Source organism: Pistacia vera, unplaced genomic scaffold (genome assembly GCF_008641045.1).
Source record: "Pistacia vera cultivar Batoury unplaced genomic scaffold, PisVer_v2 Contig455, whole genome shotgun sequence".
Lineage (NCBI taxonomy): Eukaryota > Viridiplantae > Streptophyta > Magnoliopsida > Sapindales > Anacardiaceae > Pistacia > Pistacia vera.
This window is the reverse complement of record NW_022196285.1, coordinates 151,939-224,027: the sequence shown is the minus strand read 5'-3', so window position 1 is coordinate 224,027 and position 72,089 is coordinate 151,939. Positions and strand designations below refer to the sequence as shown.

The following is a 72,089-nucleotide window of genomic DNA, read 5'->3' as shown; positions in this document are numbered from 1 at the left end:
TTATTCGTTATGGTGGAGAATGAAGATTAAGTGGTAATTACTTTCAAAAAGCCAAAGTTTATGACACAAATTGATCAATGATTTGATTAATTATACAAGCAATCCATGTCACATTACAAATCAACAATCAGAAATGACTTCAAGAAACACAAATGAGTCACAAACTAGCCGTTGATTAAGAGCTCAGATTGATGAACGAACAATGTCTGCTAACAAAGCAACCCTCTCATCTTGATCTAAAATTGTTGAGAAAGTTGATTAAAGAAACACAATGATGACGAATCGATCATGCGCTAATAGGACAGCTAGATCAATGGTTGGAAACGGTTAGAATAGATCTGACCGTTTTCGACCATCGATTTGGTTGAAAACAATCATATTGGCGCAAAGTTCACTAGATCCTGTTGGTTGTATGCCGTTTTAGCAATGTCAGTCAATGAGCGGTGGTCGTCCTGAGTAGCTTGCAATTTGTTTTAAATATAAGGACATTATTATAAAAAAAAAACTTAATTAATTAGGGATAAAATTGTAATGACAGTAGCATGTAAATTAATTTCAAAATAAGAGCATTATTGTCAAAAAAATTTAATAGTTCAAGGGTAAAATTGTAACAAAATTAAATTACTAAGTAATCTTAAAATATCTAAGAAAATAGAAGTATTCAGATTATCACTTATTTAACCAACAATAATTACTATTAGTTTTGAAAGATTACTGAAATCTTATATTACTTGAAGATTAGAGATGGTAATCTAAATAGTGTAAGATGACATTACCTAGGGTTAACCTCCAACTAGACCCCTAAAGGGTTTCACTATCACTACACGATTCAAAGAACCAAACCAACAAAAAAACTTTAAACATTTGTACACTTTATATGAATATATAAGATCACTATGCAACCTGCATTGCCATTTCTAGCTTTCTGAACTACAAAGCTGCGTTGATCAAAATGAAAAACAACTAAAAGACAAAAGGCTTTAAAAATGAACAAGACTACAAGAGAAAGACAGGCTTTAAACAGACATTCATTTTAAGTTCAGGTTCATCACACACACACACACACACACACACATGTGCATGTATTATCAACCATTAATTAAAATAAATGGTTATTTATTATAAATTAATAAATATTTATTAAATTATATTTTAAATATATAAAATTTAAGATAAAAGAAATTTTTTGTTTTATAAATCTAAAAAAAAAAAAAGAGTTTATTATTTTAATAAAACTTTATGAGATTAATGTTATTAACTGTAAAAGAAATATAAATATTGAATTAGCTTAGATGAGAGTACTGAGTAAATCTTCAATTTTAAAATTGATGTGCAAATGAAATAAAGAAAATGCATCCTAGGAATATCGATCGTATTGTTGATGCAATAACCAACCTTGGATTTGTTCTGAAAATAATAAGTATAATCACATGTCATTTACTATAAGAGAAAAAAAAAAAAAAAAAAGAGAATTTTCTATGATTTTTAATTATTTTTCATCAAATAAATGGAATGAATATGTATGATGGTCTCAAATTTAAGTGGATATGAACGGAAGTTTACATATTTAATTTTCACCTTTCAATAAAATTTGTTGATCTTTTTTTTTTTTTTTTTTTTTTTTTTTTTTGGTTGACCCATTTTTAGTGATTGGCATTGGGTATACCTGAACTCTTGAGTAATACATCTAAGAGTCTTTCTCTAGCCACTCAACCACCAAAGGGTTGGTAGTTTGATTTTAATTCCTAAAAACATCAATCTGAGCTTTGTTTTAGTAATGTGTTTAATGGATCTAGTACGATTATTTTTAATAATTGAATGCGTTTGGTGGATTGTAAAATCATATTCTTATAAATTGTCCAAAACGTGTTTCATGTTTTGTAAAAAAGGAAATCTTATATAATTGTTCTATCTGCATCTTTATTCTCCATCCATATCTTTGTAGTTACTGTTCATGAGACCTGATGTTTTCATTACTGAGAATAATTGATTGACGATGGAGACTCACCGTGTGAACAAATTTATACTTTATTAGAGTAAGAAAAAGTTTGATAAAGTAAAATTGACCACTGGCCTCATTACGGAGACTCCCAACTCAAAAGAAAATAAAATTTACAATAGAGCTTGACTTCAACAATTACAGGGATTAAGAACCTAATGAATTTTTTAAGATAAATTCAAAATGCTTTAATATTGTTCATATTTCATAATCTCCTCTTTGTTTTGTTAAAGCAAGTAATATTGCATAGACTATTATATTTTGACATATCAAACTGCATTTCAAGAGTTTTAGATTATCTCTGTCATAATATCTTGGTGATCTTAATTTTTAATTCTAATTCCTCTAATTATGTTTTGTCTTATGAATGATGAAATTTTGAATTGTATTGTGGCTTCTAATCCTTTCTCCCTCCACATTTTTGTCATTTCCAAACTTTCTGAGTATCAATTTGTCTTTACGGCAAACTATGGGTGAATGCATTTTCTTATATGATTGTCCTATATTGCCAATTTTATTGATTTTCCATCAACTTTTCTTTCAAGTTTCAATTGAATTTAAAGGTGCAAACCCACCATTTGGGCTACTGACTTTGAATATCGATCTTGTGCTTCATGATTAATTATTTTATTGTTCTTTGTGGTGGAAAAAGAAGCTAAAGTTACCATTGGCTTTTTAAGCGCTCTTGCTAAGCCAAATTTTATAATTAATTATTAATTATACATAATAATACTTGTCCGACCTTCTAACATGAGTAATTGATATAAATACAGTGATTGTTTAATACAGAGTATCAAATAAAACACAGGTGGTTTAATTGTAAAAGCCATTGAAACACGGTGAAATAGAGATGAAAAAGTACAAAATCAAAATCAGATATCAAATAATTTTGTAATTTTGGTGGGTAAAGCATAGTCCCTTTTCATTATCTCAATCGGCCCTAGAGACTGACGCTAGCATCCCTAAATATTATATGCCTATAACATTACAAAAACTCCCCTTACAGTGCTGTATTATATATAGTTAAAGCCATGTGAAAGAGCAATAATATTGAGAAAATACAGGGCATGCATTGAAGCCAAACTTTAGAGTATTCAAAGTGAAATTAGGGAATTATCTATCATCTAAACGCTTTATTCTGCACACCCCTGGTACTAAACACTACTTCTAAACAGTGACAACAATTGTTACTGAAACCAAATACAAAAAATGAAACAAATAATTAACTACAGAACCATCATCATCTCAAATCATTGAGGAACTAATTCCTCAACCGTCGGTATTGGCCTTCTGCTAGCTCTTAAAACATTCTGCCACTAAATACTCATCTATAAACTTGCATCTATGAACTTCTTTTTCCAACCTTAATTTCCCTTTTTAATTATTGCAGAACTCAATTATTACTTACTGTATTAACATGAATTATTGCTGCCTAAAAAATGTGCAATCAAGAGTAAACTGGTTTATGCCAGTACCCTGCCATGGACCCATTCACTTTCTTATGGTATGAATGGTTAAGGCCAATCTAGGTCAGCCATCTTGGGATCCTCTTCCGGAAATACTGATATGAATAATGTTATGATTTACAATTTTTTTGTTGACATAACATGTTTTGAGAACAACAGGAAGCACTTTTAGTATCACAACCGTAATAAAAACCAGAACCACTTACTAACCAACTTTACTACATTGCACAATAATAATAGATTGTGTATATATTACTTTTTTATTAGAAGTGGTTCCGTATAATTGAGGCATTAATAATATTTTGGGTTATTCCAGCCCAGCGCAACTCATTTTCACAGATTCTATTAATCTTTGGGATAAGGAGACGAAGAAACAAGGTTCTATGGAAATCTTTTGTTTTGGACTTTGGAGGAAAATCTGGGAAGAAGTAATAGAAGATTTTGGCCTTGGTCACATAAAACTTTCAAGACACTCACATTCCAGTGCTTAAAACTGGAATAACGTTGTAGATTTTGGATGGCTTTGATACTTATAGAGTAGCCATCAAGGCATTTGATTTGATTGATTAGTTCTGGAACTGTGGCCAAGTTGAAAACAGTTTCTGTTAATGGTTTGTTAAACCTAAAAACAGTTGTATCACATAAACATCCATCTACATACAATTTTGAGGACTGAACTATAATTGGAATAAATGAACAATATGATCGCTAGGATGAAAGAAAATATGCAGTTTTGGGAACATATAATGGCTTACCCAAGAAGGAAAACATGGTCTTATGTTGCCAATATTGCTTGACCTATGCAGCGATGCCAATTGGGGCAAGATGGCAACGGCTTCAAGACAGATTGAGAAACTACACAAAATCTGTCAAAACAGGATGGGTTTTCCATAAGAAATCAAATTAAGTAAAAAAGTAATTTACTATGGAACTGTAGTTGAATCTTACTTTCAAGCAAAATAGATTCATAACAAAACCCAATTTAAAGGATTATATAGCTACCAAATAAAAAGTTGACAAGAATATGATCAAAAGACAAATTCTACCAGAAATGGAAAATTAAGAATTATTTACATTATGAAGACCTCTTTCCTAAGCAAACTGAACAAACGAGAACAGTAGCAAAACCTGACTTTCACGCTAGAAGTTATTAAGCAACAAAAACTTGCCTAGAATAGCAAAAATACGATTTTAAAAGCTTAAACAGTAGAATTTAAATCAAACATAACTAACCTCACATCAAATCTATGATTTTACCTTGTCATTGAGACTAATCCAATGATAATTTACATGCTCTTATAAATGACCTCTCTTTGTGACCAAAAGGGCATCAATTCCCATATTGTGGTGACTCTACACTGTTTCACAAATTCTTAGATTATATGGACCAAAAGTAGAAGAACATCACTACACGTAGTAGATACCACCACATGAATCAGTAGGGTTCATGATATATAGTCATTCATTCTGATAGATAAAGGAATCATTGGGAGTGTTGAGGCAGTTTTGCAAATTTTAGATACTATGTCATGAGGAAATTACACCTACAGCGGCAAATGAAACCAGTTGTTTTCATGCTGGATAAACAACTATGGGCAGCTCAAATGTTGTTAATTATTTGACAGCTTTCTCATGCCAATCACCAACTATGAAGACAATAAATTGCTTAAGTTTCAGCGTAAAAAGAAAAATCAAAAGCCATGTAGGTGACTTGCGTAAGCCAACTTCTGAAGCCCATAAAGAGTGCAGTGCGTCTTTTCATTTGTAACAATTCTAATGTTCTAGGATTAGAGAAAGCTTCTACACAAAAATTCCTAATCAGTGATTAGATAGAACTCATATCTAGAGCTCATTTAGAAGCAAGATAATAAGCTCCTATATTGTAAAGGAGATAATAAGTGTCTTCATAACTATAGGAGATGATAAGCCCCTAGTGGTATTGATAGGAGAAGACTAAGAAAAAGCTCCTATACTATAGCTCCTCCATACTTTACCTGTTCAAAAAGGACATTAAATATTTTCTATTTTCTATTCTATAAATCAACAATTGGTATTTGAGCTATAAAAGCAACATCGAGAACATATAAGATTTTAAAATATTATAAATCAGCTAAAGGACAGAACAGGTCAAAATCATCATCAATCTTTACTTGAGAAAAATTGCTATTGGGGGATGAAGCAGCTTTCACATGAAGTCATTTATGTTGACTGTGATATTATTATTCTATATATTTACGGTGACATCCATATGTAGCATATATGCAAGTCAGTCTCCGAAATTTCAGTTTCCAGAGGGGACTCAAAACGCCAAAACCTAACATTTTAGTCACTGGAAAATGAAATATTGTTGGACTATTTACATGTATAAGCATTCCAGTATAAAATTTCTAATATGGCATAAAATACATGTGCTTTACCATGCCTAACCATGGATTAATTTTGAACTATAAGTTATAGCATTTGTCAATAATAATTACTTTCATTTTGGCACAGTTTAAATAGGTCATTTTCTTTAGCCAAAAATACATTGAGTGGGAAACAAAGGAAGAAGGAGACAAGAAAGTTTAATACTTCAATAGTATTATACTCATGGGGAATCAACAAGGCCAAAACAAAACATGAGCGAATCAGGAAATAATGTCTAAGGGTATCTTCATCCTTATTATATGTTTGCTTCACAACTTTATGGTACCGCATATACCAAACAATAGAGATTGAAATTCCAAGAAAGTCTAGCTTCATTACAGAGTTGTAGAATGAGATGTAACTTGTGAACAGATCAAGGTAACGAGTGACAAAGATTATCACATAAGAGTTCTTGAGTTTTAAGGGAAATTCCTGGGGCAAATAAAAGATAAGTTAGCATACAAATAGCAAGGACCCTCATAGAGAACTATATAGCACAGATACTTTTCAAAACTATGAATTGATTAACAAATTTACTAAAAAATTAAAAGAGGAAACATTAAAGAACATTAAATTTAGAGAACATGTCAAGCCAAAAATCTCTCTGTTCCCAGTCTGAAGCTAACAAAGTCCTCAAACCACCTCCAAGAAAATAAAAAAGACAAAAAGTGGGAATATGGATAATTTGAGGTGACAAGATTTTAGTTGCAGGTTAAGCATTACAGATTATCTAAGAAAAACTTATTCCCTACAGATACTAATAGAACACCGAGTAACCAAGTAAATTTTGAGAGGGGTACTGAGGAAATTAAACCTCCTATTACACGTGTACGTGAGAAAGAAGAATAGAAATAACTAAATCAATTGTTGAGCTGGAGTTTGATAGCAGAAGAGGACCACGTTTCATCATCAGGGGAGAAGAGTTTGTTGGATAACTGAATATGGAAGGAATAAGAAGGAGCAGAGGCGGGGAAAACAAAACTTATTGGGGAAGTCAAATTGGGAGGTTACTAAGAGTTGAGTGGAATCATCCATCATTATCTTACTTATATTCTAAATTTGTTAAAATCCTTGGTTCCCTACCAGATAGAAAATTACTTCAAATAAGTAAAAGCAAAAATGTAAATAACACAATAAACAGAACCAGAATAACCATAGCTTTGAAAATGAGAACCAATTTTATGGTTCAAAATTCAAATGCTGCAAATGCACAAGACCAGCAACCTTCGATCAAGCATTAAATTCTACAAACAACAAAAGCTTTATGAATAGGTACTTAAAAGAGTTTGGAAACTAAGTTTTATAGCCAATAACTGCATAAACTGAACTAACAAGCTCTTAAATCAGGTGTCCGAAGAGTTCAAAATGTAACCACAAACTCATCTTTAATAAAATTTGGGATGCCATTTCGATCACAATGGTAAAACAACAAATTTCTAGCTTTATGCACTACAAAGTGGTGGTGACCAAAATGAAAAACAACCAAAAAACAGAGGCTTTATAAAGGAAAAAGGCTACATGAGAAAGACGGGCTTTGAACATACATTGAGTCTCTGCCGAACAGCTCTCCGCTTGTTGGCTCATTACTCACTAAAAATCCAACAAAAACAACAGTTTTACAGTGTATACAAACGTTTTCTTTCTGTATCAATACACTTCCAAATTATACTAGCACAAATTGAAATACAATTTAAACTTGTTGGATAATACACTTTTAACAACTTTATTAATCTCATCAAATATAATTAATCTAACAAGCATTAATCAATGCCTATCGAACACATTTGAACACTTTGAAAACCATAAATTTCACTCAAAAGAAACACCATACATCGTCTCTGTACGGATAAATATATTCAGGAGCAATTAAATGTATTTGCACTTCATAATCCTTGCTGTACCTCTCCTAAATCCGTACAAAGCATTACCAATGAAACACAAAAATCACATTTCCAAACAACATTTCAAGCAAACCAAGTTTTAAAACCACAGCTTCGTATAGAGCCTCACCCAAAATTCCTGAGATCACATTGTATGCACCTGTCGCCTAGAGCCCAGTCAAAAACGAAGATTTTCAACTTCTGATCCGCTTAAAGCGTATCGACATCATTTGACACCATTTTCGCCAATAGTTGCCGAACAGATTCGGTAACAACCTGGCAATCTCATCTGTGAAATTAAAAAAAATTACCAAATATTAACACAAATGTTCTATTAATTTTAATGATTAAGTATTTGGCACGACAAAAATGACCTAGACTGCCGGCGGTTGAGCAGGCGGGACCGTCGACGGAGAACGGAAGGGAGAGGACATTCGTGATTGATACGGCTCGTTTGAATTAACTCTAAACTGAAGCCACACAGCCAGATACTAGAGCGGACTTGACAGGAGTCATATCGCTGTTAGCCACCAAGGAAGGTGACGCGGCCTAAGTCTGTAGCCCCTGCTATCACCATCCTGCATTTTCTTCATATAAATTTGCACGATTGGATAATTTTGTAAAAGTCCCTCATATGCATATATCATTTCAATTTTCTCCTGACAGAACACTAAGTAGTCCCTTAAATCTATAATTAATATCATATTTAACCTTATAAGCCAAAATTTATACTCATGCCATTGCTCACCTTCAACATCTTCACCCCCACTACAGTCAGTAATCAATTCACAAACTTGAAGTTTCTTAATAACCAAAAACTCTGCTTTACTAGACTTGGTCAACCTCGCCCAGTCATATATTCATACAGTAGTTAATCTTGTGTGTGGTCAAGCAAACCCATCTAAAAATTAGTCTCCCACTTTTTATCTTTATAATTTTTTTTAATTCTAATTTTATCCTCTAAAAATTACTAAATAAGACAAACTAAAAATAATAACTACATCTAAGATATAATATTAAATCTGAATTTTCTAGAAATTGCAAAAATGCTATTTTTCAAAATTTAATTGAGTAAAATCTAAATTATTATTAAGTTGAGAGTAAGCTTGGCAAAAACCCTCCAGATAAACTGAAGCGCATTTAGATTCGAACCAAGGTCAGTTTCTTAGGACCCAGGCTTGAGTATATACTCAAGAAATAACTCTATTAAATCGTGTTTTGATTAATTTTAAAATATCAAGGAATAATTCAAAATTTTGAGACGTATTTTAATATTTAAATATTAAAAATTGTTTTATATAATTTAAAAAATGGACTTTTTTAAATATTTGAAACAAAGGGGTTTTAAGTAATTTATGAAAAATATAGTGGTGTAAAAATATTCTACCAAACTTGACTCTTTCGTTTTCTATAAAATCCTTATAGCATCAGACTAAACTTTACCAAAGCACCAACTCGCCATGATCGAACCCTTTGGTAAACTGGATTGTCTCACGGATGAAGACGCATCTGAAAGACATGATACCGCTACTAAGTTGCTCTTATCTCTTCCAACCTGGGCCTATTACAAGGTAAGTTTGTTTCCTATCTAGATTTGTTGTATATCATTTATAATGTTCATAAATTTGTATGTAGATTTAAATAATTATTCATAATGTAGAGTTTTATACGGATTTTTTTCTTCTTTTTTTTTTGGTCCAGAGAATAATTTTCTTTAGATAGGTCCAATCATGTTGAAGAATCACAAAATGAATAACAATCATGTGGGTGCAGGACATCTGTATGTTAAAAGTGATGTGTATGGTTATGCAGCTCCAGTAATTGCTGCAACAGGTATAATACGCCTTCCTAATTGTTTTTTATTCCCAAAAATAAATAAATAAAAATAACATATATTTTTTCGTATGATTATTGAACAATTGATAACAATTTGAACCGAAATTGGCTGGTAGGACATCTATATGTTAGAAGTGATGTGTATGGGTTCTTCGATGTCTTGCTGGAAATGTTGACATGATTACGGGCTCTTGACACCAATCGTCCCTCCGGCGAGCACAACTTGGTGGAGTACCCAAGGCCATCTCTTTTGGAAAAAAGAAAACTGAAGAAGATAATGGACCCGAGGCTAGAGGGGCAATACCCTGCAAAAGCGTGTCCCAAGCTGGTGAGCTTATAGTAAAATATCTAGAATCTGACCCCAAAAGTCGCCCTTCCATGGATCAAGTCCCGGAAACTTTATAAAAAATCAGTGCCATTGAGGCAGACCCTAAAAGGGTTAGAGCCAAAGCCAAACGCAATTCTCCAAAGCACCGAGAAGAGTCGACTTCTTCTGATTATTCATAATTGATAGCCGAGGATACACTTGTAGGCAGCTCAATCCAAATTGCACTCAGACTGATTTCCGATTTCCACCTTTATAAGAATCTCCTCTGCTCCAGATTTATATAAGTAAATATCTGTCTCTTTCACTCAAATACTATTACGCTGGTGTGGAATGTAATTGCATGAAAACAACATACTACATTGACAACACTTGTGATTGTAGTTGACTTTGAAAGATCGTTGATGAGATTTATTCCTCATAGTATGGAATATAATAACAATACTAACACGCCATGTTTGAACCTTTTGTAAATTATATGCATTGCAAAGATATGATTCTTACTCTCCTACTGAGTTGCTTTTATCTTTTCCAAGTTGGGTCTAGTATAATATCTTTTTTATCCATGAGTTTGTGGAAAAGTCCGATCTTGTTTGATGTTAGGGATTTTAGGAATGCCGTCCGATAAACGGTTTCAAGCTGTCCCATGAATAAACAGCTTTATCAACACCGGTAGAGTCAGACTCGCATGATTAACATATCTATCTTGGTTAGCATCCTTTTCTTTCTAGAAAAACCTCTCCCACAATTGATGTCAGACCATAACCTACTGAGTGGCTCTTATCTGTGATTTTTTGCCCTCCACCACCTTGGCTCTTCCCTGAATGCAAGCCATCAGTTGTTTTATGTTTAAGTTATCATTTATTGTGTTGTATCCGTAATAAATGCTACATGATATTGTAAGCATGGAAATTGTTGATTGTACAACAGAATATACAGACCTTTTGTGAATAAATTTGAATATTCTTTTCCATGTGCAAGTGCTTATAAGAATTTTATTCATCATTGCTCGTTTGTAAGTTTAGATTTAGTTTGCTCTGTTCCTTATTGTCCCTAGTCACTGCATAATTACCTTCATGATGCTCATTTTTCTTTACAATTCAAAGCTTTAACCATTTGTGCAAAACAATCTTACTGATTATTGTCCATTTATGTTGTGCTGGATAGAAAGAGTATATCCTCAAGTTCAAGAGTTATGTAGTTTCGAATCATATATTAGGGAATGGTTCTAAATTCCATCATCACTTTTCTCTCAACCAAATTCATTATCACAGGGTGCTTCTTCTTCTTCTTCTTTTTTTTTTTTTATAATAAATTTAATAATAAATTAGAAGACACAAGTCCTTCAAAATAATTTTGAAAATTTGTCCCAAATTTGAAAAGCCGACTACTGGAATTTTCCTTTCTGATACTTAATGTAGGTAAAACACAAGTTATTTGCTTTCTCTTGTTCCTCTCTTCTTAATTTGCAGAACACTACCATCCACCATCTTCACACTTAATATAATCACCATTCCAGTCCTTGCCCTTATATGTGATTTAATTATGCATAATATTTGCACAAGAACTTTCATATAAGTTTGCGTTAGCTTCAATACTTTGAGCTGAATCTGCTTGAAGAGCTTTCTGGCATCAATTTGAAGAGTTCAACATCTTACTGGACCAAATTCATTATCACAGGGTGCTTCTTCTTTCTTTTTTATTTATTTTAAAAATAAATTTAATAATAAATTAGAAGACACAAGTCCTTCAAAATAAATTTGAAAATTTTCCCAAATCTGGAAAGCCAACTACTGAAATTTTCCTTTCTGATACTTAATGTAGGTAAAACACAAGTCATTTGCTTTCTCTTGTTCCTGCCTTCTTCATTTGCAAAACCCCTAACCTCCTCGCCTGATTGGACCCCCTAATCGTCGGTTGTCGCTTTGAGTGTCAATTAGCGTTTTATCCAAATTTCGGCAAGTCTCGACACTGAAAACCACCCTCAAGACCACCAATAGCATCGTCGACTTCCCCCCACCAAAACCCCCAACATCGCCGACTGCAATTGCCCGTCGATAGCCACCGCCTCTCCCTTAGGTTTTTGCATTTTTTCGCCCCTTTCCAGCCAAATTCCGGCACCTCGTTGATGTGCAATCGGGTGGAAAAGTTAGGGGTTTTGGTGAGGAGGATAAGGGGATGTTGATGGTGGTGTCCAGGAGGTCCAATGGTGTTAGATTCTTGGCTTGGCCGGGATCCTCTGGGGGTTATTTGAGAGAAATTTTAGATATAGGGGTTATTTAAGAAAAAAATAACAGTGTCAATTTAAGGATAATAATCTACAATTTGTGAAACCATGGGTGGGAATTGGTAGATTCGCCAAACCTTGGTGGGAAAATGTCGTTTACTCTATAAATTTTAATAATCAAATGAATAAGTGAAAATTAGTTAATTTGGTAAAATTGAAAGTGACCCAAAACCTAGGGTGATGTCGAACACATTATTTTAAACCAAAATTTTATTTTATTTGCTTTTTTGTTTGATTTGGTTTTCTTATTTAATTAGAATTCCACATCATGAAGTTGAAAGAAATTAATTATACTAAATATTATAATCCTTGGGTAACTTTCAAACAGCCAGCATGAGCTAGCTTTTTAAATATAAAAATTAATATATAATTAAAAAACGAGAGCTCCGACTACAATTGAATTATTTTTGTCACTTGCAAATGCTATGGAGATGTTTTCTCACTTAGAATATTAGAAGAACCCTATAGATTTAATTTTGAGATTGAATTATTATTATTTGATAATTAATATTATTTAAAGAAATTTCAGGAAAGTTAACCCCAAAACAAATAACATCAGATGACGAACACCCATTCCCACTATTTTGATCTTTCTCATTAGGAAAATTAATCAATATATAACATACTCATCCAGCGAATGCATGTAGTTACATAGAAAGTTCATTGCTCTTTCATTCTTCCTCCTTTTAGACTTTCAAATTTTGATAATGCTAAACCATGTGTAGATACCGGCCTACTCAATTAGCTCGATGTTTCATTTCTTAATTATGCTGGAAAAAAAAAAATTGAATAATGATTTGATCATCAAAAGTTTTATTTTTGTTGCAACTAGGTCATGGTATATATTATTAAATGAACTATTAGAAAGTACATTGTTCTTACATTTTTTTCCTCTTTTTGACATGACAATGCCCTCGTGAATGAGCTCATAGTGATATGAATACATGTTGTGCAACCCTAATCTTAACAGCCGAGGAAACTTTATCAGAAAGAAAAAGAAAAACACATTAAGAAATGGGGATTTTTTGTTTGGAGGAACGAGATATATATTACTTTTGTCTAGTTGGTTGTTGTTGTAAAACAACTCCATCCTTGAATTGACCAATACTGAATGGGATGGGGATCCTTGTGAAGACCTTATCTCTGAATACTAAAAATTAAAAAAATTTATTTATTTTATTTTAATATTTTATCATTTGAAAGTGTATTTTATTTAATATTAAAAACTAATAATTAATTTTGTATTGAATTATTCAACTCAAGGATATAATTGATGGGGTAATTATAGAAAACGTTTATGATAATTAATTTTTAACTAAATGCATAATATTAGAATGACAAAAAATTTAATCATAATTAAATAATTGTTTTTAATTTAATATTAGAATGATGATTGCTATTGTATTGAAACTCTTAATTTTTTATTGATTGATTGATTTTGTACACTTAAAGACGGCAAGGATGTACCTTTTTATTTTATTGATTGATTTTGTAAACTTAAGATGTGAAGATTACAGCGAGAATATTTTGTGACTTTTATTACTCATTTGTGTTCACATTTTTTGCCTAAATGTATGTATTTAATGCTAAGAAGCTTTCTGCTTTATTATATTCTCTTAAACTTCTTGTAATCCTAGAGTAATATCAGTTTCGCTTTCTGAATTTGGAATGCTTTTATAAGCATAGATGAGGATGTAGTAATTTGCAGAAATTTGGCACAGCAGAAGAAGATGCTTATTAAAGGGATTTGACCATTAATAGGTATCTTTTCTTTCCTATGTACGATAGATGACAGAATCTCTATAATGGAAAATTAAAACCATAGCATTTATATTTGTTTTTAAAACAATCATCACTTGGAATAATTCATATCTTGTCAATATTTTGTTTTACTTGGCAGTTGGTATAACTCATTAAATGCTTAGAATTTATCTATTGTAAATCATTTTTTTGGTTATATACAGCTTCCTTGGACTTCTCTTTACACATACTTTGAAGGTAATTCCATATTACTGTAAGAATGAGTTTACTTTTCCTTTGGAACCTTGTTCCACAATATCAACACCAGCTCTATTAAAGATTTTACAAAAAGAGGTTGATACGGATTTTCATTTGCTTCTATCTTTTCAAGCACTTGTCCAGAGAGTTAAACTTTTCATTTTTATTATTTTTCCTTCTTTATAAAACATTTTCAGGAATTGAAGATCTAAAATCTGGGAATATTGTGACTCTGTTACCTCCAAAAGCTACATTTTTTGATGATCCCCTTCGAGTTCTTAGAGCAATTCGTTTTGGTACTTTCTGAAATTTTTGAGATAAATTTTAGTTATGTACAGTAATTTCTCACTCGGCGGTCACCATTGATCTTTTTTTTTTTTTTTCCCCTTCCAGTGCATCTTTAACTAAATCAGTTGATGCTTTTATAGGCACACACAGATATGCTCATCAAGAAGTAGCAAAAAATTGTTACAAACTGCACGATTTCATTCAAGTTTCTGACTGCACTAAGGTCAAATTGGACTATTTCTAATGTAAATATTGAGAGCTGGTTTGGATCTTAAGCAGCTATTACTGCGATTCAGTACTTGTTAATCCTGTAGTTGTTTCTTACCAAGATATTGACTTGGCATCAGTCGCTGGAATAACAAAATTTTCTTAGCCTTGATAGTAAATATAAAGGCTCCGTTTGGTTCAAAATTTTGGGTTTTTGGGAAAAGTTTTTTGAAAAAAGTTAAAAAAAAAGTTGAATTGGGCGGGTATTATGATGTACGATTTATAAATTATAAAATACCCCTTATGTTTATTTATTTATAAAAACACCCCTATAATAAAACATTAAAAGTTAACAAAAACACCCCCAACCCACCCTCAAATACGGACAGCCAGCCACCACCGCTGGAGGGTGGTCGGATTCGCCGTATCGGCGTATGACCGGCTGGATCTTGTCGGTCGTGCTCTAATATGGCCTTTTTCGGCCAGATATTTGGCCGTCAACGGCTAGATCTGGCCATATTTGCTCGTCAATGACGGCCAACAAACGGTTGTCGTTGATGGTCAACGACGATCGTTTGTTGGTCGTCATCACCAACTGTTACGACCAAAGATCTGGCCGTCAACGACCAGATATTTGGCCTTAGATCTGGCCTTTTCCGGCCAGATCCACCGTGGATCTGGCCGGAAAAGGCTAGATCGGCATACTACCAGCCAGATTCAGCCGGTAGTGCGTCATCGTACCAGATTCTGGCCATTTTCTGGCAGTGGTGGCCGGAATCTGGTAAATGTGATTGTTGGGGTGTTTTTACATTTTTTAAAAAAATATTTAAGGGTATTTAATTAAATTAACAAATTTAAAAGGTTTAAAAAAAGTTGAATAATATTGAAAGTAGTATTCCCAAAAATCAGAGTTTTTGGGTGTTTTACTATTTGACTTTTTTGAGAATACTAAAAGTAGTATTCCCAGTTGGCAACCAAACGAAGCCAAAAGCTCTTGTTTTAGTTATTGCTTTTCTGATGACTAATTCTGTGGTAGCATGGCGAGACTGTTGCAAATGGTGAACATTGAGTGAATGCCTAACATAATTTAACCTTAGCATCTTATCATACTGCATAAGATCCCACTTAGATGCTGCTTGGAACCTTACTCAATTAATCAGGTGTTCTAACTTCACTGTCATTGCTATTTTCCATTTTATATTTTTGTTACTTTCATTTTGTTAGCAGTTGATGCTGATCATGGTCTTAGTTCATTTTGTTTAATTTTATTAGGTTTTTATCTACATATTCTTATTGTTAAACAATCCAAAGAAATAATAAAAAGAGGAGACTAGGGTTTCATTGATACTACACAATTCAATTGAATACAAAAAGTATGGTTTAACCTAAATACAAAGATATATATAAGCTAAACAAAGGAAATAATAAAAAGATAGATCTACCCTTAATAAACAATAAAACAAAATAACCCATATTTCTTAACACTTATCATATGTGAATGTAGGATGAGCAAAGAAGTCTTTTGTCAAGTTAAGAGTTCAGCAAAAACTACTCTAAAACTATAAATATCATTTTTGTCAGTAATCTAATTTGATTGAAATTACTCCTGGATCTACATATCCAAAGGTTTCATGTACTTGAGTTGTCAAATGAGTTTGGTCCATTGTAGCAAATTTTGTGAGTCCCAAAGTTTGTGCTATACACTGGACTTATATATAACATTCTACTGTTAATGTCTGTTAAGTCCATGTCATCATTCTGTTAGTGTGTTAAGTGGATTGCTAGTATTCGTTCTGTTGTTTTCAGTCTCTTCGCTTGAGTATGTGAGCGACTCTGCACTCTGTTATTTGGAGAATATTCTTAACGATTCTCGGCATCCAAACAAGAATGTTCACCAGAATCTCTTCATACACCGGTCAAACAGCAAGATGAAGCTTACAATACTTTCAATTGAACTTCAAAGTCTTCAGGTTGTGCTTTTGTTCAGGTTCCTTCCTTCTCTTCAATTACTCCTCCTACTCTGCCTCGTATAACAATTAGGCTTTCGCAAAAGAATAATGCTTACTGGAAATCACAAGTAATTTCAGCGGTTTGTGCATTTGATTTGGTTTGGATCTAGAGATTTACCACCTGAATTTGTTACTGTTGTTGATGAAAACTCTAAGCCTAGAATTCAATTAAATCCAGCTTTTGCTGCTTGGAATCGAATGGACCAGTTAATTGTGAATTGTCTAAAATATCTCAGTCAATGTTGCGACATGTAGTTAAAGAGCACGTCGGCTTGTGAAATTTGGACTGTTTTGGACAAATTGACTATCACACAAGCTCGTTCTCAAGTGATGCTTCTCAGACATTTGCTTCAAACCACATCCTAAGTTTCTCTAAGTGTCCATGAATATGTTCAGAAAATGAAAGATGCTGCTGATATGCTCTCAGCAGTTGGCACAGATATCTCAGATTCAAAACTCATACTCTATATTTTAAGTGGCTTAGGTCCTGAATTTGATGCAGTGGTTGTGAATTTGACATCCTTAGCTTCACGAAATAAGTTGTTTACATTTAAAGAACTTTGTTTGAACTACAGGCTTATGAAAATAGACTTGCTCGTCAAATTCCTTCACATTCTAGTGATGTTCCTGGTAGCTCAGTACTGTATGGTACTACCAAAAAAGAAAAATGTTAATGCTACTGGTTCAGTATCTTTTACTCCTCAGTATCAGTCTCCACCATCATTTTAGAATTGTCAATACTTTGTTCGAGCTGGTACAGATCAAGGAAGAACATCAGGTGGTTGCAGTAGGCCAATTTGCCAACTCTGTGGTAATGTAGTGCTACCACAGGTTTGATATCAGTTTTTGAAGGATCTATTTCTAGTCCAACTTCACACTCCAATGCTTCCAACTCTCGAATGGTACAGTCATTCCATTACCACCACCATCTTTTCAGCTGCAAACAACCATCTCAAGCTTATATAGATTCACCAGCTACTGTCGATGATAGATTCTAGTATCTTGATAGCGGAGCTTCTGATCATATTACCTCGCAATTGAGTCATCTTTCAGTTCGTTCTGATTACAAGGGCGCTGAGCAGCACTCAGTAGGTAATGGTCAACTTTTATCCATTCTACATATTGGCTTATCTTATTTGAGTTGCGCTTCTAATCAATACTTGACTTTAAAGAGAGTATTTCATGTGCCTCAAATTACTAAAAATTTAATTAGTATTTCTCAGCTCTTACCTGATAATCCTATGTATATTTAGTTTACTGATTAACATTGTCTTATAAAGGACAAGAACACAAAGATTCTTCTTCTTCAAGGAATTATTAGGGGAGGATTCTATTGCTTAGTTCAAACTGACTGCTACCAGCCCACTGCCACTCATTTCTCTTCAGTTCCACATAATATTAGCATTCCCATGGTAAATTTGGTGTATTCTATTAATGCTATGAAGCATAATAATATTGCTACTTGTACGGCTGTTGCTCCTGAGCATTTGATTTTTGATCATTTGTAACAATGTTGACTGCTCAGTGTCAGAGATTAGTACTTGTATTGTATCTTAGAGAGCTATTACTTGTAATCTTTATGAGAAAATTAATAAAAAATTTGATTTGTAGCATCAGAGGCTTGGGCATCCACATGCTTCTGTGTTGAATGCTCTTATCTCTAAATTATTTTCTCACGGATTATCTTCACTGATTTCTTCTTGATCTTTTCGCTCATCCTGTTGCTTTGGTAAACAACATCAGCAACCTTTTCCTGTCTTTTTGATTAAGGTTTCTACCTCTCTTTGAGTTGATACACTCTAATGTATGGGGGCCTTCACCTATTATATCCACAGAAGTTAAAGTTCATGGTGTGTTAATTTATACTTAAAAAGTTCTGATTTTTCTATATAGTCTTATAAGTCCTTTTGAATTTGTTTGAAACATGAGATAATTACCCAAAATGAGATTTTGATAAATGGATTCCTCAAAATTCACTTTAATTTTTGAATCATATAAAAATTGATTTTAATTTGATATTTTGATTTAGACTGATTGGATCTAGTTTTGGTAGAAATTTGAAATATCTATTCAATGTGGATTTTATTCTTTAGAGCTTATTTGCAAGTGCCCTGTCTCATTTCTGTGTATGAATTATGATTTGTACTTTGGTAACTCGTTCACTAATTCTAGCGGTAGAAATCAGAGATTTTATTTGAAGATTAAGCTTGATAAACAGCTGATATATTTAATAAGTCCCTGTCTACTTCAAGGTTTGAATTACGTAGAAACAAGCTGCAAGTTACTGCTGCTGCTACTGGTACAGCTGAATCTTCTCTTCAATCAACTAAGGACAATCAGAATTGATGAATTGATGTATCTTTACAGCTTACTAATGTACTCAAGTCACTTCTGATAGTCTGCTGCTCATATTTGAGGTCATTTACTGCTACTATCTACTGCAATAAAGTCTTCAGTTGATGCTTGTGTAATTTTCAGTTTAGTGGCTCATATTTGAGGTCAGTCACTACTGCTATCTACTGTAGTAAGTGTTCGGTTGCTACTTTTGTAATATTCAGCATTGGTGAAAGTATGGTTGCTGTCTGCTTGTGTAATATTCAGTTTGGTAGAAGTCAGATTGCTATCTGCTGGTTTTGGTCAGATTGCTATCAGAAAATCAGACTACTCTCTGTTGTCAGAATTGCTAACAGCTTGTTTGCTCCCAGTTTGATCACATTAATGACAATCAGTTGATGCTTGTGTAATATTCAGTTTGGTAAAAGTCAGATTGCTATCTTGTGTTTTTTGGGTGAAATTCAGTTTGGTGGACCATAGCTTATGTCTGTGATCAGTTTGCATACTGAAAGAAGTGATTCATTTCAGCGGAGATTCCAAGAACTTTTACTCAGTCTGAGAGAAGATATTGATAAATGAAGATGCACAATGCTACACTGTTCTGTTTGCGGGAAAATGATGGTAGGAGTGCAACAAATCCCAGTTTAGTTTGAGGGAAGATATTAGCAAGAAAAATGTAATAATCTTTCCCGGTTTAGTTTGAGGGAAGATGTTAAGCATTGTTAGGAGTTTGTTTAAGGTTCTGTTAGTTTGTTAAAGCAATGGTTACTGCCGTTAGGTGTTAGTTACTGTTCAGCTTAAAGCAGCCTATTAATGGTGTCACTGTAGCTTGTACTTGTTATCAGAAATTACAACAGAATTTTTTCAGAAAACTCTCTTCTTCTTCTTCGTCATTTTCCTCTGTTAAAGAAATACCGAGTGGATTCAAATGAAGTGTAAACAAGTACACTCTGAATTATGGATGATAAATATTATTTTAAGGATAAGAGTAATCTGTACACTCATCTTTCTGTCTATTTATGTACAAGTTAATTTAATGGTGTGTTAATTTGTACTCCTAAATTCTCCTAATTTTTCTACATGAACTTACAATTCTTTTTGTCGAATGGTTGACCATTTTTTATATTTTTAAAAGGTTTTGACGAATGGTTGCCACTCAAGGAAGGATTTGACAAATTAGAAGGGGGGGAGCCGTTGTCCTGGGAGGGTGTGCCACCCACTTCAGCTCTGCATCCAAAGGCTCGACTACATGCACTGCTCTGTCACTCATGCCAAGAGCGATCTGATTAGGCTCGAATGGATGAGCTGCTATGACAAAAGGAGAGGTGGGAGTGTTGCTGCTGCAGAATACATATTGTCAATGAGTGATGGATTTTACGGGCTCCCACATTTTGATACAATGAAATATACAAAAAAATGGCTTGAAACATCTGAAACTGGTTTATATAGAATAACTGAAATATACATGTATGCAGCGCCATCAATAAATCTTCCAACAATGAGCTCAGAGCGATAAGCCACGCACTAGGCCAAGGCTTATAACATACTATCAATAAAAAACCATTGAAGTAGAAAATTAGTACAATGATGATAATAGGCTACATAACTAAATCTTTTATGCAAACAACAATATGTGATTTGGCGTCTCATTGACCTTTATTATTGTGATGCTGTGTTTCCACAGTATTAGAAATAAGATTATGGTCGGTAAGTTTACTTAGAGTGAGAGAACTGAAGAAAAACTACAACATGATGACATGGAAGCAAAACTTACTGAACGTGAACATTCAAGCTTGCTGCCATAAATGGAAATTTGGCTATCATGAACCACCAAAAGATGTGTTTGATCATTATGAAACTGGACTTTAGTTTCTCCGACCAAAGGGGATTGATGGCCAGCTGGTGCTTGTATGAACCTTGATTTCAGCTTCTCCCATTTATCAGTACTCCACATACATAGCTGCATCAAATTAATTGAATATAAATAAATTATTAAGTAGCGGAAATAAAAAACCTAGAGATAACAAAGAAGAGAAAGCTTCAACTTGATTTTTGGGACTCAGATTGAAATTCAATAGCATTTAGAAGTGACTGGGGGAAGCCATGTTTGAAACTTGTAGTAAATTAGAGTATTTCCTCATTTGTATGATTGACTATTCTTTTCAGTGTAGTAAGTGATTAGCTACGCTGGAAGTAGAATATTTTCCATTCTTGTTTTCACTTGTAAATCCTATATAACTTCTTTTTTCCCTACCCACAACTTGTTTTGAATTAAGATTGCTAAGGGATTTGAACTCAAATTACTTGGCTCACTTAGCATGATATCATGTATTCATGTTGAGTAACCACTTGATCCAAAAACCATATCAAAAGCTTCAGCTTATAGCCAAGAGCCCAATAATGGTATTTAAGCTATGACACTACTCAAATAACCAGATTCATGTTCAAAAATAATTCTAAAAGAGCATTTCCATGGAAAGATCTTCACATTAGAGATCCCCTCAAAACAATTCGATTCTTCAACTTCACCTATTCAAATGACAGCTTATGTTTGGGCACTTCTCAACGCCTATTGCTGAGAAGGTAACATCCAAGAAGACTATATTGACATAGTAATTCAACTATGTTTTGACATTTTACCAAAGAAAAGGCTCATGTATGCAGGCATTGGTTACCCTAAATGGCTTAAGATAAGCAAAAGTTCATAGAGAAAACCCTTAATGGTCCAAATGTTCTAGGTTTCTTACTCTTTACAAAAAAAATTATAGCATCCCAATTAAACATTATTACGAACAACTAATAGCAATAAACATTAACATATTAAATTTTATATTAGTCAGGCACTAACCTGAGCATCAGCCCCTGAAGACACCAATGCATTTAAAGTTTGGGAAAATGGGAGCCCTGTGATTTGATTTTGGTGACCCTTAAGTTTGGTTTCGACATGCCAACAACATCCAACATTAGTTATGCTTCCTCATTATATGTCACGCTATAAGCTTTATATAATCAAGAGAGCTATTGATTAGATTATTAAAATAGCTATACTTAAGTTTTTTTCTATTGTGATGGACTCAGGTTTGCCTTTTTGTACTTTTGTTGCATCTGTATTTGTTCAGGAAAATGATGTGTTTAATTTTAAAAAAAAAAAAATGATTTCAATAGTCCTTATGGAATTATACTAACCATCAATTCCTTAAAACAAGAAGGTAACAATAAGACTTTCCCTCTAATGAACTCTGCTAAGAAGCATAAATCAGACTGTATGCTATAGGTAATGATTCAGCCAAACCAGAATCAAATTTACATTAACAATCTCAAAATATCATCATAATCAAGTATAAATTAACACTAGCAATAAATGGAGCAAAAGTCAGTTGAACATATCCTTTGACCAAGTATACATAAAACTAGCTTCAGAAATTAAGTAAAGAAAATGACAGATCAAGTGAGAAACTTCACCTCATCAACTGGGATATTGTATATCTGAATGGTAGAATCCTCCATCCCAGTGACAATAATATTATTATCTTGAGGATGGAATGCCAAATAGGTAGCTGCCGGAGGTCGGGGCATAAACATGGTCATGACCTAAGACACAGTAAGCAATCTTATTCAATCATGTGGAATCTCAAAATATAGCAAAAGCATTATCTCAAGCAAATATTGTTGAACATGTATGAAATACAGACTTCAAATTTGGAGAGGTGCAATAACTTACCTTGAATGTCATCATGTTGAATAAGGAAACTTTTCCACCAGAGGTAGACATAACGTAAGAATCATTTTTGGATAAAGCGATGCATGCAACAGACCTCTTCAACTAGTTTATTATCATTTATGTCATTGGTCATAAGTGTTCCACTGGGAGGTTGCCACACTGGAGCGCTACGTATGCAATAGCCTGACGAGTTTGCAACTGACATTAAAAAGGTCAAAATATAAAAACAAAAGAAATTTACAAATGGAAAGTAATAAACCTTCCCCGAGGGATTCCTTTCACTACGTTGCTATTTCCAAAGCTTGTGAACAGCTCTGGCGGTAAGGGCCAATAGAGCTAGACCAGAGTTGGTGTATCCCAGGCCTAAATGCAAGGGAAATTACCAATGTATGTCACATCATTTATGCCTAATGTTTTATTTGGCTATTTATACATTGATTGGTATTAAGCTTTTAATGAACTTGATATTGTTTCTTCTTCTGTGTCTATTTGTAAGAAGTCATGTAGTTTAAATTTATTTCGCCAGTCCTCTCCTACTTTGTTAATCCATGAAACAAGCACTACCATGCAGAGAGGGTGTATTATGCCCTAACTTCACAACTGAGGTGGCATTACCATGTGAATTGGCAGTCCACATACCATCATCCTCAGAGGCATGTCAGGATATTCAAAAAAAGAAAGGAAAAATTCAAAAGCAAGGTTAGCACATCAGATGAGCAGGTTTAAACTAGCATTCCAGCATTTGACTTAACATTCTAGAGTTCCTGGCATTATGCATCCAATTCATTAGAATATACGGTTGGTATATTAACGAAAGATATAGTTCATATGATTTGCATAGCTTTATAATAGTGAAATATCTCATATATGAGCACAGGCACACAAAGGGCGGTAAATAACCACAAAGAAAATATCCAGCACAATAGAAGCAGAGGGGTTTCTTCCTAACTGAAATAAAATGCAAATACTTGGATTCTTTACCACCTACCATGCTTGGTGCTATAGAATCAGGTACGCACAGAGCTTTCATTTGTGTGCAAATCCCCAAAACCCCTCCCAAAGGCTAATGTCACCAACATTTGTCCCCACTACAGTCTAAAGAACAGAAATTTCAATCAATAATAAATAATCTCTGGAAAAAGTTTTATAAATTTTTCAGTGATCAGTCATTAAACAGTGGTTTTTTTTCTAATTTTATACCAAGAAGAATATCTTGCTACTGTGGATGGAAGTCCATGCTCATGACATTAGATCCTTGATTAAGGGTTCGCACAACGGCTTTAGTTAGGTTGTCTTGAGAATATACATTGGGAGTATGTGCTCCACCAGCAAAAGACACCTAGAAAACCAAAAGATAATAAGAGGTGAGAAAGGAACAAGAGAATTGCTACAACCAGCTGATATAAAGGCCATTTAGAAATATTTATAGCAGCTATCAAGCTTGAAAAAACAATAGATTATGTCACTCATCCAGACATCATCAGACTGGCCAGTGTAGATACGCTTCATCAAATGCTTTGAATACTCTGATTGACAATCTATCCCATTCATACCTATCGGCGTCATTGGATGTTTCAAGAATGCAGCTGTAGACATCCCAATATAAATAAATAATAAAAGACTAGAGTAATTCAACCTAACATATTAAGCCTAAAGAGGGAGAAAAACAATGCAAACTACACAATTACAAACGTCCTTACCTGCACTAGAAGACTGCACAAGACCGGTGGGGCCTGCTGCCACAGCAAGGTGAGGTAAGGAAGGACTATTGTTTGACATCTAACCAGCAATAGCACCTGGAGATGGGGAAACAACACTCTGAAATGGCTGCACAGTAAGAATCATTACAATTATTATTTGAGTATGCACCAATGTTTTATATGGCAGATGGATGCAAAATACTCACACCATGAGCACCAATAACCAAAATGCACCAGCCTTAGGAATTGGTCCCACAAGCTGGACTGTTTGTAGGAGAAAGACTAGCTCCATTAGCCGTAGGGTTGCAAGAATGATCAGTGAAGAGTGTTTTAAGATCAGGGTTTGGACAAGGATTCTTGCAATGTTGATGCTGCCAATTTAAACTGAAATTTTTTTTTAAGAAGTGAGTTCTAGAAAATAAGTCTATCAAGAGGAGGTAATATCATCTACAAAGTGTAAATGATATCAATCACCTTAAAAGTATAAGAGCAAAAGCGCAAACCCAAAGTAGAAATCATCTAATATATAATATACCAATACAAATAAATATTCGTAAAATGCATTCTGTAGGTTTTACTTTTACCAAAAAACTTGTTGTTGCACACTGACACAGGAAAATTAACTGATATGAAAAGATTCAAGAATAACCTCGGGTTTATTAATGTCCTCAGTTGTGAACTGTTGAAGGCTAGGAATGTAAGCTTGTCACGAAACAGGGGGTTTGCTTCAATTAGTTTATTAAGTTCTACAAGCATAATATTACAAACCGATTTTGTTTCTCCATACTTGGAAAGTTGTTCATTTTGCTGGATCACGAAGTGCCAGCAGAAAAAATCAACCAAAAATTTTCATGGCATACCATACCAATTAAAAAGAATGGTGGAGTAGTCACCTAAATCAACTAAAGTTATCAAGTGTAAGAAGCTGGGTAAATCTCCTTCAAATGTTCTTCATTGAAGGATGCAAAAACCTTAAGGTCCTAGTCAAGAATCTCAATAGCCTTTGCTCGATCCTTCCGGATAACATGAAGGAAAAAAATGGAACATTATTATGTATATATGGGTTAAAACTCTACATATGAAAACAAAACTACTTCCTTCTTAATGAATGGCAATACCATTAATTTTTAATATGTCCTGATGATCACTTCAATGGGTTCAATATATTGGCATAATGAATCAGAAGTCTATTACTTTCCCTTTAAATATACTCTTCAAACCATAGAGCTAATAAATTGCTTTGGGTAAACAATTCCTAGGGCTGCAGAGTAAACAAAATCTTACAAAAGGCTCCATGAACATTCATCATCCTCATATTAAAATACCAAGAATAAACCAGTATAGGAAAGGTCATTGAAGGATTAGCTTCATCATTTCATGTGCCCAAAGGAAAAAAATTCAGCACAATACCAGGTTATGGGAGGTGGTGACATCATCTGAGGCCAAGATCTGGCTTGAAAATGTGTGGCCATGCCGCACAGCTGAGGCAAAAATTCGACCAAACCGCGCAGCTCAAGCAAAGATTCGGCTGGACCTTGAGTATCCAAGCCGTTGACCGGTTTGCCGCCCCCAAATAAGGCCTTCGTAGCCGGATATTTGAGTTTATTTGTTTTACACTAACTTGAGAATTAAATAAATTAATAAATATTAAGAAAATAATAATAATATATGTGAAAGAGAACCGCTATAATTGCATAGTCAACTTATTGTTTTTGTATACACTTGCCATATGATTGTTCTGTGTTCATGAATATTAGTTTCCTATCGAACTAAAACTCTCAAACTCCTTCTTCGAATCTTTTACAGAAATCTGAACAATCTGTAATCATAAAGAACAATAAATTAATATTAAAAGCAAAAACTATGTAGAATGCTATTTTAAGCTCTAAATTGATCATAATTTATCAATTAAACAAGAAAATGAAAAATTTCCCCAACAATTACTTCAATATGTATGCTTCAAAAACATGTATAAATTAACTTTAAAGAAACATAAATTGTAATATTGTAACTTCTCTATATATACTTGACAATCTATAATTGATTCAATTAGAGGAATTTAATTAAAGATAAAATCAATAATAAAGACAATTGAAGATTTACTAATATTAATTCAATGAAAGAGAACAAAAAAGTGTACGGAAAAAGTATATTGTTAAGTAAATAAGTAGGTACCATTTTGTAAGTGTTGTGTGATTGTATCAATGTTGCTCTCTGAACAATTCTCTCATTCAACATTTGTAACCTTGGCATGCTTAAGCCTCCTCCAAAGAAAGTCTTCATCTTGGAGCATCTTCTCACAAATAATATTTCCAAAAAAAGGAATTTTAAGATGTAATCCCCAAAGCAGTAGAAGCATGTGAGACTTTCTAAATGATACAAGTACAACACCTTCAATTTCTCAAAAACAATTTCGCCTTTCTCAATATCTCTTTCATTTGCTAATACTTCTATCATCATTTTACATTCAATTATAGTTAACTCTTCTAGTTGCACCAAACTTTTGGCTGTTGAGGATGACATGAAGTAGCTTACCTTCAAAGTCCTCAGATTTTCAAAAGATGGCCATAGAGTAGTCAATTTGTGACAATATTTCACCTGTAGACTATCAAGATTTTGAAGAATTGAGTTCAATCGGGAGTCTTGTTTCCAAATGTACTTTAAATTAAAAAGTCCTTGCAATTCTAAAAATTTATTTTTGTAAGTGCTCCAACGTGTTGCTTATTCTCTTCACATTAGATTATCTTTTTATATGAACTCACTTTCAATATGAGTTTTTCAAGACTGTTAAATTTGTGAAGGATTTGAATTTGATTGTTTGCATATTCATCCTTAATCAGTTGAAGAGTTTTTACTTTGCCAAAGCTCTCTTGAAATTCTCCTTCCCAAATCAACATAATGTCCCTCCCACTTAATGTCAATTACTCCAAATTGGAGTCAACCTAAAGAAAAATCATGTCAATCAAATTAAAATTAAAATTTCCCATAAAAACATATAATAATTTTATATATAAAAATTAAGCAAGAAAAAGATATTCATTTGACATTTTTTTTTTCCTTACAATTAACATGCAATCAGTCCAGTTACTTTATCGGGCCACTTATAACCCTTAAATCAAAACAAAGAAGTTAACCTGAGGTCGGAAATTGATACCTCTAATTAATGTTGATTTGTAAAATATGATAGTTAAAAACAAGAACATGACACGTGGAATCAGTGCAGCCACTGGAACAAATTGACTTTTTGACTAGCCTTATGCTAGGATAAGCCTAGTTTTGCATAACACTAGATTACAGCTTCCAATGCTGGGAGGAAATATGTGTATCTTATTCTAACGCAAAATTTGCATTACAATACCTACACACAAACTAACTTTAAAAAAACAATTTATTATAATTAACCCTAAAAACATAATATTATTATAAAATAAATATTTAAACTAATTAATTGAATACATATACCTCTTTTTGGTGTGCTTGTTGTATGGTTGTATTAAGATCATTCTCCTTATTCTCTACTTTCATTTCTTTCGGCACCCTTTTGGTCATATTCAAACTCATATAATCGACTTTGTATAATTTTGGTGTGCTTAAGATTCCTTGAGAGAAAGTCTTCATATTGGGGCAAAATCTTATAATTAACTTTTCCAAAGATGGGAATTTGAAAGAGTAATTCCCAGAGCAAAAGCATGTAAGACTTTGTAAGTTTACAAGTGACAACTTCTTCAAATTATCAAAAACAATTTCAATACTCGTTGTTGCATCTTGTTCTCCCTCATTTTCTACTATTTCAATCAACATTCCACAATTCATTACCGTCATTTCTCTCAATTGCACCAAGTTTCTAGCTGTTGAAGGTGTTATTAACTTCATCAACCCATTGGAATTGGAAACTCTCAAAACATTAAGATTCTGGAAAGAAGCTAAGAATGGCATGAGACTCATCAATTTGCTACACCGGTGTACCTCTAGAACTTCAAGATTTTGAAAGTTTGGAAAGAATAACTCTTTGTACTGATCACACCTGTATAGTTTGAGCTCTTTCATATCGCACATGTCTAGTTTGAGCTCTTTCAGATTTTCAAATCTTTGAAGGAGTCCAAGTGGAATATTTGTTAAGTTATCATATGAGATCTCAAAAGTTTTAGATCCACTCTGCCATATAATTCTTTTCATGTCATTCCTTAATTCAAATACCTCCAAATCTTGATTGATCTACAAGATCCATCGAAAACAAAATCCAATTAGCTTTTTAATTATATACTTAAAACAAAAGTTTAGTTATTGGCTCAAAAATCACAAGCCAAACCCAATCAAATTTTGACAAATCAACTACAATCTATTTTAAAACTAGTAAATTATATTTTATTAATATTTAAAATTTAAAATCAATATTAAAAATTGCATTCAAAAACTATTTTTGTAAACTACAGATTAAACATACTTTTCTGTTTTTGTTTACATTATTTTGGAAAATAGAAAATAGAAACATGCTTTTCAAATGAATTTAGATTATTCTTCAAAGGGCTACCATGAATCAAATTTGTGAGCAAATGTTTCATTTATGTGATTTTACCAATTACACCCCTTGAAACCAAAAAACTACTCAGCCACCACTAACTTGGAAAACTACAATATACACCTCCTCCTATTGTCTATTAAATTATTTGAATTTAAGCTACAATCTAATGGAAACGACTACAGATGCAAATCATAGCCACAAATCGCATGGTTGTGGCGCAACCTTAGATTGTAGACATGAGTCATAATTGATGACTATGACTTCAACCCCATATTGCAAGCTGCAATCCAATGGTTGTAGGCACCACTACAACCATTTTCAATTTTTTTTTTTTTTTTTTTACATTTTCATAATTATTTTAAGAATAATTTATAATGTTATTTTATTTTTTTAAATAGTTATAGAAATTAAATTAATATGAATTTCTTAAAAAGTTTTTTTTTTTTTTCCAAATTTCTGTTATTTTAATTTTCAAATTTAGTATTTAATGGTTACAACTTTAAAAATATAATTTCAGATTTTGTAAATATTTTTTTCTTTATATTTTCCAATTTTCTATTTTTTTAAGTTTTTCTAATTTTATCTTCTATTTTTGAAATATTCTTGTTTAATCTTTCCTTTTGGTATGAAATGGCAATTTTATCCTCTTTGACTATAAGTTGGACTTTGGACATTTATTTATTTATTAAAACTTCTAATTTAATTAATTAAAACATGTGATTTATAACCCATAACATTATCAAACAGATATGATAATTGAAAAGAAATCGGTACATGATTTATTGATAATTACCCTAATATAATTTGATTCAAAATTTAATTGATTTATTACTCTTGGCCACCATCAAATCATTTTAAAATAATTTTGAATTTATGATCCCGTGTAGTCCGCTTTCAAGTTGCAAGCGTTTTGTAAATAATTTATTCAATGATAAAATGAATCACCTGATAAACAAATTTATAGTAAAAATAAACTTTTATTGTTGATTTCTAGAATTATATTGGATGATCTATTTTTTTTTTTTTTTTTAAATCTAAAGGTCCTAAAGTAAAATTGTTCAAATTAAATAATCATTAATTTTTTTGAATTTTCTTTCCAAGGAAAAATAGAGATGTTAAGAATTCCATAATTAAAATTTTGAATAAATGTAATATATATGAAGAAAGTTTATTTTCTTTTTTAATAAACAATGAAATAAGAGATTCGTACCTTATCGTCCAAGAAGATAGATTTTGGCTTAGAAATATGAAGTTCACCCTCCTCACTATTTTCTTGGAAGCTCATATGTTTTGAAGTGAATTTGTCACAATTTTTCACCACCAACTCTTTTAACATTGGCCATTCAAAAGTATGTATTCCAAGATAGAAAGTTGTAAGTTCTGGTAGATCTTCAAGCTTCAATGAGGTTACATGCGGAAAGAAAAAATTGACAACTGCATTTGCTCCTTCTTCTTTTGCAACAATCTCCTCTAAAGCCTTACAATTTTGTATTTTTAATTGTTGGAGTTGGTGAAGGCTTTTGGCTATGGAAGACGGAAATGCATATTTTATGTTTCCACAATTCCACAAGAACAAATGTGTCAAACTTTCATAAAAGAAATTTGGATGTTGGTTGTAGCAAATCTCTGTAGAATTGACATCTTTGAATGCCTTATACTTCAAATCAAGGGAAATGTCCTACAGCAAAAATTAATAGTTGTTTCAATATAAAGTAATTAAAAAATAATTATTATTGTTTCTAATGGATTAGAAAAATGTGTCTTTTTGTAACTCGAATTAATTTCTGAAAGGCCTAGCCCAAACTAAATAAATAATAATATAAAAAAATGTCATCCCCTAACCTAAAACCGTTTATTCAACTAAGGTCAATACTTAAAATTGCCTTATTGTCTTCTTAGTGTTATGCACTTGTATTGATAAACCGACAAAACTTGCTTCATCCTACTATTACTTGCAATCTTGTAGTTAAAATATAATATTATTTAAAAATATAAAAAAATGCAAAAATAAGTAAATATTTAAACCAATTACTTTTAAACATACCTGTATCTTGTATGCTCCTTGTATGCTTTTATTAAGATCATTCCCCTCATTCTCTACTTCCTTTATTTTCTCCCACTTCATGTTAGTCTCATTGAAGCCCTCATAATTGACTTTGTGTAACTTTGGTGTGCTTAAGATTCCTTGAGAGAAAGTCTTCATATTGGGGCATTCTCTTATAATTAACTCTTCCAAAGATGAGAAATTGAAAGAATAATTCCCAAAGCAGAAGCATATGAGACTTTTTAAGTCTTTAAGTGACAACTTCTTTAAATTATCAAAAGCAATTTCAATACTCGTTGTTGCATCTCCTTCATTTTCTACTATTTCTATCATCGTTTCACATCCCTCTACGCTCAATTCTCTCAACTGCACCAAGCTCTTAGCCATTGAATGTGTCATTAACTTCATCAACTCTCTGCACTGACTTACATTCAAAACTTTAAGATTCTGGAAAGAAGTTAATAGAGTGATCTGCATATGTTTCTCATCCTTTCCACATGAGAACATTTCTTCGTATCTACACCAAGCTAGTTGAAGCACTTCCAGATTTTCAAATCTCTGAAGGAGCCCAAGTGGAATATTTGTTGACTCATCATCTTCGATCTCAAGAGTTTTAAATCGACTCCGCCATCTAATTTGTCTCAACTTATTCTTTAAATTCAAATCCTCCAAATTAGAGTTGATCTACAAATCCATTGAAACAAAAATCTAATTAGTTTTTTAATCATTATTCGAATAATGTAAAAATCTGTGGCTTCTAAACAGTACCCACTTTCATTATAAATGAAGATTCATGGATCTTCAAACAGTAACGAATTAGATGATTGGTGAGAGAGAAGAATATGAAAAAGTGTTAAATCTCTTTTTGAAGGAAAATCTTAAAAAGTTAGTTGATTTGATAATGTCACAGTCACAGTCACTCCGTGGTTTTTGTTAATCTCCTTGATATTATATCATTTTAAAGATTTGCTTCTTCTCTTATGTTTGTTGGATTCTTTTAGATTTTGGGTTCGTTAATTGGGCCTGAGCCCATTTTGTTCCATCCATACTCAATCACCTTCCACTAGTCTTGTTTCTTCGTTGAGTAATACTACACATACATCATTTTCATATAACATTTCTCGTATAAAATTATGTGACAAGATATGATTGACTAATTTAAAGTTGAAATTAAACTCTTAACCATTGAAACAAGGATAATGTTGCCACATACTGCTTCTGTTACGGTTCCCAAGTTTTTCTTTATATTTTAAAGGTCGAACGACATGTACCTACCCATAGTTTACGATAACGACAAGTTGGTACCCAAAAGGTTTAAAAATGACAATTACCCACTTTCTGTCCAACTCTGTTAATAAAATCTGTTTAAGAAAGGGTAATATAGTAATTTTATATCTATTAATTTTAAATTCATCAATAAATCCCTAAACTTTTTTTATCATATTTTTTTATTTCATTTTTCTCTACTCTCTCTTATCTTCTTCTTCATCTCTCCCTTCTCTTTCTTTCTTTTTCTCCGTCTTTTGACTCTTTTCCCTCCTCCCCTTCTCTTTTTTACTTTTTCTTATCCCTCTTTTCCCTTCTCTCTTTCCTTTCTTCTCCAGTTCTTCGTCTTTTCCCTCCCCCCTTCTCTTTTTTCCTTTTCTTCTCCCTCTTTTCCCTTCTCTTTCTTTCCTTTCTTCTCCGTCTTTTCCCTCCTCCCTTCTATTTTCTTCCTTTCTTCTCGGTCAGGACCTCCACCAGCTCCAAACTCGCCACCAGAACCACCAAATACAACCATCACCACCACCACAAACCACCACAAATTTCAAACACTTCCAGCCCAAACTGTAAAAAGTTATAAAAATTTGAAAAAAAATTAAAAATTAAAAAACTGAAGAGGAAAAGACCACCAAATACAACCATCACCACCGCCACAAACCACCACAAGTTTCAGACACTTCCAACCCAAACTATAAAAAATTATAAAAATTTGAAAAAATTTAAAAACTGGAGGAAAAGACGGGTTCTTGCCTAGCGACCAAAGGGAAAAGAGGGAGAAGAAAAGTTAAACAGAGAAGGGGAAGAGGGAAAAGACAGAGAAGACAAGGAAAAAAAAGAACGAGAGGAGGGAAAAGATGGAGAAGAAAGGAAAGAAAGAGAAGGGAAAAGAGGGAGAAGAAAAGGAAAAAAAGAGAAGGGGAGGAGGGAAAAGAGGGAGAACTGGAGAAGAAAGGGAAGAAAGAGAAGGGAAAAGACGGAGAAGAAAAGTAAAAAAAAGAGAAGGGAGGAGGGAAAAGACGGAGGAAAAGAAAGAAAGAGAAGAGAGAGATGAAGAAGAAGATGAAAAAGAGACTATAGGGATTTATTGATTAATTTAAAGTTAATGGGTATAAAATTACTATATTGCCCTTACTTAAACAGATTTTATTAACAGAGATAAACAGAAAGTGGGTAATTGTCATTTTCAAACCTTTTGGGTATCAAATTGTCATTATGAAAAACTATGGGTAGGTACATGTCGTTCGGCCTATTTTAAAAATGAAACCATTGAAATTGGTTTAAATTAACTGTGGGAAGGACAAAGGGTAATTGCATATGATTCTTTAATTTACTTATCAAATTAATTTCAGAAAAGACTATCCTATGAAAACTAAACATGCTCTAAACAAACTTGTCTTTTTCTGGCGTGTATAGAAAAAAGGAGTTCATTTTTGTCATTCTCCCTATTATAATATGGGCATTTTTGTCTTATAATTTTCTCTCTCTTAAATTTAATGGTAACTAACATAATTTTGTCCTTTTTGAACTGAATTTTTGCTAATCATGTTAAATAATTTTGAATTTGTGATATGGTTCCCAATCATAAGAAGGATCACTTGTTAGGCACATTTTAAGTAAAAATAAAGAGACTGTTATCAAATGAGGGATAATGTTTTAAGAAACTATAAGAAAAAGTAGACAAGTTTCAAAATAGTTTTAAAAAGGGATAAAATGTTATTAGAGATAGTTAGATTTAACATTTGTAAGGGTATAATTTTATACAACTTTTAAAATATTTTTAGTTGAAAAGTAAATTTATATAAAATAATAATAATTAAAGGATTATTTTTATAATAATTAAAAAAAAAAAGTAAATTAAGCAGGGGCCTTGGCCAGCCGCACACCACTTGCAAGGCCAGCCATGTTGTGAGAGGAGGGATTTGGCAACTGCAAATTGTGAGCAGAATGACTTTGGTTTTGGGGAAGTATCAGTTGATAATATCTATATCTTCTCCAATACAAACTTAAAATATCAATAACAAAAGGTTCTCTTCCAATTGATAATATCCCAAAATAAAATCATATTGCCAATTTCTAGTAAATATTTGATAATTTCTAGAATTATATTGGATGATTTAAACATAGTACTTTAATGAGTTTAATTGACAAGACTCCAGTAATAAAACCGTCCAAATCCAATTGACCATTAATTTTTATTTCTTTTTTTTTTTCTCTAAATGCTAGTTTAAGAAAAAAAAAAAAAAAGATGTTAAAAATCACATTATTAAGTTCTAATTTATGTAATATATATAAAATGAAGGTTTTTTTCTTTTTAAATAAAGAAGTAAACAAGAGACTCGTACCTTATGCGCTAGGCAGAGGGATTTTGGCTCTGGAATTTGAAATGAATTTTCTTGGAAGCTTAGATATTTTGAAGTGAATTTTTCACATTCTTTGATCACCAACCTTTTTAACATCGACAATTCATAAGTATGTATTCCAGGATAGAAAGCTATAAGATTTGGCAATTTCTCAAGCCGCAAATTGGTAACTTGCGGAAAGGCAAAATTAACAGCAACTTTTGCTCCTTCTTCTTCCGCAACAATCTCCTCTAAAATCTTACAATCCATTGTCTGAAGGTGTTGTAGAGTCTGGAGGCTTTTGGCAATGGAAGATGGAAACACGTATTTTATTTTTCTACAACTCTTCAAGATAAAGTGTGTCAAATTTTGATAGGAGGAAGACAAAAGTGTTGGAAATTGGTTGTCCCAAATCTTTCCAGAACTAATATTTTTCAATTCCAAGGCCATCAAATTGGTGAAAAAAACCTGCAGCCAAAGTTGATTGTTGTTTTAATAGTTACTCATATGAAAAAAAAAAAAAAAAAAACTAATAATTGATTCTTATGGATTTATAGATGAATATGGCATTGATATAAACAATGTGTCTTTTGTCTCTCTAAAAAGTAATGAAATTTAACAGAAAATTAAAATCACTAGAAAAAAACGCAAAAAGAGAAGAACAAATAATTCAACATCAAAATTATGTGTTAACAAATGAGAATAAGCATAAGAAAATATAATAGAGAAGTGCAAGACGTTAACTTCAATCAAACCTTTTCGTTAAAAAGTGGCTTGAGATTGTTATCATCACGACGGGATCCGACCAACCGTAAGAGTTCAACATTCTTGAGAATTCGTAATTCTTCTAAAGAGATGGTAAAATCATATTGAAATTTAAAGATTCTTGAAAATTGATACCAATCATAATCGTCGAACAATTCATCTTCTATTGATATATTGCACCTTTTAAGCTCTCTAGAATAGAAGTCTTTAGGCATCATCTTCTTATCTTTAATATATATTTCTAAACTGGTCAATTGAGATAAGTGCTTCAACTCCTCAAGTACTTCAACCTTCCATTGAATACTACATCCCTTTATATACAATTCTTCTAGTTGGGATAGTTTTGATATCACATTTGGCGCAATAACTTTTAATTGCCAACAATTGCTCAAATCTAAAATCTTTAACCCAGTCAATTGACCCATTTCTGTAGACAACTCCTCAATATTAGTATTTCGCAAGCTAAGGACTTTTAGCTTCTTAAGCTTTCCGATAATAGCAATATCTTCAATTTCGCTATCATCTAAATACAATGTTTGAAGGTTTGTCAGAAGATCAAGTGACGACAACAACGACTGTTGTATTCCAAATAAATTTAAAACTTTTAGCTTTGGCATCACTGTGAAGAACTCCTTAGGGATTTCGAAAGAAGAACCCCTAAGAAATTCAAGTTTTGGACAATCTAATGCTTCAGGCCAAAGTTGAGTGATAATATTATTACCCACTAAAGAGACAATTGTGCATTTTCTAAGTTTATCTTTATCCTTCCATTCCCTTTCAATGTCATTTCTCTCCGTAAGTACATGGTAATCTGTATATGCACATGTTAAAGCAACAACGCGAACAACATCATGCATAGAAAATCTTCCTTTGGTTCCACCATCAAGTAACAAGCAAGAGTCTTTGAGTTCCTTGACCACTGAATCCAGTCTATTCCGTGCTTATTCTATTGTAAGGTTAGCTCCTTCAAGTATACTCAAACTAACGATATTCTTGAGCAAGTCTAAAATGGAAGTATTGTTTTTCATTAGACTAAGAATTATGAAAGTTTTCTTGAGCTCATCATCTTCTAAATAATCGTAACTCAACTTAATCTTTGAATATTCCTTTTCTAAAAGTCTTGTGAACTTTGCTGGGGAAGGCGTTCTTAGTATTAGCAAAGCATCTTCCCATTGAGATTTTTTTCTTCTGTTCCTTAATGCCTTTGCTATAGTACAAATGACAATAGGCAAACCTCCACATTCTTTGCATACATCCTTTGGTAAAGAATTCAATCCAGGCGTTTGAATAACATTACCTGCACAAGAAGCTATGATTATATTAATTGCATTTACTATTCACATGCTTTTGATTTAGAAACAAGAAAAGTTCCAAGTGTTGTTATTTTCCCTCTAGCTATCTTGTTAGACTTTTTTCTAAACAGAACCATAAAAAAGTATATGAGATTCTAAATAAACTGCACTTAATTCCAAATAAAATTCTTTTCCACTCTTCATCTCTAAAATCATAGAAATACATTTTGTCTTATCAAGAGCTTTAAGACAATATTTATAGAAAATAAAAATAAGGCGATGAGAAATGAGGAAATGTAAAATAAAGCTGCCAAGTCAATTCTCATTACTGTGAATTTAGGCTGAAAATAATTAACTAACGCCATCTAATAAAACTAATTCAAATATTAATGAATATACTTTAAATTTAAGTCAGAAAGTAATGTTTAGGTCCATGACTATTATTCCCTGAGATTTCTGTTAACACTCAAGCCCTTTTAGGTTTTGGAAATAACAATTATAACCTGTTGACAGATAGCCATTATAAAACCCTGAAAAACTAGAGTGAAGGGTAGAGAAGTATTTACTCAATGTATTAATTAAGCTAAATAAAACCCTAAAAATCTTATTCCTAACTCATTCACTCTGTCTTGCCGCCACACTCCTACCCCATTCCCATTAAACCCATCTTCTTAAAATTTCGTCACTCTGCCTGGAGAAAACTCAAGCAAGGGGCAGCAAATCCCCTTTTCTTCTTCCTAGCCACCTCACCTTCAAACCCAAACAGTGACACCTTGGGTGGTTTTTTTATGCATCAATTTGGGCTGGGGAGGTTGTTTTAAACCTGGATGGTGTTGTTGATGATCTTGTGAAGTTGATTTGATTGGTGATCTGGTTTTGTTGTGGCTGATGTGGTGGTGGCGGTTGTTTAAGGGTTGTGTTCTGTGGTGTGAGTGCAATGGGGATGTGCTGTGGTGTGAGTGCAATGGAGATGTGCTGTGGTGTGGGTGTAATGGAAGTGTCCTACACTTTGCGTGTTGTGGTGGTGCGCTGGAGGCCAATGGGTGCGGCAATGTTCGTCATCTGATTTGCTGTGGTTGTTGTGGTGGTGGTCTAAAGGGTGGGTTGTGGTGTGGGTGCATTGGCGATGGTTGTGTTATGGATGCAATGGAGATGGCAATAATATGGAGGTGCGGTGGTGGTGCACGGGAGGCTAAGGGGTGTGATGGAGGTTGACAGTGGCTACTGGTAGGGGTGAGTGGGGCACAATGTGGGTGAGGTTTGTAACTACCGGGTTTTAGGAGGAGCGGAGGTTACGAAATTAAAAATGAGAAAGAAAAAAAAATGAATAAAAAGAGAGAAAAAAATAGGTTACGAATTCAAAAGAAAAAAATTACGGTTATAAAATTACTTTTAAAAAAAAAAGATTAAAAATATGAATAAAAAGAAAAAGAAAAAAATACGGTTATTACATTTAAAAAAAAAAAAAAAAGATTAAAATATAAGTGAGTTACACTCAATCCCAGCCAAACCCCACCCAGCAGCTCCAACCTCTTCGCAACCAAAGAGTGTAGGTGATTTGTATGATAACCTTTTTCTTTTTCTTTCACTTTTTATGATTCTGGGTTTATAATTATATGATTGTGGCTATTAATGGTGGTGGTGGGTGGTGGTTTTTTTATGCATCAATTTGTGCTAGGGAGGTTGTTTTAAACCTGGGTGGTGTTGTTGTTGATCTTGTGAAGTTGATTTGATTGGTGATCTGGTTTTGTTGTGGCTGATGTGGTGGTGGTGGTGGTTTTTTAAGGGGTGGTGTTCTGTGGTGTGGCTGCAATGGGGATGTGTTGGGGTGTGGGTGCAATGGAGATATGTTGTGGTGTGCGTTTAATGGAAGTGTCCTGCACTTTGCGTGTTGTGGTGGTGTGCTGGAGGCCAATGGGTGCGGCAATGGTCATCATCTGATTTGCCGTGGTTGTTGTGGTGGTGGTCTAAAGGGTGGGCTGTGGTGTGGGTGCAATGGCGATGGTTGTGTTATAGATGCAATGGCGATGGCTCTGGTGTGGATGCAATGGAGTAGATGGCAATAATTTGGAGGAGCGGTGGTGGTGCACGGGAGGCTATGGGTGTGACAGAGGTTGTCAGTGGCTACCGATAGGGGTGGGTGAGGTTTATAACTACTGGGTTTTAGGAGGAGTGGAGGTTAGGAAATTAAAAATGAGAAACAAAAAAAAGTTGATTGAATTATTTTTCAACAGAATCGGATTAAAAAATGAATAAAAGGAGAAAAAAAATAGATTACGAATTTAAAAGAAAAAAATTACGGTTATAAAATTACTTTAAAAAAAAATCAGAGTAAAAATATGAATAAAGAGAAGAAAAAAAAAATACGGTTATTACATTAAAAAAATATATATAAATGAGTTACACTCAATCCCAGCCAAACCCCACCCAGCAGCTCCAACCTGTTCGCAACCAAATCCCTACCCAAAGAGTGTAGGTGATTCGTATGATTCTGGGTTTCACTTTTTCTTTCACTTTTTATGATTCTGGGTTTATAATTATTTGATTGTGGCTATTAATTGTGGTGGTGGGTGGGTTTGAAAAAGCGGCGGGAATGATGTCGTATGTATGGAAGGTTGTGATTTTTGAAGAGAGGGCAGTGGTGATAAGTTGTTTTCTTGTAAGCCAGCACTATTATTCTATCAATGGAGTAATTATACAGATTTTGAAAATATTTCATATTATTACTGTTTTTAACTTGTTATTTATTCACGCCAAACCATAACACATATTTTATGTGTTTTCAAATTATAATGAGTTATAACAATTACCTGTCATTTTCTTGAATAGCCTCCAAGCTTCTTCTTCATTTAAAATACCCATCTTGAAATTAGTTGTTGAACCCATCTTCTCCAACACATCTACGTTTCTTGTTGTCATCAATATTTTACTTCTTCCACGATCAGCTCCAAAAGGAATTCCAATCTTTTCCAAAGTTAGCTCTTCCCAAATATTATCTACAATTAAAAGGATATTCTTCTTCTCCATTCTAGAATATAACTTATTTGCTCTTTGATTCTCATCTTCCATTGCATCTTCGAATTTGAGACGTAACTTGTTTGCAATTATTGTTTGAATTTTTTTTGTATCCGGAGTTTCTGTTACCTATAAGACAAAGAACCGCGTAATAAACAAAAAAAAAAAAAAAAATCTTAAACGGATAACTAAGCTTAAAAAAAAAAAAAAAAAAAAAGACATTCATCTATAAAAAAAAATAACCTAACAAAAAGTAAACCTTAAGAGATAAAGTGAACCAAGATATATAAAATTATAAATAAAATAACGAAAACAAAGATTTCTTTATTAAAAACGAACTATTGAATACTTTTTTCTCATTAATTATAAACGTCTTTATATAGAAGAGTAAAGTCTAATTAATTTAACTCAAATAAAATTAATGATATAAATTAAATACTAATAATTATCACACTAAATAAATATCCTAATATAATAAAGTGAAACCCCTTAGTTTAAACATTACCTCAACAAAAACAATCTCATCAAAGAGCTTATCCTTCTCGGCTTTCCTGCCAATTTCCTGCACAAGAGTGGTCTTGCCTAGACCACCCATCCCATAAACACCCACCATGTCGATTTCCTCATCATGTAAAGTATCCAATACATTCTTCACAGTGGAGTTTCTTGATTCGAATGCCAAATAATCTTCATTAGATCTAAGCCATATCTCCTTGTGAATAGTAGGATGGGAAGCTTTATCGAATCTTTCTCCTTGCTGCAAGAGTGGACCAATATTATCCACCATTAATTCGGATGCTGCCTTGCTATTTCGGTAGCGGGTCTCCCAGTCAGTGCCAACCGAGCTTTGGTTTTCAATCAACTCCGCTGCTTTAACAATGATAGAGTCAACATCCTCTAGCCACTTCTTCACATCCTCTTCAATCTCTTCCACATTTTTTTCGGCCTTCTCAACCATACGCTGCACTTTGCTTCTTGCATTCTTCAGCTTCGAAACATCATCTCGGAGCTTGTCAAAGTTCTTCTCGTAGTTGGATTGAATACTTGAATAGGAAATCGTATCGAATCTTTCTTCTTGCAGCAGGAGTGGAACTATATCATCCCGCTTTAATTTGAATGCCTTCTTGCTATGTTTGTATTGGGTGATGCAGTTGGGGCACAATCCCTTGAAACATCGAGGGTTGTTTTCTTTCTCTTCAATCAACTTCTCTGCTTCAGTAATGGTATTGTTCACCTTAGTCTGCCAGTCCTTAACGCTCTGTTTGATCTCTTCCACGTTTATTTCAGCAGCAACCACCTTAACCTGCACTTCTTCACTTGTATTCTTCAGGTTCTTAACTTCATCTTGGAGATTGTCAATGTTCTTCTTGTAGTTGTACAGGTACATAAATTGACGCCCAATCGGAGCAGCCAAGCACTTGACAATATCCAGAACAAAACTCGCGATTTCGACCATTTCCAACACTTTTTACTTAAGAGAAAGACAGTAAAAGAAAGTAAAACAGAGTTAAAAACAGGACAACTAGGGTGCAAACTGTCGAATTTGAAAAATACAAGAGGAATTTTGGATTAAAAAAATCAGGGATGAGATTCTTTTTTTTTTTTTTTTTTTTTGTTAAGAAGAAATAAAGAACAGGGATTTTTTTTGTTTAAAAGAGAAATAAAGGAACGAAAGAGAAGTGAAAAATCAAGCAATCTGGCTTCAGAGTAAAAATATTTGAAGTGGTATCTGAAGGGGTGAGAGAGGTTTCTGAATGAAAGTATGTTTTAGTGATTTCTGAATGACTGAGAGAGAGAGAAGAAAACTGAAGAAGAAGAAGAAGAGAAACAAAAATTGATTGTAACATCCATAAAAGTCCAAAAGAGCACTTGAGTTTACTGATTTTCCATCAACTTTTCTTTTAAGTTTCAATTGAATTTAAAAATGGAAACCCACCGACTTGAGCTGTTTTGCTTAATATAATAATAGGACATAATAAAATATTATCTAAGGAATCCTACATTTCTACTTTCTGATAACAATTTTAGGATAAATAAAAGAATTATGAGTTTTGATATTATAACAATCCTCATTCTAGGAATGAGTAGACAGTTCACAACCTAACGTGACAGTTCACAATTTATCAACTTACAATTAATTAGTGAGACTCATATAAAAACCCTGTGAGACCGGTTGTGAATAGACTAATTGGGGTGTGTAGTGCTCACTCTTATAAGCAGAAAGACCCATCCCTTACCTATTTGATGTGGAGTTAAACATATGTATATATTTAATTTCAAGATATATAATTTTTAAAACTTTTGGTAATATGGGCTCTAAGCCTAAGCATAAGCCGGCCATTGATCAAGACAAAATATTTCTTGTATCAAATTATTTTTAAAATGGAATATGTTAACAAGATTAGGTATCTATTATTGCAATTTAAAAATATTTTAATATTTGTCCAAAATCTTAAAAATCCCCTGAGGTATCGGCATTCACTTAAAACCCCCTGTCATTAGTCATTTTTGGTTAATTTTCATATAAAAGGATAAATGACTTTAATACCCTCGTCTCCCCATCCTAACACCCCACTTCTTCATTAACATGCCCAGCAACTACCCTATCATGCCCCAAACCCTCCTCCCGTATAAGCCACAACAACACCTCAACCACCATAGCCAGGAAGCCGCTCACCGCAACCATACTCGCACAAAATAAAAATAAAAAACCATTCGGGCGTTTGATCAAACATCTTCTATGCTTTTATAAACTCTCCTCTTGCAAGAACTTTCTACCTTTCTCATACCCACATAACATTATTACCAAATAAAAAAAAAGGAAACAACCATTTCACACCCAAAAAAAAAAAAAAAAAAAAAAAAAAAAAAAAAGAAGAAGAAGCAAAAGTGATTGCTGGATCGTTTCCGATTAAGAATTTCAACAGTAAGTTTACCAACTCTTTCAGCTCTCTTTTTGTATGTGTGCACTTGCCACAACTGCAGATATATGACCCGCATGATTTAATCTGTGAAATTAATTCGATCCTTTTGAAACTTGAATGTATGTTTTGACAATCTTAATGGCAATGCGGTGTGGTTGAAGAGATTGGGGTGGGAAGATACGAGGAAAGGAGGAAACACGATGGAGAAAGGGGTGCAGGCGGCTGTGGGTTCGCTCGCTGGGTCGCAGGCGGTTGTAGAGTGGGTTTGCTAGAGGGTTTTGTGTCTGTTGGTGGGTTTGTGTTTGCCATAGGTTAAAGTGATATATGCTTTTTTTTTTTTTTTAATTTGATTAATAATTCTTAGCTATAAAATTTATTAGTGATTTACTCTTTTGCCGCCATTTTATTAAAACTAACAGAAAAATCTTACCGTTCACCTAACCGTAAAGTGGTAAGGGGTTTTAAGTTAATACTCATACCAAGGGGGTTTATCAGATTTAGGCCAAACCTCACATGTTTAAACTAATTATCCCTAATCATATTCTAATCCATGTTTAGAACAATCCAAAAGTACAAACAAAAAACCCACAACTTCCTGCATATAAATATTAAATAATCAAATAAATAAGTGAAAATTAGTTAATTTGGTCAAAATGAAAGTGACCAAAAACCTAGGGTGATGTTGGACACGTTATTTTAAGCCAAAATTTAATTTAATTTTAAGGAATCCTACATTTCTACTCTCAGATAACAATTTCAAGGAAAAATAAAAGAATTAAGGTGCCATTTGGATCGAAGGTAATCTTCGTTTATTTTGTAAGATTCTTACGTTTGGTTTGCAAGTATTAAAATATTACAGTAATCTTTTATTGTAAATAGTGTTTTTAGTTGGTAATGTGGGGGGTAATCTTATTACCTTGTTAGGGGGTGTTATTAAAACATTTTCGGGATAATCTAATTTTTGTACCCATTTTGCCTTTAATTAAAAACCATTTCGGACACAATTGCCCTCAGATGTCTACCAAATAACAATTACCAAGCCCCCCTACATTTGAGAAATTAGCTAAAACACCCTAGTCACAAAAAAGTTTAAAAGTTAACAAAATACCCCCAGCCGCCAAGACCACCGCCATATATAACCAGTCGTGTGCCATTCTGCCAACTGCTAGTGATGGTGGCTGGCTGCCGACAGTAGATTAGGGTGGATGGGGGTGATTTTGCTATAAATTAAAGTTTTATATAGTTTGGGTGTTTTAGCAAATTTCAAATATAAGGGGTTAAAAAAATCATTCAAAAAATAATATAAAAAATACCATTATACTAATATTTAAAAAGGAGGACAATTTAGTAATCTATATAATATATCCACCCATTTATCCTTCCAACCAAACATATTATTCATCAATTTATTCGAACCAACCAAACACATTTTCTAAACATTCTCAGTAATCTTTAAAGTGATATTTCTTTTCGTTAATATAATATACCCCTATAATAAAATATTATATGATCCAAACGCCCTCTAAGAGTTTTGATATAATAGCAATCTTCATTCTAATAATATATTAAAAACAATCATTCAATAATGATTAATGATTTTATTATTTTAATATTGTACATTTAGTGAAGAATTAATTCTCATAAAAGTTTTTTATAAAAACACTATCAATTACATTCTTAAATTGAATAATTCAATAAAAAAATAATAATAATTTTTTAATATTGAAAAAAATACACTTTCAAAATGTATTGGGGCCATTACTCTCTCCCCAAAAGATTAGCCTATGAATAATACTATGTGCACTAATAAAAAAACCATACAACCCAAGTATTAACTGACAGTGGCAGACCTCTCTTATTGTCACGTTAGGTCTCCCCAAAAACAAAAACAAAACAAAAAGAATTTCAAAATTTCAATTGTTAGTACTTGGATTAGTACAATTTATTTAGTGCACATAGCATTACTCTTAACCTATTTGGTTGTGTAGTGCCCACTCTTATAAGCCGAAGACCCATCCCTTACCTATTTGATGTGGACCTAAACAGATTTATATATTTAATTTCAATTTTCAAGTGGTGCAATTAATATTCATATATATAATTTTTAAAATTTTTGGTGGGATATGGGCTCTTAACCTAAGCATAAGTCGGCCATTGATCAAGACATAAAATATTTCTTGCATCAAATTATTTTTAAAATTGAATATGTTAAAAAAATTAGGTATCTATTATTGCAATTTAAAAATATTTTAATACAATACTTTAAACCCCCGAGGTTTGTCCGAAATTTTAAAAATCCCCTGAGGTATCGGCATTAACTGAAAACCCCCTGTCATTGCCCATTTGCAGTTAGATTTCATATTAAAAGGATGAATGATTTAATACCCCTGTCTGCCAATCCTAACACCGCACACCCAATAACTACCCTATCATGATTATTAATGCCCCAAAACCCTCCTTCCCCGTGTAAGCCATGGAAGGCCCAACTCTTCCCCACTACAACACCTCAACCACCACAACCAGGAAGCTGCTCACCGCAAAAATACTCACACTAATTAAAAAAACCTTTCGGGCTTTTCATCAAACATCTTCTACGGTTTTTTAAACTCCTCTTGCAACAATTTTCTACCCTTCTCATACCCATAACATCATTACCAAATTAAAAAAAAAGGAAAAAACCATTGCACACAAAGAAAAAGTGAGAAAAAGTGATCTTTTTTTTTTTTTTTTTTTTGCCGATTAAGAATTTCAACAGTAAGTTTACCAACTCTTTCAGTTCCCTTTTTGTATGTGTGTACTTGCCATGGCCGCAGATATATGAAATTTTCCCACATTTTGCTTGTAGATCTTTAGAAATGAGTACAAATCCAAATATCGGTGTACCCGCATGATTTAATCTGAGAAATTAATTCGATCATTTTGAAACTTGAATGTATGGTTTGACAATCTTAATGATGACACGGCGTGGTTGAAGAGATTGGGGTGGGAAGATACAAGGAAGGGAGGAAACACGATGGAGAAAGGGTTGCAAGCGGCTGTGGATTCGCTAGCTGGGTTGCAGAGTGGGTTTTGTGTTTGTTGGTGGGTTTGGGTTTTGCCATAGGTTAAAGTGATTATCCATTTTTTTTTTTTTTTTTTTGGTGATAATTTGATTAATAATTGCTTAACTATAAAATTTATTAGCGATTTACTCTTTTGCGCCCATTTTAATTAAAAACTAACAGAAAAACCTTAACGTTCACGTAACCATAAGGTGGTAAGGGGTTTTAAGTTAATACCGATACCAAGAGGGTTTATCTAGTTTAGGCCAAACCTCACAGGTTTAAAGGAATTATCCTTAATTACATTGTAATACATGTTTAGAACAATCCAAAAGTAAAAACAAAAAAGCCAACAACTTTAAGCATATAAATATTAAATAATCAAATAAATAAGTGAAAATTAGTTAATTTGGTCGAATTGAAAGTAAACAAAAACCTGGGGTGATGCCAGACACATTATTTTAAAATTTAAATCAAAATTTTATTTTATTTCCTTTTTTGTTTGATTTGGGTTTCTTATTTAATTAGAATTTCACATCAGGAAGTTAAAAGAAATTAATTATACTAAATATAATAATCTTTGGGCAACTTTCAAACAATCAACATGAGCCGGCTTTTTAAATATAAAAATTAATATATAATTCATAAACAAGAGCTCCAACTACAATTAAATTATTCTTGCCACTTGCAAATGCTGTTGAGACTTTTTCTCACTTAGAAGAACCCTATAGCTTTAATTTTGAGATTGAATTATTATTATTTGATAATTAAATATTATTCAAAGAAATTTCAAGAAAGTTGACCCGAAAACAAATAACACCAAATTATATATAACATACTAAATTATATATACTCATCCAGTGAATGCATGTAGTTACCTAGAAAGTGCATTACTCTTTCATTCTTCCTCCTTTTAGACTTTCAAATCTTGATAATGCTAAACCATGTGCCGGTAATGGCCTACTTCAATTAGCTCGATGTTTCATCTCTTAATTACGCTGGAAAGAAAATTGAATAATGTTCTTGAACTAGGTATACAACAAAGAGAACAAGGATTAATATGCTATATATATTCTTTTAATTTTCACTTTCAGTACTAGTACGAAGCCAGATGATATATGCTTTGATCTGCAAGAACACCAGATGATGAAGATGAATTGCCATAAATTCAAATTTTGGTTCTGTTACAAACTTTAAACTTGATTTAAGCACTTTTGGATCTGTGCTAGTCTAAAATGTTTTACCCATACTACTCTTTGATTTCGAGCTCTTTTTTTGTTAATCTCTTTCCCTTTACAAAGTTTTGGCCCTGCACTACTTTTATTTAAGCCCATTTCTGTAAAATACAAAATAAAAAACGTAAGCCCTAATATAACCAAATTTGGTTCCTACACAGTCGTCATGGCTTGATAATGGTGACAACTATCAGGACATTTGGAGCAATTGTTGGTGCGAGTTGTATTATAAAACAAATAACGTGAAGAATGCAATAAGAAAAACACTTCTAAGTGTTAATATGTTGTCTTATGTGATCTTAGTATCTAAATATAGAGTTGATACATTACATAAAAAACCACATCACATAGAATAAAAATTTTGAGATTTTGCATTTTTGCTTAAGTGTAGTAGAATAATTAGATTATAGCAACAAATTCTTTTTCTGGGATTGTGTGACTTATAAAAACAATTTTATTTTTTTATTTTTTAATGGAGTGAGATCAACGTGAATCATCAATTGGACCTTAATGGACCTAAACCCCATGGAGTCGATGCAAGTAACTCGCATAAATGTTTTGAAACATAAATATCTTCTAGGTAGGCCGATATGTAATAATACTCCTTGGGACCACTTGTTTCATAATAATTGTTCTTTGATTTCAATGCTCCTTTAGACTTTTAAGGAAATTATCTTTAAAAAAAATTAAAAGTAGAAATGATTTGATCATCAAAAGTTTTATTTTTATTGCAACTAGGGCATAGTATATATTATTAAATGAACTATTAGAAATTGCATTGTTCTTTAGTGTTCTTCCTCTTTTAGACATGACAACGAGCTCGTGAATGAGCTCAAAGTGATATGAATACATGTGCAACCCTAATCTCAAAAGTTGAGGGAGCTTTATCAGAAAGAAAAAGAAAAACACATTAAGAAAGAGGGGTTTTTGGTTTCGAGGAGTGATATCTATATTACTTTTGTCAAGTTGATAATTGTTGTAAAATAACTCCATCCTTGAATTGACCAATACTGGATGGGATGGGGATCCTTGTGAAGACCTTATCTCCAAATAGTAAAAAAAAAAAAAAAAAATTATTTATTTTATTTTAATATTTTATCATTTTGAAAGTGTTTTTTATTTAATATTAAAAACTAATAATTAATTTTGCATTGAATTATTCAACTCAAGGATATAATTGATAGTGTAATTATAGAAAACGTTTATGATAATTAATTTTTAACTAAATGTATAATATTAGAATGATATAAATTTTAATCATAATTCAATGATTGTTTTTAATTCAATATTAGAATGACAATTGCTATAACATTGAAACTCAGAATTTTTTTTTCCCCATAAATTGTAATGTTGGAGTAGGACTCTTTAAATAATACTTTTAATAGGAAATTAAAAGAAATTATTTTATAGATTAATGCTTTTGAGGATCGGAGATGGGGCAGGGAGGGAATAGCAATCCCCATCTCGGCGCTAAAGTAATTTGGGGATTGTTTTAAAATCCCACTGCTGATCAGGGCATGGACTCGTGGATAGCCTTCCAAGCGGGGAAAGTTGCAAATCCTTATAAAAAAATGTTACTGGGCCTTGGGCTTAGAATAGGTTAGGTTAAAGCTAATCTAATCTACTTTAATACCTCTACAAATTCAATCTAATTGTAAATATAGAGAAATCATTACTGATGGATACTAAATATGAAGATTTGGTTTTTCATTGAAACATTAAATCAAACACTTCAAACATATTTATATGGTAGTTGCAGGTCTTTAAAGTAGAAATAGAAACTTCTTATAACTATCACATAATAGAATTACAAAAATTATCAAAGTCACCCTCTTCACCTGTGGGCTTAATCAAACTTCCTTGGCTAAGTTTATGTCCTCATTGGCCTAATTTGATTCTTGTTGTCAGTTGAGTATGAATGATTTTTCATCTTTTCCTGATTACTGTTGTATGTTTTTGTCTTTCCCTTGATATTTTATATACGACTTATTTTTTTGTTCTATATAATTTATCTTTGAGGGCTTTCCCCTCCCTTTTGTAATTTGTTTATCCTTTTTCCATTTATTATCCACGTCTATGTCATACAACATGTTTGCTGGATTCAATTTTTCATGTAATGATTGTATGCATGGGCTCACGGGTGTTAAATTATTTTAATTTTGTGTGCTCTTTTGTTACTTCTGGCCATTTTACAGTTTAGTTTTATTTTTCAGTAATCCAGATCAGTCCAAACACGTAAAGATGGGAAGGATGTACCTTTTTATTTTATTGATTGATTTTGTAAACCTAAGATGTGAAGACTACAGCGAGAATAGCTTTTGTGACTTTTATTACTCATTTGTGTCCACATTTTTTTGCCTAAATGTATGTATTTAGTGCTAAGAAGCTTTCTGCTTTATTATATTCTCTTAAACTTCTTGTAATCCTACACTAATATCAGTTTTTCTTCCTCAATTTGGAATTCATTCTCAATATAGAATGCTTTTATAAGCGTAGACCAGGATGTATGTAAAACCCCATTCTAATAATATATATATTCCCTTTGGTTTTGTTTATAAGGAGGGACTTTTCTGTCAAATTTTAAAGTTTGGTTAGTGGTGAAAATGAAGAAATGGGAACTGTTGGGTTTGCATGTAGCAAGGGCACAAAATCTGGATGTTTTTGTAAGGAAAAGATGATGTGGCAGGGTTATATTAGAATTAAGAGAATTTGGGGGCTGTTATAGAAAAAAAAANTGCTGCATTGGAGCTGAAGTATGTTAGTGGCTCAGATGAAAGTTTCTAGGAATATAATTTGATTTCTGAGTACACAAGTTTATGTATTATGAGGCAAATTTAATTGGCTTCAATGTGTAGTCTGAAATTGATATTTAATTGTTTGCTTGTTGCTCATTGTTTGTGCAGATTGATCTCATGGTCTCTGGCAATCAACAAGTTAAAGCGACGACCTACATTGGTAATTTGACACTTTCTTGGATCGTCTTTAATCTTCCTCCTAAAGTTGAGCCTTCAGTATCAAACAGATGTGATAGGTATGGTTCATTCAATATTATCATATGTCATAAGATCTGTCTTTGGTAATCTTTTTTGGTGAATTCCCTGGGAAGTGAATTTTTCGAACTGCTGTTGAGAATCAAACTTAAACCTGAAGACCAGATCAGAGTTTTGTAATTTTCAAATGATGAAGTGTCCTGTGACAATGGCAGTCAATCATACATTATATTAGTGGCATTAATCAAATCCAGACCCTAATGCATTTGGCCATGACAAAAATTAGATAGTACTCCTCTTACCATCAGTGTAATTGGGCCACGAGAATTTTATACTATATGTGGATTAGCTATTATCTAGATGAGTCTGTATAACACTTATTAGGCTTTGCATTGGTTACTTGGATGCTGCTTGGAACCGGGTGTTAGTGCTATTTTCCGTTTTATAATTTTGTTACTTTCATTTTGTTAGCAGTTGGTGCTGATCATGGTCTTAGTTCATTTTGTTTAATTCTATTAGGTTTTTAACTACCTATTCTTGTCATATTTGAATGTAGGATGAACAAAAAAGGCTTTTGTCAAGTTTAAGAGTTCAGCAAAAACTACTCTAATATTATAAATATCACTTTTGTCAGTAATCTGATTTGATTGAAAGTACTTTGGGTCTACATATCCAAAGGTTTCATGTATTTAAGTTGTCAAATGAGTCTGGTCAATTGTAGTAGATTTGTAAGTCTCAAAGTTTGAAACTTTTGCTGATATTTGTATTTCAAGAGTATGTTTGTTGACTTAATGTCTCGAAAATATATAGGTATAAAAGCAGCTGAATGTAGATATGACAAAACAGCTGTAACATCTAAGGCAATACGTAGGCGTAACTTTCATGTGATTGGAAATTTTTTATTCTCATCGTGAATATAATAAAAGAGTTTCATTAAAGATGAATCATACACCAAAATTGGAACTTTTGTATCCAAGCAACACCCTAGTAATTGAACCACATTTCTGTGATTAATTTGAGATATTATTACCACCTCATTAATGAATTCCTTGACTTAGACACAAATTAGTCAAAGTCAGTTGTGCTATGCACTGTGCTTATATAATAATCTACTGTTAATGTCTATTAAGTCCATGTCATCATTCTGTTAGTGTGTTAAGTGGATTGTTCGTATTTGTTCTATTGTTTTCAGTCTCTTAGCTTGAGTATATAAACGACTCTGCACTCTGTTATTTGGGGTATTCAGTTTTAAAATAATTGAGAGAATTTCCAGATTTGTAAACTTCTTTATGGTATCAAAGCTATGGAAATTTTCTTATCAATTCNCTTATATATTAAAGTAAAACAAAGTTTGATGCAGTAAAATTAACCATTGACCTGATTAATAATCTTGAGGTTGGCCCAAGATTATCATCATCCATGGAATTTGTGGTGAAAATTCAATGAGGGTAGAGAAATAAGTAGAGCGATTATTGAAAGTAATAGATTTGGAAAAGTAATTTTAACTCAAATTTTATTCTTTCAATTACAACCACTTACTCTTGTTGGAAAATCTCACTTTAAAATCAATTGCAAAGACTCTTTTAAGTTATTGTTGAAAATACTTACCCAAAAACAAAGTTAGGATCTATGCATAAAGCATATGCCTAACTATAAACTCAAGCATACTTCAATGGACGATTCGATTCTTTATTAATTTACAAGTTATAACTCAAATAACAGAACAAGAGTAATGGAAAATGCTGAAATAATTTTTTTTTTAAATAAATAAGGAAAAGGGAAAAAAAAAACAGAAGAAAATAAAGACAATCAGAATATGAAGTTACTTGGACACCAAACCAAGCGTTTCTTGATGGAGTATAAAGACAAATAAAGACAAAGAATATGAAGTTACTTGACACCCAAACCAAAACACAACTTTTAAAAACAAAGCATATGCCTAACTATAAAATTCACGCATACTTCAGTCTTTATTATTTTATTATTTGATTCCTTTTTTTTTTTTTTGGGGTATCTTTACTCTAGTGGGGATAATTTATTAATGGCACATATATACCAATTAGATGAGCATCAATAAAAGGTAAAGTAAAAAGATAAAGAAGCAAGAAAAAGGAAAAGGAAAAAAGCACTAGCTTTCCAGCTGGAGTCAGAGCGGCCCAAATATTTATTAAAAATAAAACAAAGTTTGATGTGGTAGAATTGACCATTGACCTTATTAATAATCTTGAGATTGGCCCAAGATTATTATCCATGGAATTTGTGGTGAAAATTCAATGAGGGCAGGGCAATAAATATAGATGTAATCGAAAGTAACAGATTAGGTCAATTAATTTTAACTCAAAATTTATTCTATCAATTACAACCATTTGCTCTTGTTGGAAAATATTACTTTAAAATCAACTACAAAGACTCCTTTAAGTTATTGTCTAATGTTGAAAATACTTATGACATTCCTTTTTCACTTCGTTTGATTTTTCAATTTGAGAAAAATAAAAAGAACAAATATATATAGATCTTTTAACCTAAATAAAATCTTCCCACTACCTTTAATTTCATTGATTGATTTGATCATTTATTATCATTATATAAATTAAATATCATGTCGACTGCACATAGAAAAGGGAGGACTGGACTCAATTAATCTTACTTAAAAGTATTCAATTTAGTGCTAATGGAAAATCTCAATGAGAGCAAATTCATAAGCTGAGAGGGACCAAGATTTTCTTTTCAGATGCGTACTGTACAATCAATTCATAGTGATTGATTTGTAAGTTTGATTATGAAATCATATCAGAATTTATTCTTATTAAAGAATTTCCCAATAACGCAAATCTTCGTGTAAAAATAAAGAAATAGAACTACCTTTCTTAAGAGACTTTATCAATCCTTCCAGGGGGTTTAAAAGAGTACAACCTTCAGCATTTTCGATGGTCCTTAACACTAGATGTTAAAACTAATTAAAAAAAGGAACAATTTTTTAATTTTATATTCCTTTAAAGTCAATTCCAAAATCCAAAGACTCTTCATCTACAAATGTAGTCTTAGCAAATAATGGAAGCTTAATTATGTCGTTTAAATCATTTTGAATTTTATGACCGAAAGAAGATCAAGTGGAATGATTATAACATTTTTGATAATTTCACAAATTTTTATCAACCTTGTTATATCAAACATTACGATGTTTGATACTTTCATAGTTGTGGACGATTAAACTAACTTTTTCATATATAAACTCTTAACGAAAATGAAATTCCATCAACGGGATAAGGTTTCACTATTTTTATCACAAACCATAACCATTTTCTTCAATTTTAGTATCATTTCTACTTCCAGGAAAATAAAAATCATTTTATTCACATGGAATTCGATTATCCACAAGGGTAATTTAGTAATATGACATGTGAAATCAGGATCTTAAATTTGAAAAAAATCAAATAAAACTAAGCTTACGACGAATAAGAAATAAATCAGTTCACCATAACAAATATGAAATACTTGAATAGAATTTTTACTGTACAAAAACATAAAGCCTATTGGGAAAAGGAGAAGTGCAAGTATAAATTAAACATCTTTACAGTGGAACAACCCAAAATAAATAAAACAAAAGGCTAGTTTTTGACTACATAAACAGACAGGCATGGCAACAATGACCATTTTCATTCCAAAAACCATTAATGTATACATCATCATATAAGGAAAACCTTCTAAAGTGTCATCAAATCAGCTTGTGGCAGGGGCTGTTCTCAGTTTCTGATAAAGTGTTTCTCTCTAGAATTTCACGTAGCAAAACAGCCGACGAGAAAAACGATTTACAACAGATATAGCAGGCCATGATTTAGAGGAAGTGATTAGAGCAAAAATAAGTGAAAAGGCTGATGTTCAAAAAGAAGAAAAAAGTGTGCAGCTCAATGTGTCTATACTTCCTGTGGACTGACCTTTTCATCTATATGCCGCGGCAGTTACCTGGTGGGGTGCTCGGATGTTTGACCACTCAAAGAAGGATTTGACGAATTAGAAGGGAGGGAACCATTGTCTTGGGAGGGTGTGCCACCCCCACTTCAGCTCTGCATCAGAAGGCTCGACTACATGCACTGCTCCGTCACTCATGCCAAGAGCGATCTGATTAGGCTCAGATGGATGAGATGCTATGACAAAAGGATAGGTGGTAGTGTTGCTGCTGCAGAATATATATCGTCAATGAGTGATGGATTTTATGGGCTTCGACATTTTGATGCAATGAAATATACGAAAAATGCCTTGAAATATCTGAACTGCTTTATAACTGAATGTTCAGAACTCGCCAAATAAAAGGTCTACTTACTTGACAGAGAAGGAAGGTATGTAAGCAGAAGCTGCTATTCTACATCTGAGCCTTAAATTATCCGCATCAAAAACTCCCACAGCACCGTCACAAAAACCAGCATACACCAGTAAACCATCACATGAATATATTGCACTTGAAATGGGAGCAGGGAGTGTATCTTTTGGAGACCACTACAAGTTACAAAATCATAGCATAAGGACCATTATAAGAGAGATTGAAAAATAACACGTTAAAATAAATTATATGGATACAACATGTACAAATGAGCCAGTATTCATGAAATTTCACATTGACTGGTTTAACCTCTTACATTAAAACATCTTATTAATTCTCCATTTACTTGGAAATGTAAAAGAAATAGTAAGATTTGCCGAACATGTATGCAGCACCATCAATAAATCTTCCAAGAAAGAGCTCAGAGCGATAAGCCACACAGTAGGCCAAGGCTTCTAACATGCTATCCATAAAAAAAGCATTGAAGTAGTAAATTTTACTCTAGCGAGTCAAGGTGGAAAGAGAACAATGATGACAATTAAATCTTTTTTGCGAACAACAATATGTGATTTGGGGTCTCATTGACCTTAATTATTGTGACGCTACGTTTCCACACTAATAGAAATGAGATCATGGTCAGTAAGTTTATTTAGAGAGAGAGAGAACTGAAGAAAAAAAAACATGATGACATGGAAGCAAAACTTACTGAACGTGAACATTCTAGCTTGCTGTCATAAATGGAAATTTGGCTATCATGAACCACCAACAGATGTGTTTGATCATTATGAAACTGGACTTTAGTTTCTCCAACCAAAGGCAATTGACGGCCAGCTGGTGCTTGTATGAACCTTGATTTCATCTTCTCCCATTTATCAATACTCCACATACATAGCTGCAACAAATAAATTATCAAGTAACGGAAATAAAAAACCCAGAGATAACAAAAAAGAAAAAGCTTCAACTTGATTTTTGGGACCTTGATTGAAATTCAATAGCATTTAGAAGTGACTCGGGGAAGCCATGTTTGAAACTTGTAGTAAATTAGAGTCTTTCCTCATGTATAATTGACTATTCTTTTCAGTGTAGTAAGTGATTAGCAACGCTGGAAATAGAATATTTTCCTTTCTTGGTTTCAGTGTAGTAAGTGACTATTCTTTTCAGTGTAGTAAATCGTAAATAACTTACATATTTTTTTCCTACCCACAACTTTTTTTGAATTAACATTACAGCTAACGGATTTGAACTCAAATTACTTGGCTCACTTGGCATGATATCATGCTAAATAACCAAGTGATCTAAAAGCCATATCAAAAGCTTCAGCTTATAGATAAGAGCCCAATAATGGTATTTAAGCTATGACACTAACCAAGATAACCAGATTGATGTTCAAAAATAATTCTAAAAGAGCATTTTCGTGGAAAGATCTTCACATTAGAGATCCCGTCAAAACAATTTGATTCTTCAACTGCACCTATTCAAACGTGAACAGCTTATATTTGGGCACTTCTCAACACCCATTTCTGAGAAGGTAACATCCAAGAAGACTATATTTACATGGTATTTCAACTATGGTTTGAAATTTTACCAAAGAAAAGGCTCATCATATGTAGACATTAATTACTCTAAATGACTTAAGATTAATCGCAAATTGCGACTTTAATTTCAAACAAAGTAATTTGCTCCCCAGATAAGCAAAAGTTCGTAGAGCAAACCGTTAATGGTGTAAATGTGCTAGGTTTCTTACTCTTGACAAAAAAAGTTATAGCATCCCAATTAAACATAAGTAAAAATAACGGATAGCCATAAACATTAAAATATTAAATTTTATATTAGTCAGGAACTAACCTGAGCGTCAGCCCCTGAAGACACCAGTGTATTTAAAGTTTGGGAAAATGCAAGCCCTGTGATTCGATTTTGGTGACCCTTAAGTTTGGTTTTGACCTGCCAACAACATCCAACATTAGTTATGCTTCCACATTATATGTCACGCAATAAGCTTTAGATAATCAAGAAAGCTATTGATTAGATTATTAAGATAGCTATACTTGAGCTTTGACAATTTTTGAGCAAGTTTTTTCTATTGTGGTGGACTCATGTTTGCCTTTTTGTACTTTTGTTGCATCTGTGTGTGTTCAGGAAGGTGATATGTTTCATTTCAAAAATAAATAAATAGAAAAATGATTTCAGTGGCAATAATACTAACCATCAATTCCTTAAAACAAGATGGTAACAACAAGACTTTCCCTCTAATGAACAGAGCTAAGAAGCATAAATCAGATTGTATGGTATAGGTAATGATTCAGCCAAACAAGAATAAGATTTACATTAACAATCTCAAAATATCATCGTAATCAACTCTAAATTAACACTAGCAACAAATGGAGCAAAATTCAATTGAACATATCCTTTGACCAGTTAAACATAAAACTAGCTTCAGAAATTAAGTAAAGAAAACGACAAATCAACTGAGAAACTTCACCTCATCAACTCTGACATTGTATATCTGAATGGTAGAATCCTCCATCCCAATGGCAATAATATTATTATCTTGAGGATGGAATGCCAAATAGGTAGCTGCTGGAGGTGGGGGCATAAACATTGTCATGACCTGAGACACAGTAAGCAATCTTATTCTGTCATGTGGAATCTCAAAATATTGGAAAGCATTATCTCAAGGAAATATTGTTGAACATGTATGAAATACAGAGTTCAAATTTGGAGAGGTGCAATAACTTACCTTGAATGTCATCATGTTGAACAAGGAAACCTTTCCACCAGAGGCAGACATAACGTAATAATCATTTTTGGATAAAGCAATGCATGCAGCAGACTCTTCAGCTGGTTTACCATCATTTATGTCATTTGTCATAAGTGTTCCACTGGGAGGTTGCCACAACTGGGGCGCTACGTATGCAGTAGCCTGACAAGTTTGCAACAGACATTAGAAAGGTCAAAATGTAAAAACAAAAGAAATTCGCAGATGGATAGTAATAAACCTTCCCCAAGGGATTCCTTTCACTACGCTGCCATATCCACAGCTTGTGAACAGCGCTGGCAGTAAGGGCCAATAGAGATAGACCAGAGTTGGTGTACATCAACCGAACAACCTGAATTTTTTTTTCTTATTTACTTAAATTCAACAATAAACATCTGCAACAAAATAGAAAAAACATATATATTTTTTCCTAGGCCTAAATGGAGGGGAAATTACCAATGTATTTCACACCATTCGTGGATAATGTTTTATTTGGCTAATTATATATTGATTGCTATTAAGCTTTTGTGATGAACTTGATATCATTTCTTCTACGTCTTTTTGTAAAAAGTCATTTAGTTTATATTTATATCGTCAGTCCTCTCCTACTTTGTTAATCGATGAAACAAGCACTACTATGCAAAAAGGGTGTATTATGCCCTAACTTCACAACTGAGGTGGCATTAACATGTGAATTGGCAGTCCACATACCATCATCCTCAAGGGCATGTCAGGATATTTAAAAAAGGAAAGGAAAAATTCGAAAGAAAGGTTAACACATCAGACGAGGAGGTTTAAACTAGCATTCCAGCATTTGACTTAACATTTCGGAGTTCCTATCGCTATGCATCCAATTCTTTAGAATATACGGTTGGTATATTAACGAAGGATATAGTTGCATATGATTTGCATAGCTTTATAATAGTAAAATATCTCATATATAAGCACAGGCACACAAAGGGCAGCAAATAACTACAAAGAAAATATCCAGCACCATAGAAGCAGAGGGATTTCTTCCTAACTGAAATAACACGCAAATACTTGAATTCTTTACCACCTACCTTGCTTGGTGCTATAGAATCAGGTAAGCGCAGAGCTTTCATCTGTGATGGATCTGAAACATCACGAATGTTCCAGCTCTTAACCTTGTCTCCATCATCGGCAATGCATGGTTTGACATCAACAAGTCTACTGCTGTCCATAGGACCCTGCAGTGGCACTCGGTATGAGTTTGTGGACCAAGGTAAGCACCAACAACTTCATTGTATAAGAAATGCTAAACTTACAAGACTGTTGATAGATACAAAACCATCACTGTTGGCTAAAATTTTGATACCATTGTCACTCGTTGTAACTGCAAGCAGAGATCCTTCCTTATTGAATCTCAGTCTAGGACAACCCTGCAAAGAATGGAATTCAATGAACAAATGCTACGTATCTACTGTTAAATACCATTGGTGTACAAGTAAATAGTACGACTACAAACTGGCAATCCACCATCAGCATCAACAGCCGTCAACATATTTGTATTGTCCATATCCCAGAACTTAATTTGAAATTCATCCCCAACAGCCAAGAACCGATTCTGTGTTGTATCAAACTGGACAACGCCTAAAGAGCGCTTTCTGAAACCATGATATGTCCTTTTGATAGCTCCTTCACTCTCATTCCACTCAACTAAATAAGAATCGCCTTTTTCACTTGTTCCGCATGAGAAGAGCCTGCAACAAAAAATATAGAAGTCTTATTCCATTTAGATGATGAAACAAAAAATATAAAAGTCTCATTCCATTTAGATGATGAAAGCACGATTACAAAATAATGGCACATCAAAGGCAGAGAAGTGCCTAAAAAGTCCGGCAACAAAGAATCCTTGGCAGCTAAATCATATACATCCTTTGTAAAACAAGATATTATCAGAAACTTCAATGAGTGATTATATAGAGTATCATGTGCACAAACAATATGAAAAATCAGCAAATTATCTTAGCCTGTGTCCATCTTAAAATCATCCAAGCTTTACCTGGTTCCGTCCGCACTATACGCCATCATGGTGCACCAGCGTCCAGGAGCGTCATAGTCCACTCTAGATTCCAAGCAATCATGTCGCCAACATATTATCTTTCCATCAATGGCCGTAGAGAAAAAAGACTGCACATTTCAAGATAGGATTCAAAGTGATGGTAGCCATCTTATTCCTATCAACTAGTTAGCATATAGAAAAAGATACCAACTCAGATCACCAATCACAACATAGATGAGTTAAATAAATATTGACCTGAATATTTTCTTTGTGGTGAAGGCAGACTGAATACATAGGAGCTTTATGGCCTTCAAACGTATACTGCCTGCGTCCAGCTACAGCATCCCATACCTGTCACAGGGAAATTTACTCTAATATCCCAACAAGTCAAACTCTTTAATAGAGAGATATTTACAACAAGGATATATCTATTATGTTTTCCCTAGAGAAGCAGGTCACACCCTTTTAAGATAGTACCTTAATAGTCTTATCATCTCCACATGTAACTATACACGGTTGCTCGTTGGGATAAGCAAACGCAATGTCATTAACTCCACCAACATCGGCATCGATCTAAAAAGAGACAAGTGGTCAATAAACTGTACCTAGCCATTTTTAAGGAAGAACTGATATTCAGGATACAAAATTTACCTCTAAGTGTTGTCTTAGTTCTCCAGTTGGATTGTAAGTATATATCTGAACTATATGTTTGGAAAATGCAACACCTAGACAAATCACAATTTGATTAAGAGAAAAGATAAATATAATGAACTAGGAATAATTCATATTCACAAGCAAAGAATGCATATACATACCTAGCATAAGTCCATCTGGCCCCCAAACACACCGATTCACCGATATTGTAGCATCATTCAACAAAGCCTTCTCATACTACAAGTTGATTAATGAAGAGAAATATCAGTCCATGTTTATATTCCTAAATTGTTGGCATGGTTATTATGAAAGTGTTTGCCAGTCAAGCCAGAAAGTACACTGAATCCAACTTTTGCTATCCATTGTTATTAAATTCATTGCCAAAATCAAATTGATAAAGGATGAAGATTTTATGCATTGTACTCTTGGGAAGTTAAGATGGTGAATACCTGCAATGGCATTGAAGTAGCTGATATATCCCAAACCTTGAAAGTTATATGTGCCAGCCTTTCTCGGGATCCCACCTCCCAAAGGCTAATGTCACCAATATTTGTCCCCACTATAGACCGAAGAACAGAAATTTCAATCAATATAAATAATCTCTAGAAAAAGTTCTATAAATTTTTCAGTGAACAGACACTAAACAGTGGTTTTTTCTAATTTTTTACCTAGAAGAATAGTTTGCTGCTGTGGATGGAAGTCCATGCTCATGACATAAGATCCTTGATTTAGGGTTTGCACAACGGTTCTAGGTAGGTTATGTACTACGAGAGCAAAAGACACCTAGAAAGACCAAAAGATCATAAGAGGTGTTGAAAGGAACAAGAGGTGGGAGTATGAACTCACTTTCAATATTATTACAAAATAAATATTTAAACTAATTAATTGAATACATATACCTTTTCGTCGTGTGCTTGTTGTATGAGTGTATTAAGCTTGTTGTCCTTTCTGACTTCGTATAACTTTGGTGTGCTTAAGATTCCTCGAGAGAAAGTCTTCATACTAGGGCATTTTCTTATATTTAACTCTTCCAAAAATGGGAAATTGAAAGAATAATTCCCAGAGCAAAAGCATGTAAGACTTTCTAAGTTTTCAAGTGACAATGTCTTCAAATTGTTAAAAACAATTTCAGTACTCGTTGTTGCATCTCCCTCATTTTCTACTATGTCAATCAGCATTCCACAATTCTTTACGCTCATTTCTCTCAACTGCACTAAGCTTCTAGCCATTAAAGGTGCTATTAACTTCATCAAGCTATTGCAACAGTAAACTCTCAGAACTTTAAGATTCTGGAGAGGAGTTGAGGATGGCACAAAACTCATCAATTTATGACAGCAACTTTCATCTAGAACTTCAAGATTTGGAAGAGTTGGAAAGAATAGCTCATTATACATATTGTCTTCTAGTGTGAGCTCTTTCAGATTTTCAAATCTTTGAAGGAATCGGAGTGGAATATTAGCTAACTCATCACCTCCGATCATAAGAGTTTTATATTGACTCTCCCATAAAATCTGTTTCCCACCATTCCTTAATTCAAGCACCTCCAAATCATGATTGATCTACAGATCCATCAAAAACAAAATCCAACTAACTTTTTAATTATATACTTAAAAAATAAAAGAAGTAAACAAGAGGCTCATACCTTACGCTCTGAGCAGGGGGACTTTGGCTCTGGAATATGAAATGAATTTTCTTGGAAGCTTAGACATTTTGAAGTGAATTTTCCACATTCATTGATCACCAACTTTTTTAACATTGGCCATTCACAAGTATGTATTCCAAGATAGAAACCTTTAAGTTTTGGTAAATTCTCAAGCTTCAAATAGGTAACCTGCGGAAAGGCAAAATTAATAGCAGCTTTTGCTCCTTCTTCCGCAACAATCTCCTCTAAAACCTCACAATCCTTTATCTCAAGGTATTGTAGAGCTTCCAGCCTTTTGGCAATGGAAGATGGAAACACATATTTTATTTTTCCACATCTCTCCAAGATAAAACGCGTCAAAATCTGATAGGGGGAGGACATATGTGTTGGAAATTTGCTATCCCAAATCTTTCCACAACTAATATTCTTCAATTCTAAGGCCATCAAATTGGTGAAAATAACCTGCAATCAAAGTACTTGTTGTTTCAATATTTACGAACTCATATGAGATAAATTTAAAAAAGAAATAATTTATTTTATGGATTTATAGATGACATGCCATTAATAATTATGATCTGTTTTTTTTTTTTTTCTCTAATAAATTTCATCATGGAATCAAGCATGAATTAATGAAACCAATTCGACATAAATTATGCAGTATCGAGATTGAAAGAAAAGTATTTACTAGTGAAATTTAACTGAATATGTAAATTACCATAAAAAAGTGCAAAAAAAGAGAAGAAACAAATCAACACGATAACTATGTGTTAACAAATGAGAAAATGAATAAGAGAAGAAAATAAGAATATATATAATAGACAAGTACAAGAAGTTATAGTCAATCAAACCTTTTCATTAAAAATTGGCGTGAGAGTGACAAAATCATTAAAACTATTCTCAACATCTGAAAAATTGGCTACACGTAAGAGTTTAACATTCCTGATTCCTCGTAATTCTTCCAAGGAGATGGTAGAATTAAGTTCCAATTCGAACATCATCAAACGCTCATCTTCGTTATCTACCATATAACGTTTAAAAAACCAATCTCCTACTGATATTTTGTACCTTTTAAGCTCTTTGGAAAAGAAGTCTTCAAGCAATATCTTATTATCTTCAATATCTAATTCTAAACTGGCCAATTCAGACAAGAGCTTCAATTCCTTGAGTAATTCAACTGTCCACTGAATAAAGCATCCCTTCATATACAATTCTTCTAGTTGGGATAATTTTGATATCACATTTGGCACAATAACTTTTAATTGCCAACAATTGCTTAAATCCAATAACCTTAGTTGAGTTAATTGACCCAATTCTTTTGGCAATTCTTTAATAGATGAATTTCGCAAGCTAAGAACTTTTAGCTTCTTTAGCATTCCGAAAATAGCAACATCTTCGATGTTGCTATTATTTAAACACAAAGTTCGAAGATTTGTTAGAAGATCAAGTGACGACAACAACAACGATTGCCGCACTTCAAATAAATTTAAAACTTTGAGCTTTGGCATCACTGTGAAAAATTTCTCAGGGATTTTGAAAGAAGCAGGGGAACCATAGAAATATTCAAGATTTGGACAGTCCAGATCATTAAGCCGTAACTTACTAATAACAGTACTACTATCAGTTAAGGAGATTTTTGTGCATTTCTTGAGTTTATCTTTATCCTTCCATTCCCTTTCAACATCATTTCTCCCTGTAAATACTTGGTGGTCTGTATAAGATATCGTAATAGCAACAGCACGAACAACATCATGCATAGCAAATTGTTCGCTCGTGAAGCCGTCAGTTAACAAACAAGAGTCTTTCAGGTCACGAACCAATTTATCTAATCTATCTCTTGCGTCTTCCATTTTCAGGTTAGCTCCTTCAAGTATATCCAATTCCACAACATGTATGAAAAAGTCTGAAATGGAAGTATTATTTTCTATTAGACTAGAAATTAAAAAGGTTTTCTTGAGCTCATCATCTCTTAAATATTTGTAACTCAAGGCCATCTTCGTGTATTCCTTTTCCAGTAATCCTATGAACTTTGCCGGTGAAGGTGCTCTTAAATCTCGCAAGGCAACTTTCCAATCAGATGGACGACTCTTGTTCTTTAATGCTTTTGCTATAGTACAAATGACAATAGGCAAACGTCCACATTCCTCACATACATCTTGTGGCAAAGAATTCAATTCACGGGTTTGAATTACACCACCTACACAGGAAGGTAGGATTATACTAATTGCATTGACTCTTTACATGCTTTGGATTTAAAAACAAGAAAAGTTCCAAGTGTTGTTATTTTCCCTCTAGCTATCTTATTTGACTCTTTTCTAAATAAAACCGTAAAAAATATTTGACAATCTAAATAAACTGCACTTAATTCCAAATAGTATTCCTTTCCACTCTTCATCTCTAAAATTGTCTTATCAAGAGCTTTAAGACCGTTTGTATAATAGGAGTTGCACTAAGCACTATAATTAACTAATGATATCTATTAAAACTAATTCAAATATAAAGAATTTGTCTAAAACATATATCTTAATGAATATACTTTAAATTTCATATTCATCTTTTTAAAAAGAAGTGTAACAAATTTCAAAATAGAAGATTGAAGATGTAGAAATCGGAATAGAAATTAAGAGGATCTAAGGTGTGACAACATCTTAAAAGCAAAACAGTGCCATTTATTAGTACACGAAATTTGCATTTTCAAGTTTAAAAATTTACATTATGTACACTATTATATGGTTGTGTTATTATATAGAAAAAAATACGGTTATTAGATTTAAAAAAAATAAAAAAGTAAAATAAATATAAATAAGTTGCACTTAAAAGATAAAGCAAGATTTAATATTTGAAACCACCTTTCTAACCGTTTATATTTTATATAAAAGGGACAATTAAGTCTTTCACTTCTGTGCTATGTTTTCAACGGCAAATATGGGATTTCATGGCCATGAAAAATGATACAATTACGGAAAAAAATATATCTAATTCATACACCGAAAAACGTGACATCATCATAACTGTCTATTAATTATAAATAATTTTTTTTTAAAAAAGAGAATGGTGCCACGTCTATCGATTCATGAATTCGGTATCATTTTTTCGGTATCTATAACATTGCTCCCTTTGCTATATCATTGTTAGATGTCAAAAGTTATAATAACTAATTAACGTCAGGGCCTTTTTTTTTTTTTTTTTTTTTTTTTTTGTTATTTAGAATATCAGAAGGAGATTTTTATAATTAGCTTCAATCTTGGGGGATGACTAAAACCCAAAAATTAAATTATTACAAAATAAAATATCAGAAAAATTAATAAGATCCCGTACCCCACTTTCCCTGGCCAAACCCCACCTAGAAGCCCAAACCGTGGGCAAGCCGCAACCAAATCCCCACCCCAAAGAGTGCAGGTGATTTGTATGATAACCTTTTTATTTTTCTTTCACGTTTTTTTTCCTCAAATTTCTTAAAGAAAAAATATATGATTTTGGTAGGATGATTAGAAATTTGCTGATTATAATTATATGGTTATAACTGTTAATGGTGGTGATAGGTTTGAAAAGTGGTAGCAGTGATGTTGTATGTTCGGAAGGTTGTGATTTTTAAAGAGATGGTAGTGAATAGCTAGTGGTGATGTTTCGGGTATGAATAATGTTATATTTACACCACTCTTTTACACTATTTTCATTACATCATGATATGGCATATACTACAATCACATAAAATTTTAATTATTTTGAATTTTAATAGTATAATAAAATTTGTGTAGTTGTGGCATATGCCACATCATGATGTAATGAAAATTGTGTAAAAGAGTGATGTAAATGTAGCATTATTATTTGGATATTAACTTTTTTCTAAACAAGAAAATTTCTAAATGTTGTTATTTTCCCTCAAGCAATCTTATTAGACTTTTTCCTAAACAGACCATAAAAAATATTTGAAAATAAAATTAAACTGCACTAAATTCCAAATAAAATTCCTTTCCACTCTTCATCTCTAAAATCATAGAAATATATTTGTCGTATCAAGAGCTTTAAGACAATATTTATCGAAAAGAAAAATAAAGTGATGAGAAACGAGGAAATGTAAAATAAAGCTGCCAAGTCAATTCTCATCACTGTAAATTTAGGCTGAAAATAATTAACTAACGCCATCTAATAAAACTAATTTAAATATTAATTAATATACTTTAAATTTAAGTCAGAAAGTAATGTTTACGGACAGCCATGATAAAACCCTGAAAAACTAGAGTGAAGGGCAGAGAAGTATTTACACAGTGTATTAATTAAGATAAATAAAACCCTAAAAATCTTATTCCTAACCCATTCACTCTTTCTTACCGCCACACCCCCACCCCCATTCCCATTAAACCCATCTTCTTCCTCGAGAAAACTCAACGACACCTTGGGTGGTTTTTTTATGCATCAATTTGGGCTAGGGAGGTTGTTTTAAACCTGGGTGGTGTTGTTGTTGATCTTGTGAAGTTGATTTGATTGGTGATCTGGTTTTGTTGTGGCTGATGTGGTGGTGGTGGTTTAAGGGGTGGTGTTCTGGGGTGTGGCTGCAATGGGGATGTGTTGTGGTGTGGGTGCAAGGGAGATATGCTGTGGTGTAATTAGAAAATAGCCCTATGTTAGAATTGTTTCTGCATATGGAAATTAAACATAGAAATTTAATTTTCAGAATATTTAATTAGAGAATAAATAAAACTAATGTCAAAGGAATTTTTAAAAAAATAATAATTAAATTAAATTAGATTTCTTATTTTTAATGAGAGGTTACGAAGATTAGTCAATTTTGCCCCTAGGCCAGCACTACTATTCTATCAATGGAGTAATTATGCAGATTTTGAAAATATTACATGTTATTACTACTTTTAACTTTTTATTTATTCATGCCAAACCATAACACAAATTTTATGTGTTATCAAATTAAAATGAGTTATAATAATTACCTGCCATTTTCTGGAATAGCCTCCAAGCTTCTTCTTCATTTAAAATGCCCATCCCCAAATTTTTTGTAGAACCCATCTTCTCCAACACATCAACGTTTCTCGTTGTCATCAATATTTTATTTCTTCCACGATCAGCTAGAGAAGGAATTCCTACAATCTTCAAATCTAGCTCTTCCCAAATATTATCTATGACAGGGGAACAACCCAAAATAAATAAAAAAAAGGCTAGTTTTTGACTACATAAACAGACGGCATGGCAACAATGACCATTTTCATTCCAAAAACCATAATGTATACATCATCATATAAGGAAAACCTTCTAAAGTGTCATCAAATCAGCTTGTGGCAGGGCTGTTCTCAGTTTCTGATAAAGTGTTTCTCTCTAGAATTTCACGTAGCAAACAGCCAACGGGAAAACGATTTACAACAGATATAGCAGGCCATGATTTAGAGGAAGTGATTAGAGCAAAAATAAGTGAAAAGGCTGATGTTCAAAAGAAGAAAAAAGTGTGCAGCTCAATGTGTCATACTTCCTGTGGAGACCTTTCATCTATATGCCGCGGCAGTTACCTGGTGGGGTGCTCGGATGTTTGACCACTAAAGAAGGATTTGACGAATTAGAAGGGAGGGAACATTGTCTTGGGAGGGTGTGCCACCCCCACTTCAGCTCGCATCAGAAGGTCGACTACATGCACTGCTCCGTCACTCATGCCAAGAGCGATCTGATTAGGCTCGATGGATGAGATGCTATGACAAAAGGATAGGTGGTAGTGTTGCGCTAGAATATATATCGTCAATGAGTGATGGATTTTAGGGCTTGAATTTTGATCAATGAAATATACAAAAATGCCTTGAAAATCGAACTGTTTATAACTGAATGTTCAGAACTGCCAAATAAAAGGTCACTTACTTGACAGAGAAGGAAGGTAGTTAAGCGAGCTGCTATTCTACATCTGAGCCTTAAATTATCCGCATCAAAACACCCCACAGCACCGTCACAAAACAGGCATACACCAGTAAACCATCACATGAATATATGGCACTTGAAATGGGAGCAGGGAGTGTATCTTTTGGAGACCATACAAGTTACAAAATCATAGCATAAGGACCATTATAAGAGAGATTGAAAATAACACGTAAAATAATTATATGGATACATACAAATGAGCCAGTATCATGAAATTTCACATTGACTGGTTAACTCTTACATTAAAACATCTATAATTCTCATTTACTTGGAAATGTAAAAGAAATAGTAAGATTTGCCGAACATGTATGCAGCACCATCAATAAATCTTCAAGAAAGAGCTCAGAGCGATAAGCCACAAGTAGGCCAAGGCTTCTAACATGCTATCCATAAAAAAGCATTGAAGTAGTAAATTTACTCAGCGAGTCAAGGTGGAAAGAGAACAATGATGACAATAACTAATTTTTGCAACAACAATATGTGATTTGGGTCTCATTGCCTTAATTATTGTGACGCTACGTTCCACACTATAGAAATGAGATCATGGTCAGTAAGTTTATTTAGAGAGAGAGAGAACTGAGAAGAAAAAAAACAGATGACAGAAGCAAAACTTACTGAACGTGAACATTTAGCTTGCTGTCATAAATGGAAATTTGGCTATCATGAACCACAACAGATGTTTTGATCATATGAAAATGGACTTTAGTTTCTCCACCAAAGGATTGACGGCCAGCTGGTGCTTGTATGAACCTTGATTTCATCTTTACCATATCAATACTCCACATACATAGCTGCAACAAATAAATTATATAACGGAAATAAAAAACCCAGAGATACAAACAAAAGCTCACTATGACTGAGAAATCAAGCATTTAGTGACTCGAGCATGTTGACTTGTAAATTAGAGTCTTTCCTCATGTATAATTGACTATTCTTTTCAGTGTAGTAAGTGATTAGCAACGCTGGAAATAAATATTTTCCTTTTTGGTTCGTGTGTATGCTATCTCATGTAGTAAATCTAAATAACTTAATATTTTTCCTACCCACAACTTTTTTTGAATAACATTACAGCTAACGGATTTGAACTCAAATTACTTGGCTCCTTGGATGATATCATGCTAATAAACAAGTGATCTAAAAGCCATATCAAAAGCTCAGCTATAGATAAGAGCCCAATAATGGTATTTAAGCTATGACACTAACCAAGAACCAGATTGATGTTCAAAAATAATTCTAAAAGAGCATTTTCGTGGAAAGATCTTCACATTAGAGATCCCGTCAAAACAATTTGATTCTTCAACGCACCTATCAACGTGAACAGCTTATATTTGGGCACTTCTCAACACCCATTTCTGAGAAGGTAACATCCAAAGACTATATACATGGTATTCAACTATGGTTTGAAATTTTACCAAAGAAAAGGCTCATCATATGTAGACATTAATTACCTAAATGACTTAAGATTAATCGCAAATTGCGACTTTCATTTCAAACAAAGTAATTTGTCCCAGATAAGCAAAAGTTGTAGAGCAAACCTTATGGTGTAAATGTGCTAGGTTTCTTACTCTTGACAAAAAAATTATAGCATCCAATTACATAAGTAAAAAAACGTAGCCATAACATTAAAATATTAAATTTTATATTAGTCAGGAACTAACCTAGGGTCAGCCCCTGAAGACACCAGTATTTAAAGTTGGGAAATGCAAGCCCGTGATTGATTTTGGTGACCCTTAAGTTTGGTTTTGACCTGCAACAACATCCAACATTAGTTATGCTTCCACATTATATGTACACAATAAGCTTTAGATAATCAAAAAGTATTGATTAGATTATTAGATAGCTATACTTGAGCTTTGACAATTTTTGAGAGGTTTTTTCTATTGTGGTGGACTCATGTTTGCTTTTTGTACTTTTGTTGCATCTCTGTGTTTAGAAGATGATATGTTTCTTTAAAAATAAATAATAGAAAAATGATTTCAGTGGTAATAATACTAACCATAATCCTTAAAACAGATGGTAACAACAAGACTTTCCCTCAATGAACAGAGCTAAGAAGCATGAATCAGATTGTATGGTATAGGTAATGATTCAGCCAAACCAGAATAAAATTTACATTAACAATCTCAAAATATCATCGTATCAACTATAAATTAACACTAACTACAAATGGAGCAAAATTCAATTAAACATTCCTTTGACCAGTTAAACTAAAAACTAGCTTCATAAATTAAGGAAAAACAAATCAACTGAGAAACTTCCACCTCATCAACTCTGACATGTATATCCAATGGTAGAATCCTCCATCCAATGGCAATAATATTATTATCTTGAGGATAGAATGCAAATAGTAGCTGCTGGAGGTGGGGGCATAAACTTGTCATGACCTGAGACACAGTAAGCAATCTATCGTCATGAATCTCATATTGCAAGCATTATCTAGAAATATTGTTGAATGTATGAAATACAGAGTTCAAATTTGGAGAGGTGCAATAACTTACCTTGAATGTCTCATGTTGAACAAGGAAACCTTTCCACCAGAGGCGACATAATGTAAGAATCATTTTTGGATAAAGCATGCATGCAGCAGATCTTCGCTGGTTTACCACATTTATGTCATTTGTCATAGTGTTCACTGGGAGGTTGCCACAACTGGGGCCTACGTATGCGTAGCCTGACGAGTTTGCAACAGACATTAGAAAGGTCAAAATGTAAAAACAAAAGAAATCGCAATGGATAGTAATAAACCTTCCCCAAGGGATTCCTTCACTACGCTGCCATTCCACAGCTTGTGAACGCGCTGGTAAGGGCAATAGAGTGACCAGATGTGTGTACATCAACCGAACAACCTGAATTTTTTTTTCTATGTACTTAAATTCAACAATAAACATTGCAACAAAATAGAAAAAACAATATATTTTTTCCAGGCCTAAATGGAGGGAAATTACCAATGTTTTCAACCATTCGTGGATATGTTTTATTTGGCTAATTTATATTGATTGGTATTAAGCTTTTGTGATGAACTTGATATCATTTTCTGTCTTTTTGTAAAAAGTCATTAGTTTATATTTATCGTCAGTCCTCTCCTACTTTGTTATCGATGAAACAAGCACTAATGCAAAAGGGTGTATTATGCCTAACTTCACAACTGAGGTGGCATTACATGTGAATTGGCAGTCCACATACCATCATCCTAGGGCATGTCAGATATTTAAAAAAGGAAAGGAAAAATTCGAAGAAAGGTTAACACATCAGACAGAGGTTAAACTAGCATCCAGCATTTGACTTAACATTTCGGAGTTCCTTCGCTATGCATCCAATTCTTTAGAAATACGGTTGGTATATTAACGAAGGATATAGCATATGATTTGCATAGCTTTATAATAGTAAAATATCTCATATATAGCCCAGGCACACAAAGGGCAGCAAATAACTACAAAGAAAATATCCAGCACCATAGAAGCAGAGGGATTTCTTCCTAACTGAAATAACACGCAAATACTTGAATTCTTCCACCTACCTTGCTTGGTGCTATAGAATCAGGTAAGCGCAGAGCTTTATTGTGATGGATCTGAAACATCACGAATGTTCCAGCTCTTAACCTTGCTCCATCATCGGCAATGCATGGTTTGACATCAACAAGTCTCTGCTGTCCATAGGACCCTGCAGTGGACCTCGGTATGAGTTTGTGGACAAGGTAAGCACCAACAACTTCATTGTATAAGAAAGCTAACTTCAAGACTGTTGATAGATACAAACATCACTGTGGCTAAAATTTGATACCATTGTCACTCGTTGTAACTGCAGCAGAGATCCTTCCTTATTGAATCTCAGTCTAGGACAACCCTGCAAAGAATGGAATTCAATGAACAAATGCTACGTATCTACTGTTAATACCATTGGTGTACAAGTAAATAGTACGACTACAAACTGGCAATCCACCATCAGCATCAACAGCCGTCAACATATTTGTATGTCCATATCCCAGAACTAATTTGAAATTCATCCCCAACAGCCAAGAACCGATTCTGTGTTGTATCAAACTGGACAACGCCTAAAGAGCGCTTCTGAAACCATGATATGTCCTTTTGATAGCTCCTTCACTCTCATTCCACTCAACTAAATAAGAATCGCTTTTTCACTTGTTCCGCATGAGAAGAGCCTGCAACAAAAAATATAGAAGTCTTATTCCATTTAGATGATGAACAAAAAATTAAAGTCCATTCCATTTAGATGATGAAAGCACGATTACAAAATAATGGCACATCAAAGGCAGAGAAGTGCTAAAAGTCGACAAAGAATCCTTGGCAGCTAAATATATACATCCTTTGTAAAACAAGATATTATCAGAAACTTCAATGAGTGATATAGAGTATCATGTGCCACACAATATGAAAAATCAAAATTACTTAGCTGTGTCCATCTTAAAATCATCCAAGCTTTACCTGGTTCCGTCCGCACTATAGCCTCATGGTGCACAGCGTCCAGGAGCGTCATAGTCCACTCTAGATTCCAAGCAATCAGTCGCCAACATATTATCTTTCCATCAATGGCCGTAGAGAAAAAAAGACTGCACATTTCAGAATAGGATTCAAGTGATGGTAGCATCTTATTCCTATCACTAGTTAGCATATAGAAAAAGATACCAACTCAGATCACCAATCACAACATAGATGAGAAATAAATATTGACCTGAATTTTCTTTGTGGTGAAGGCAGACTGAATACAAGGAGCTTATGGCCTTCAAAGTATACTGCCTGCGTCCAGCTACAGCATCCCATACCTGTCACAGGGAAATTTACTCTAATATCCCAACAAGTCAATCTTTAATAGAGAGATATTACAACAGGTATATCTATTATGTTTTCCTAGAGAAGCATGTCACACCCTTTTAAGATAGTACC

At 33.1% G+C, this 72,089-nt stretch overlaps 3 protein-coding genes and 1 pseudogene across 6 annotated transcripts; all 4 read right to left on the bottom strand.

Moving 5' to 3' along the window:
* Window positions 1–23,936: 23,936 nt before the first annotated feature.
* Window positions 23,937–26,095, bottom strand: LOC116144752. Of its 4 annotated transcripts, none has more exons than XM_031430183.1 (4): window positions 25,867–26,095; window positions 24,663–24,840; window positions 24,457–24,583; window positions 23,937–24,095 (listed from the first exon to the last, which is right to left on the bottom strand). In XM_031430183.1, the coding sequence occupies exons 2-4, from the start codon at window positions 24,746–24,748 to the stop codon at window positions 23,973–23,975; spliced, it is 336 nt and encodes a 111-aa protein (XP_031286043.1). In that variant the 5' UTR covers window positions 24,749–24,840; window positions 25,867–26,095; the 3' UTR covers window positions 23,937–23,972. The 4 variants fall into 4 exon arrangements, 3 of the variants coding, with proteins under 3 accessions (XP_031286043.1, XP_031286044.1, XP_031286045.1); XM_031430184.1 differs by lacking the exon at window positions 25,867–26,095 and adding an exon at window positions 25,350–25,772; XM_031430185.1 differs by lacking the exon at window positions 25,867–26,095 and adding an exon at window positions 25,106–25,162.
* A 114-nt stretch (window positions 26,096–26,209) lies between these two features.
* LOC116144759 lies at window positions 26,210–41,152 on the bottom strand. Its single transcript, XM_031430192.1, has 9 exons — window positions 40,202–41,152; window positions 39,492–39,825; window positions 36,624–36,686; window positions 35,380–36,200; window positions 34,628–35,092; window positions 31,023–31,706; window positions 30,189–30,656; window positions 27,919–28,671; window positions 26,210–26,275 (listed from the first exon to the last, which is right to left on the bottom strand). The coding sequence occupies exons 1-9, from the start codon at window positions 41,150–41,152 to the stop codon at window positions 26,210–26,212; spliced, it is 4,605 nt and encodes a 1,534-aa protein (XP_031286052.1).
* A 12,252-nt stretch (window positions 41,153–53,404) lies between these two features.
* On the bottom strand, window positions 53,405–63,269 carry LOC116144758 (protein TOPLESS-RELATED PROTEIN 2-like). The gene is given in 20 exon segments (XM_031430191.1): window positions 53,405–53,920; window positions 53,922–54,063; window positions 54,208–54,380; window positions 54,911–55,096; window positions 56,050–56,145; window positions 56,684–56,812; window positions 56,942–57,124; window positions 57,201–57,311; window positions 58,021–58,359; window positions 58,446–58,680; window positions 58,983–59,110; window positions 59,238–59,333; window positions 59,460–59,555; window positions 59,634–59,707; window positions 59,798–59,864; window positions 60,086–60,195; window positions 60,305–60,419; window positions 60,536–61,195; window positions 61,279–61,740; window positions 62,127–63,269. Coding segments are annotated over 20 exon segments (4,620 nt in total). The 3' UTR covers window positions 53,405–53,845.
* A 7,685-nt stretch (window positions 63,270–70,954) lies between these two features.
* LOC116144757 overlaps window positions 70,955–72,089 on the bottom strand; it is a 3,233-nt pseudogene continuing 2,098 nt past the window's right edge.

Excerpts from the sequence above, each read along its gene's own strand:
- LOC116144752 (XM_031430183.1), bottom strand. The coding sequence starts at position 24,748 with ATGGAGCTAGTCTTTCTCCTACAAACAGTCCAGCTTGTGGGACCAATT. Across the intron at positions 24,584-24,662 it reads TGGTTATTGGTGCTCATGGT|CCATTTCAGAGTGTTGTTTC; the intron begins GTGAGTATTTTG and ends CTTACTGTGCAG. Across the intron at positions 24,096-24,456 it reads TGTGCAGTCTTCTAGTGCAG|GTGTCTTTTGCTGGTGGAGC; the intron begins GTAAGGACGTTT and ends TTGGTTTTCTAG.
- LOC116144759 (XM_031430192.1), bottom strand. The coding sequence starts at position 41,152 with ATGGTCGAAATCGCGAGTTTTGTTCTGGATATTGTCAAGTGCTTGGCT. Across the intron at positions 36,201-36,623 it reads TGTATGCAAAGAATGTGGAG|ATTACCATGTACTTACGGAG; the intron begins GTTTGCCTATTG and ends GTGCATATACAG. Across the intron at positions 35,093-35,379 it reads AGCCACTTTTTAACGAAAAG|GTTTTTTTCACCAATTTGAT; the intron begins GTTTGATTGAAG and ends CTTTGGCTGCAG.